Raw genomic sequence first — 72,089 nt, 5'->3', positions numbered from 1 at the left:
CACTGTGACATAGAAAGGTGTGAGAACTTTCTCAGCAATTGCCTGTATGGTCGTGGTAAGAGGGACAGAAGAGAAATGTCATCTGGTACCAATGGAAACAGCCTCTCCACTTTTAGCTCTGTCTCCAGTAGTATCGTCCTTCCTATATGTGTGGTAACCCCGTAATGCTGGTGTGTAGGTGACTTTAAGATGCATTTCTTGTAAGGAGATGGGCAACAGTTTCGCTTGGACCTGGAGCTATACTTCTTCCAAATGTGAGCGATATCCATTCAGATTCCATTGCAACACGCAGGTCCCTGGGAAGCCAGTGTTTAGCGATGTTTGTTCTTTCCTTTCTCCGTCAGAGGCGGTTATTTACCGCAGAGGTCAGGGAGAACGATAGCCGGCTTTCTGGTCTCTGCTTCTTCTGACTGGAAGTTCATATCCTCAAGATCATAGTCCCCATCAGAGAGGGAGAGAGCTCGACGATCTGAAGGTTTAACTACCGCTTTCTTGGTCTTGGAACTACTTTTTGAAGGACATATATCTTTACTGATGGGAGGAGGTGGTTACCTGGGTTGTGGAGACAGTTTAGTTGGCTTCTGATGTTGGGTAGTGGTATGTGGCCCATTGCTGATGGCTTCCGAACGACTTCAGTTTCAAGTGGAGCATTCCACCCACAGGTACAATGGCAAGTGCATGTGTTCTTACTTGAATCTGTGGTCTGAATTTGTGTGGAGACATCACACTTAAGGGCTGATGTAAAAGAAGTAGCAAAAACCGAGTGTTGCACTGCTTTGAATTTTCCTTTCCTCGTTGCAACATCACACTTTCTGCACCACACTGGGTGATCCCGAGAGCAGTTTACACATTTCGAAGTGTAGGAGAATTGCCTGATTCCTGAGCTGAGCCTCCACAATTGCCACACGTAACCCTCCAATTACACCCCACAGTGGTATTTCCAAACCTTGACATTTGTAGCATCATATTAGGTTAGAAACAAACAGGCGAACCCTAAGACGGATATAGCCTGCAAGGATTTGTTCAGGTAATTCCAGAGTACTATGCTGCCGATTTTTCTAATGTGCCATAGTTTTGCACTTTCGTGGCGACCATATTTTTCCAATCTTCACTAACTGTCGGGGTTCACCTCCATTAGATAGGAGCAGGTAACCACGCCATTACTAAAGTGAAGAGTGTTATGCAAGTCAGACTCGACTGGGTAGCCACCTAAGGCCTTACACCCCAGGAGCCTAGATATTTTGGTTGAATTAGCAGTTTCAACTAGAAGTGTTCCATTACAGAGTAGTTTGACAATTTTTAGAGACCCCGCAATATCTTCCAGTGCCTTGTGAACATAGAAACGGTTCCCTCAGTTTGCTTGATTACAATGACAGTGTTATGACACACTAATGCCCTGTTACTATGATTCTGAGACTTTTCGGGAGGACTGACCAGCCGCGCTCTGTGTGATGAGTGGGTGTAGGTACTACCTGATGGTACATCCGTCCTGCCAGTAGCAGTAACTTGATGAGACCGTTCCATAGGGATTCCACGAGATGCTAGGGAAACAACCATCAACCCAGGCAGAACCTGCGGATTCGTTGTTGTTTCACAGACAGGAAGTCTTGTGAAGTAGTTTTTTAATGCCGAGCATCTAGTTCGAGAGTCCATACGTATTGCGAGTGTTTCAAATCTTGTAGCTATGAACAAACTTGACCTTATCGACTGTCTCAGTATAGAGACAGGAGTTAGTGTTCATAATATCATATCAACGATGGTTGTCAATGTATACAAATCAATCACAAGAAGACTAGGAGAATATTTTTGATAGAAAGAGCAGATAAGCAGTTGCTAGTATCCTGGTTAAGGGTGGATTTAACAGAAAATGTAAATATTTATTTAAGAAAATCGTTACAGCCATAGTTATTAATGTACACATCTAAAATTTTGCATGTATAAAGAAAGAGCTGTATTTTAATGGAAAAATATAAAAGTCGCTACATTGGTATTTTGTCAGAAGTTTGAATTTTTAATTTTTGTTACTGTCTTTTATACAAAAAGCCATAAGTCAAATTCCAATCATGCAATGAATTTGAAAATGTTATTGTAGTGTGCTAAGACAGTTATAAGACCACGCATTACAAACATTAACTTATCGTACAAATTGTATTATTAATGATTATGAATTCTTCACATCCAACATTAAGTTTTTTATACAGAATCCTACAAAAATGAGGATGTAATCGCAGGATATCGTATATTTTCGTTCCAACGAGACACAAACATGTTTAGAACACCTTCTGAAAATTTCATAGCATTAGAGTATATACCTTTTGAGAAAAGGCTTCTAATAATGCAAAAAACGGAAAAACGAGAGAATGGGCTTGAAAAATTTTCTTCTCATACCTCTATTTGTAATAACCCTACCTCAATTTTAGTATCCTTCATACTGACACTCCACATCCTCCAGGTTTCTCTTCTTCTCCCCTTCTAGTCTGCCGTACCAAATCCCTTCAGCACATAAATTCTACCATTATTTCCGGCATTGACATCCATTTTGGGTACTTCAAGATCACAGAATGTCCTTTTGGGTATCTAATCCAAATTAAAGTACTACGGCTTTCATTTGTATTCTGTGTCGTTCCATGAAGAGACTTCCACACTAAACTAGGATTTGCAAGAATCCTGAATGTGAACTTAATTGCATTTACAAGAGGGTCTGATAATGATTTTTATCGTGAATACGTCTCATTGCTTCTGCTGTACTTACATGTTATCTTTCAGACACAGTTTATGCATTCGTGTTTGGTCAGTGGACAGTGTGTGGAAAAAAACTGCCCACACAGCACGTCTCATTACCTCTAATTCTTTCTATTTTTCCCGATTGCTCCTGCCCACGTAGAACGTTTCATTGCCTCAAATAGTTTGTGTTTTCCTGATAACTCACCCTCAAAATAGCTGAAAAGAATCAATTTCTTTAAGAGTAAACTTGCATTTTCCGGCTAGTGGTTTTCCATACGCAATCACTTCAAAACGTAAATAAAACACGTGCATGAAACATATCAGCCAAAGATATAGATGTCAGTCAAAGGAATCGAAAGAATGTAGCCTTTACAGTCACAAAAATTTCGTTGAGGCAAGCAGTTTCCCAAATGTCGGAAAAGGTGGTAGTGTCTGTCAGTGCAGAGTTAAACAGTTTAATATTTTACAGGCATTTCTAATCCTGCATTCACTATAAAATTCACACTCTGTATAGATCAGTCTTTGTAGATTAAGAAAACAATGTTTTTGAAAAATGGATTTTTGGACCAAAGTCTGTTACATCTCCCCTTGAACAAAATATGGACATAATTTATTTCCGGTATGATATGCGTCAGTTTAAATTAAATAATAAAAAAAGGCGACGCAAGGAGCAGCCCGCAAGGGTGGGGAGTGGAGGGCTGAGCGAGGTAAACATACAAGGGCAGCAGCAGACACAGTCACCCACACCCACACAGAATCTCTTATTGTCTAAACTAAATAACGTTTCCATCAGAATTTATTGTCAAGTCAAGAGTTATGCCCGCATGCCATTCAACCTTGAACAGTTACATTTATCAGAATCATTAAATGATCAACAAGCATTCAAATTTCAACTGATTACAGAGCTGTAACACAAACATTAATTAATTACGCAAGACAGTCCTATTCTCCTACAATGATATCAATAATCACAACCGAAGAGTTGTATAATCACAAATTCAGAATTTTAACCAAACTCAGGTTGCAGTAATCTTACACTCAAAATGGCTTTATTAGTAATGGTCATGATTAGTTACTCAGACTTTAAACGACTGAAAATTTGAAATAAACTTCAGTTACAATACTTGACAGTGACAGTAATAAATACTTACAACCAAATGGGTCCCCTATGAACCATGGACCTTGCCGTTGGTGGGGAGGCTTGTGTGCCTCAGTGATACAGATAGCCGTACTGTAGGTTCAACCAGGGTGGAGGGGTATCTGTTGAGAGGCCAGACAAACATGTGGTTCCTGAAGAGGAGCAGCAGCCTTTTCTGTAGTTGCAGGGGCAACAATCTGCATAACTGACTGATCTGGCCTGGTAACATTAACCAAAACGGACTAGCCGTGCTGATACTGTGAACAGCTGAAAGCAACGGGAAACTACAGCCGTAATTTTTCCCGAGGGCATGCAGCTGTACTGTACGGTTAAATGATGATGGTGTCCTCTTGAGTAAAATATTTCGGAGGTGAAATGGTCTCCCATTCGAGTCTCTGGGAGGGGGCTACTCAGGAGGACGCCATTATCAGGAGAAACAAAACTGGCGTTCTAGCGATCGGAGTGTGGAATGTCAGATCCCTTAATTGTGCAGGTAGGTTAGAAAATTTAGAAAGAGAAATGGATAGGTTAGAGTTACATATAGTGGGAATTAATGGAGTTCAGTGGAAGGAGGTAAAGGACTTCTGGTCAGGTGAATACAGGGTGGAAGAGGACATTGATTAAGATGAGAAGAGAGACATGGTACTGCGTGAATAATCTGACAATGCACTGAAAGACTTATTTTGAAACAAGGGCCCAGGAGTAGAGACGTTTCTGTTAGAGCTACTGATAGCCTTGGGAGAGCCGTTCATGGCAAACTCTTTCATCTGGTGAGCAAGATGTACGAGACAGGCGAAATGCCCTTAGACCTCAAGAAGAATATAATAATTCCAGTTCCAAAAAAAGCAGATGCTGACATTGTGAAAGTAAGTCACGGTTGCAAAATACTAATGCGAATTCTTTACAGAAGAATGAAAAAACTAGTAGAAGCTGGCCTTGAGGAAGATCAGGTTGGATTCAGGAGAAAGGTAGGAACAAGCAAGGCAAAACAGACTCTATGACTTATCTTAGAAGAAGGTTAAGGAATTCAAGCCTGCGTTTATAGCATTTGTAGACTTAGAGAATGCTTTTGACAATGTTGACAGGAACACTCTTTCAAATTGTATGGGTGGCAGGGTTAAAATGCCGGGAGAGAAAGTCTATTTAGAATTTGTATAGAAAGCAGATGGCAGTTAGAGTTGAGGGGCATCAAAGGGAAGCAGTGGTGGAGAAGGGGGTGAGACAGGGTTGTAGCCTATCCCCATTGTTATCAATCTGTAAATTGAGCAAGCAGTAAAGGAGAGAAAAGAAAAATTTGGAGTAGGAATTAAAATCCATGGAGAAGAAATAAAAACTTTGAGGTTTGCTGAAGAGATTGTGATTCTGCCAGACAAAGTAAAGGACTCGGAGGAGCAGTTGAACGGAATGGACAATATCTTGAAAGGAGAATATAAGATGAACATCAACAAGAGCAAAATAAGGATAATGGGATGTAGTCTAATTAAATCGGGTGATACTGCGGGAATTAGATTAGAAAATGAGACACTTGAAGTGGTAAATGAGTTTCGCAATTGGGGAAGCAAAATAACTGATGCAGAAAGGTAAAGACGGTCGTGTGAAACCCAGCTCGCGCTATTCGTGCACGAGACTCAGACGGCCATTGACACGGGTTCACAGGTAGATGCCGTGTTTCTTGACTTCCACAAGGCGTTCGATACAGTTCCCCATAGTCGTTTAATGAAAAAAGTAAGAGCATATGGACTATCAGACCAATTGTGTGATTGGATTGAGAAGTTCCTAGATAACAGAACGCAGCATGTCATTCTCAATGGAGAGAAGTTTTCCGAAGTAAGAGTGATTTCAGGTGTGCCGCAGGGGAGTGTCATAGGACCGTTGCTATTCACAATATACATAAATGACCTGGTGGATGACATCGGAAGTTCACTGAGGCTTTTTGCAGATGATGCTGTGGTGTATCGAGAGGTTGTAACAATGGAAAATTGTACTGAAATGCAGGATGATTTGCAGCGAATTGACGCATGGTGCAGGGAATGGCAATTCAATCTCAATGTAGACAAGTGTAATGTCCTGCGAATGCATAGAAATATAGATCCCTTATCATTTAGCTACAAAATAGGTCAGCAACTGGAAGCAGTTAATTCCATAAATTATCTGTGAGTAGGCATTAGGAGTGATTTAAAATGGAATGATCATATAAAGTTGATCGTCGGTAAGGCAGATGCCAGACTGAGATTCATTGGGAGAATCCTCCTACGTATATCTCGCGAAGAGACCATGAGGATAAAATCAGAGAGATTAGAGCCCACACAGAAGCATACCGACAATCCTTCTTTCCACGAACAATACGAGACTGGAATAGAAGGGAGAACCGATAGAGGTACTCAGGGTACCCTCCCCCACACACCGTCAGGTGGCTTGCGGAGTATGGATGTAGATGTAGATGTAGAAACAATCGAAGATATCGATTTGTATTGCATATAAATTACGTATCTTTCACCTTCGAGGTTGATGCTTCCACCATAGGTAGTATCTATGGACAAAGCATAGCTGTGATTGTCTACGTGTTGTTTGTTTTTGTGTGACACACGTGTTTTTAGCGAACTTGTTCATCATCCAGCTGCATCTTTACTTTCCATATTCATCATATTGGGTAAGTTTAGTGAATTTCAAAATATAGCTTATGCCACAGAATTATAGTTAAGTTTTGTAAGTGAAGACTATTTCATGGTTTAGCTGGACAATACGTTTTGATCATTCTTAGTTTAACTTTTGTTTGAGATAATTTCTCATCACGTCAGAGACGAAGTGTGCATTTACGGATAAACTCCGAGAAAAATATCCGAGCTTTCGTCCTGGAAGAGTTCAATGGGAAGCAGAATGTATCGTTTGTTGCCCAGGAACCTATGTATCTATAGCAAATCACGGCACCGGCGATCTGGAAGTGCACATCAAAACAGAAAAACATATGAAGTGTGTTAGAGGTGAAAGTTCGTCAGGTAAAGTGAGTAATTTTTTTACAAACCCTGTGCTGAACTGGACACCAAAGTAAGTGCTGCTGAAGGAACTTTTGCTTACCATACTGTGTTTCACCACAGTTGTTACAAATCCAGCGGACTGTTGAGAGAAATTTTCCATGACTCGTCCTTATCATCAAAAATCTCGTGTGGACGTACCAAAACTGAAGAAATAGTGAATTCAGTTCTAGCACCTCATTCACTAGAATACACAATGAAAGATATGGAGTGCATTCCTTTTGTTGGTGTCTCGACAGATGCTAGCAACCATGGAAATATTAAAATGATCCCCATTATAGTTCATTACTTTGATCACAGGAATGGAGGACTGCAAATTAAACTTCTAAAAATAGAAAGTAGACCAAATGAAACTGCAGAAACTATTTCAACATATATCACTGATATGCCTAACAAGTTTAAAATTAAGGAAAAATGTGTGGCGTTTGGTGCCGATAATTGCAATACAATGTTTGGTGACATTAAAAGAGGTGATGGAAATAATGTATTTGCTAATCTAAAGTAGGTACTTAACAAGGTATTGGTTGGAGTGGGATGTCCTACTCATGTTCTTGATAACTGCATTCAGCACGGAAATGACCTCCTTGAAATTGGCTTACAAGGATTAATAATGAAAATGTATAATCATTTTTCGATATACACTATCCGTGAAGAGTCACTAAAGAAATTTCGTGATTTTGTCGAAATAGAGTACCAACAATATCTTAGCCATAGCAAGACTCGATGGCTATCACTATTTCCAACCATTCAGAGACTTACAGAGATGTTTCCCGCTCTGAAATCCTTCTTTCTGCCACAAAACAAACCTCCAACAGCCCTAAAGATTTTTTTATGGGCCCTATCAATGAGCTATATCTATGGCATATCCAATCATTAGTTGGCATTTTCCATAATTATATTAGTATCTTAGAAAAGGAAGAAAACTCCCCTATCGATGTCATGAATCTCCTGTATTCCCTTCGTGGTGTTCTTCAGCACAGAAAAGATGAAAATTTTATATCTTTGAGTGTGAAAGAAAGATTGTTTCAAATGGAAAATGATGGTTATGCTTTGAAGGTGAAGGATTTTTAGTGCCATGTTGGTACCCTCTATGAAGGATGTTTGGAATACCTGAATATGTGAATGGGACCATTTTGTGAATTTTCTTGTTTTATGTGGCTCGATTTTTCAGATTGTTGAATAAATATATTAAAATAGACGAAGAAAAGTGCTTTGATCAGTTTTCCAGTTTAAAAAAATTCATAGCCACATATGATAGAAAATCAGAACCGGCCCATAAGAAGTGGTGCAAGTATGTTGAGTCGTGTAGCAGTGAGGAACAGTTTAGCGAGTTAATTAAAACTGCATAAGTCTTCTTCGCGTTGCCAGCCCATAAGGCTTGTGTGGAGAGGTTGTTCTCCTTAATAGAGGCACAGTGGACAAAGGAGAGAAATAGATCCACTATTGACACTGTAAAGGGGATTGCAAGGGTGAAATTTAATTTTACAATTTTTTTTAAATATTTGAGTCAAGATAAGGATCTTTAAAAAAAACATTCAGTCAATTGAAAAATACGCAGGTGTGTGAGATGTGTGTAATGTTTTCATTTTTTTTTGTTATGCAATAAAATTAAGAAATAGAAAGTGTCTTCTTTTTCATCCTAAAATAGGGAAAATGTCCTCTTTTCGGCATTCCGAAATCTGGTAACCCTAATTCGGATGATATTAAATTAAATGACACTTGATTGAAAGATATTACGTAATTCACTGTAATTTACCTTTGCATGGTATGATTGAATGAATCACTGGTAAATTATGCAAACCAATACAGGTGAGCTAGTTATTTACTTCTGTCAGCGGGCCTTTTAAAGGAACTCACTGACATTTAAATCTCGCTCTTTGAGCACCACGTAATCGTAACTTCAGTAGAGGCTACGTACAGGGCACTATAGGGAAACGTGTAATTAATTTAGACTCAGCACGAACGGCCAACAAGGCACCCAAATATTCATACTAACGGCCCACAATTGAATTGCCGGAACAAACTCCGTCTCGTTTTCGTTACCCACACCGATAGCAACGCACTAAGCGGCCAGTAAGAAACACTCTGAATACGACACCGGATGAGTGAGGATACTAACGTTTATACTGCTCTGCAGCACAGTTTTTGCAACAGAGCGTCTATTTAGTGCAGTGGTTTCTGAGACCATTACCCCCTGAGAGCAATCACATATCTGCTAGTACGCATCAGCATTACCAACTACGCAAATTTTAGAATGAAACAAAATTTTCTTTGAACAGTTTTATTTTTAAAATTATAAAAAGCAATATGTAGTTTATGTAGGTGTTCCATTAAACCACAAACTATTGAGTCAATGAGATAACAGGTAGAATATTTTTTAATGGGATGGTGGAGCAGCTGCCAGAGCGTCACGATTGCTACCTAAAGTCCTTCTCAGAGAAGAAAGCTGGCTACTTGCATTGAGGGTAGTCACTTGTTACAAGACATGGTTTCTATGCACCAGTCCTCTCCCTAGCAGCACATAGCTTCACCCACACACTGCACCCCCATTTCAAATCAACTATACATACTTGTAAATCACTTCATCGCTGAACTCTTTTACTTCGGAAACGAAAGCGATTAGCAGAATTCAGGCTGACAGTGTTTAGTAATAATAATAATAATAACAGTAGAGTGTAGGTCTTACAGCAATATAATGGTCATGTCCGTAGTTATTGTTGCGTTTTCATTAGTTCGTTTAGCTGCTACCAAGTGAATAATGAAGCCTTTTATAGTTTATTGCGAAACTATCTACAACTCGGAGGTTTTTCATGCGATATTTAAGCACATTTTAAGTATATATCTCAATTTTACTCTCATAGATGAATGGTATAAAGCACAAAGTATGTGTGTAGTGGATGGACTAGCTAAGGAAAATGACATTGATCAATACTTTTCAGAAGGTGTAGCCTTCACCATATTAAGCCAAGGGCCAATGCTAGTACGTGAAAAACTATGTAATTAGTATTAAAATCTTTCTCAATAGTGTGGCAGTACTAGTTTGTCACATGTCACGAAGAGATAATACATATATATGGAAGAGCAGGGTCTGTGAATTCTAGCATTTTAGCTCCTGTTCCTCCCAGCTGCTGGAATGTGTCGAGATGTGCCACCTGCGAGTTTTACGTGTTGCAAAGACAATGGCAGAAATCCGAGAGGTTTACCACCATGAGTTCCCATGGACAGCGGTCGTGTGGGTGAGCCACTGTGAGTGCCTCTTAGGCCAGAGTACTTCAAAAGATTCTTTTAAAGCAGTGCAAATCACAGGAGATCGTCAGAGAGTTTCAATAAAAGCTTACAGATTGTCCCAAAAGCGGAAGGGGACAACTGAACACCGCTATGTTTCTGTGAACGGAATAGGAAGCGAACTGCATTTACACGCCCAGACATCATGCCGCAAATCGTAAGGTGAGGGTCAGGACACTGGCTACTTTCAGTTTGTTGACAGAAAACACAACAAGTACTGGGGAAGAAAATTCTGCAAGCTTTCGCTACATGCAGCAACAAAGAGGGAGATTTTCAGTTGTCATAGTGGCAACCCTGTGATTTTTCTCTCCTCTTGCGGTAATTTGGAGAAGTACGTCAGAGCAGATAGTCAGTAGTGCATTTTGGGGCGAGCACACATTAGCGGCGGTTCGTGTCTCGTTCGAGAGTCTCTCTGCGGCGCAATGGTGCAGCGTCACGCTCCTTTCACTGTTTCTGAGTGAGACTCGGGTTTGCGTCGTCTGTGCACTGCGTAGCTGACACTTTGCTAGTCTTTTTCGTGATTTTGTGACTGATTTCTATCGTTAGTTCTCTCTCATACTGGGATCTTAACTCGAAGCTATACACTATATGTCGCTTTTCTCAGTTGAGCAGCGTTTGGGAGGCGATTTGCATGTTATTACGCTAGTGCTTCAGAACAATCTTAACCTTCTACGCATATTGCGGTTTAAATTTTTTGATGAAAATAATTGTAGATCAATCCAACTTCAACTTGAAAAATATTGATTGAGAGAAAATAAATTAATTATTTTTGAAATGAGTTTTCCTCAGTCTAGTTATTATGAAGCGACCCTTTTAATGAAAAATATCGTCAGAGGACTATAGCTCACTGAACTGCAGTCTCAATATGACGCTGTTTCCGATATAACACAGGTGCCATTACACCTTCGTTTCTTTTAATTTGGAAAGTTAGCTGCACGCTTTCTAATTATACGAACTGAATTTTTTTTTTTTTTTTTTTTTTTTTTTTGGGAATAACGGAACTTCACCTGCATTGGCATTTAGCAGCATTAATAATTATCAATTTAACATTTGTATTATTGTGTTGGATTCTGCCTGAGCTCAGAATCACTTGTTTCGTCGTTTGCATTTGAGTTCACGTGCGTGGCAGGCAGCTTGCAAAACGAAACCACCGCAGAACCTCAGTCGACTCGCACACAATACAGAGGTACGGCAAAGAGTCATAAACAATTCACTAGTAATAATGAACATAATATTTTAAAAACAAGTTAAATTCGTGACAAACACATTCGAACCCATTTTGTTTTCATTTCTCAGAAAATTTCATTTTGTCCCTCAAGGGTAATTACCCCCATGTTGGGAACCTTAACTAACATAAAAATCGAAAATAACTACAAAATCACACCACATTTGTCACTCTGTAGTTTCCTGAGGACCCTGGAAGGTACGAAACGGTACATCACAGAACTGTTGACTTACGATTCTGTTGTACCGTACAGATATTTAACGAATAATGTGTTCCTTTAATAACAAAAAACTGTTAGCAAATACCAGAAGACCTGACCCTTAACATAAAGACATTATATGTCTACCCTACAAAGTCGAATTTTGTCCGCTACACTTCAGGCCAATTCAATGAATTTGGAACATGATTTCAACTACATTACATAATGTACGAAATACGACACCACAGCTGTAGCTTGAGATAAAACGCCTCACACGTGATAATAAATCATCAAAAGCAATAGAACTGTTTCCCAATAAGGAAGGAACCAGTTCCAAACATGTTGCTAAATTTGAACCACAAACAGCAAGGAACATCAATACTTTCGTTTTTGAAGCAAAAGTAACTAGATTAACAAAATTATTCGTGCGTTAGAGAGACGAGTGAAGTTTAAGAATAGGCGAATCGTTTGACTGCATAAAATTGTTTAAGTGTCAGTGAAAGTATTTGTGATGATAACAACAGACAACATGAGAAATATGGGCTTCACATGCTCGAAATACACGTTTATATTCCATTGTGTTTAGTGGAGTAAGCTGCAAATATGTTCCTACTTGAACGTACATCTTCAGAAATAAGCTGTGGCTTATGTTATTGAATTAACGTAAATCGTTAGGTTTCACATGATTTTCACGATAATACATGCCTTTAGGTAATTTACTAACGTAAGGAACGCACAATTATAACAACCGTTTCGTTAATCGAATAAAAAATAATTAAAAACCATCGTTATCGTCAAGACGCACCTGGCTGTCTGCTTTCTCACCGCTTGGAGCGCTAGTGCGTCAAATGATGACAGACAGTAAAATCGTGCATCTGTAAGAAGACCGAGGAGCAAAATATACAATTACCACCATCATGTAGCGAAAGATCTTCCCGAGAACCCGAGAAAATTCTAGTCCCACGTAAAGTCTCTCTACGGGGCTAAGACATCTACCCATTCACTTTGTGACCAGTCTAGTGTGGCAACGTTGCCACGTAAGTCAATGACTGTAAAGCCGAAGTTTTAAACTTAGCTTTTAAGAAATCATTCGCCCAGGAGGTTCGTACAAACATATCGTCGTCTGACCGTCGCACAAGTTCCCGTAGAGAGGACAGAGTAATAGGCTTCACTGATGTACAGAAGCAACTGAAAAGGTTGAAAACAAAGAAGTCACAAGGTCTGAAAGGAGTCCCAGTACCATTTTACAGAGAGTTCCTACGGCCTTTGCCCCTTACTTAACATGCATTTATCTCGAATTTCTCACCCAGCGCATGGTCCCAAGCGACTGGAAACAAACGGACGTGACTCCCTTATATAAGAAGGGTGAAAGAACTCACAAGATTACAAATCAATATCCACAACATCCGTTTGCTACAGGACTCTTGAACGTATTCTCAGTCGAATATAATAAAATTACTTGAAAAGTAGCGTCATCTGTTCACAAATCTGCTAGAATTTTGAAAGCATCGCAAGTGCAAAGCTCACGTTGCCCTTTTCTCACGTGATATACTGCAAACAATGGATGAGGGGCGACAGACAGATCCCATATTCGTAGATTTCCGGAAACAATTTGATACAGTGCCCCACTGCAAACTGTTAAAGGAGGTTCGAAGATACAGAGAATGCGAGAATGGCTCGAAGGCTTCTTAAATAACAGAACTGAGTCCGTTGTCCTCGACGGCGAGTGCTCATCACAGACAAGGGCACCGTTTGGAGTGCTCCAGGGAAGCGTGACAGGACCGCTGTTGTTATCCATATACATAAATGATTTGGCGGACAAGGTGGGCAGCATTCTCTGGTTGTTTGCTGATGATGCTGTGGTGTACGGTAAGCTGTCGTCGTTTAGTGACTGTATGAAGGTACAAGACGACTTAGACAAAATTTCCAGTTGGTGCCATGAATGGCAGCTTGCTCTAAATAAAGAAAAAGTAAGGAAATCCAAATGACTACATCTACATCTATATCTACATACGTACTCCGCTATCCACCATACGGTGCGTGACGGAGGGTACCTCGTACCACAACTAGCATCTTCTCTCCCTGTTCCACTCCCAAACAGAACGAGGGAAAAATGACTGCCTATATGCCTCTGTACGAGCCCTAATCTCTCTTATCTTATCTTTGTGGTCCTTCCGCGGAATATAAACTGGCGGCAATAAAATTGTACTGCGGTCGGCCTCAAATGCTGGTTCTCTAAATTTCCTCAGTAGCGATTCACGAAAAGAATGCCTCCTTTCTTCCAGAGACTCCCACCCGAGTTCCTGAAGCATTTCCGTAACACTCGCGTGATGATCAAACCTACCAGTAACAAATCTAGCAGCCCGCCTCTGAATTGCTTCCATGTCCTCCCTCAATCCGACCTGATAGGGATCCCAAATGTTGGAGCAGTAATCAAGAATAGGTCGTATTGGTGTTTTCTAAACGGTCTCCTTCACAGATGAACCACATCTTCCCAAAATTCTACCAATGAACCGAAGACGACTATCCGCCTTCCCCACAACTGCCAGTACATGCTTGTCCGACTTCATATCGCTCTGCAATGTTAAGCCCAAATATTTAATCGACGTGACTGTGTCAAGCGCTACACTACTAATGGAGTATTCAAACATTACGGGATTCTTTTTCCTATTCATCCGCATTAATTTACATTTATCTATATTTAGAGTTAGCTGCCATTCTTTACACCAATCACAAATCCTGTTCAAGTAATCTTGTATCCTCTACAGGCACTCAGCGACGACACCTACCCGTACACCACAGCATCATCAGCAAAAACAGCCGCACATTGCTATCCACCCTATCCAAAAGATCATTTATGTAGATAGAAAACAACAGCGGACCTACCACACTTCCCTGGGGCACTCCAGATGATACCCTCACCTTCGGTGAACACTCACCATCGAGGACAACGTACTGGGTTCTATTACTTAAGAAATCTTCGAGCCACTCACATTTAGGAACCAATCCCATATGTTCGTACCTTAGTTAGGAGTCTGCAGTGGGGCACCGAGTCAAACGCTTTCCGGAAGTCAAGGAACATGGCATCCGTCTGATACCGTTCATCCATGATTCGAAAGATATCATGTGAAAAAAGGGCGAGTTGCGTTTCGCAGGAGCGATGCTTTCTAAAGCCGTGCTGATCCGAGGACAGCAACTTCTCTGTCTGAAGGGAACTCATTATATTCAAACTGAGAATATGTTCGCGAATCCTGCTAAAAACCGATGTTAAAGATATTGGTCGTAATTCTGAGGATCCGTCCTTCTACCCTTCTTATATACAGGCGTCACCTGCGCTTTTTTCCAGTCGTTCGGGACTTTACGTTGGGCAAGAGATTCGCGATAAATGCAAGCTAAATAAAGAGTCAATTCAGTAGAGTACTCTCTGTAAACCGGAATTGGAATCCCATCAGGACCTGGCGATTTATTTATTTTCAACCCATTCAGCTGCTTCACAACCCCAGGGATGTCTATTACTATGTCGTCCATACGGGAATCTGTACGAGACTCAAACGGCGGTATGTTTGTACGATCCTCCTGCGTGAAAGATTTCTCAAATGCTAAATTTAAAATTTCAGCTTTCGTTTTGTTATCTTCCGGTGCCAGGCCAGACTGGTCAGTGAGTGACTGGATGGAATCCTTCGACCCGCTTACCGATTTTACGTAAGACCAGAATTTCCTTGGGTTTCAGCAAGATCTTTTGCTAAGGTATGACGGTGGTAGTGGTTGTATGCTTCGCGCATCGCTCTTTTTACAGCAGCACGAATCTCTACTAACTTTTGCCAGTTCTCATTCTCCCGATCTTTCTTGTACCGCGAGTGCAACTGTCTTTGCTTCCTGAGCATTCACCGAAATGCGCTGTTAAACCACGGTGGGTCTTTTCTGTAACCCACTTTTTCGGCACATACTTCTCCAATGCGTGATTTACATTGTGTTTAAAATTTGCCCATAATTCTTCCACGTCCATCGTACCGGAAGTAAATGAAGTCGATTCTTTACTAAGTGGGATGCTAACAACTTCTTAACTGCTCTTTCTAGTTAGAATACTCTCCTAGCCTTCTTGACCGACTTTTTAACTTTCGTAACCACAGTCGTAATGACGACATCATGATCACTAATCCCTGTCTCAACACTGACACCGTCGATGAGGTCTGGTCTGTTCGTGGCTACCAGATCTAAAATATTTCCATTACGCGTTGGCTGTCGATTCAGCTGCCCAAGACAGTTTTCGTATAATGTGTTCAAAAGTAATTCACAATACGGCTTGTCTGTACCACCTGTAATGAATCCATAGACATCCAATGGAACAATACCGTAATGTTCAAATACTGCAATAGCAGTGTACTGCCTCACATAGTCGCGTCGATTAAATATCTAGGAGTAACATTGCAAATCTGAAATCGAACGAGAACGGAAGGACAATAACAGGGGAGGCTAACGATCGAAATAGGTTTGTTGGGAGGATTTTAGGAAAGAGTGGTTCACTTGTAAATGGGACCGCGTACAGAACACTAGTGCCACCCATCCTTCAGTATTGCTCAAGTGTTTGGAATTCGCAACAGGTCGGATTAGAGGAAGACATCGAAGCATTTTCGAGGCGAGCTCCTAGATTTATTACTGGTAGGTTCAATTCACTGAAGTACTTCTTGAATTCAAATGGGAAGGCGACTGAGAAAATTTAGGGAAATGGATTTTCTAATTGACTGCAGACCGATTCTACTGCCACCAACGTAAATTTCCCGTGATGCTTATAAAGACAAGATGAAGGAGGGCATGTACACAGGCATACGAGAGAGTGTCTTTTATCTCTCGCACTAGTTGGAAGTTGAATGGGAAAGGAAATGGCAAGTAGAAGTATAGAAGGTACCCTCCGCCACTCACGATATCGCGACTTGTAGAGTATTTACTGCTTGTAGATGTTCGTAGTAGGCCTAACAGAGACCCAGGGCTGTACGCGGAAATATTACGGTGCAATTAGACCCAAACCTCAACATCCAAAGTAAAAGCTTCCCTCCAGATCCAAATTGTTCTGTACAGCCCACATATTGTTTGGTAAAACGTTACACCATTTTAAGCGTTGGGTATGTGGGTGTGAGGAGATGGAGATTTTGTTAAATTAGTAGTTTTTATCAGTTTGTATTAAATATTCCGAATAGTTTAGCGCGAAATGTACCGTATACAAAAATAATCTACGTTAAGTTGAGAACAAAAATGGTTCAGTGCATAATCTTGCTAAAGTGAACCGTTCGAGAGGATGTAAAAGTAGAAATGTTTCGTATTTTTTTTTAAATTTTGGATAAATATTCTTTTATGCAGGATTGTGTTTGTAAAAACAAATTGCGATTTTAGTGGCCGGTGGTATGTTAGTGATAAGCCCTTGAAGGAACGACAACCTCACCACCTTCTCAAGGGGAGCTACTTTTTAAGGGAAAAGAGGCTTCCACAGGCCTAGGCCATATAAACCTGTGGTACGGAGAAATCCATTCTGAACTTTCTCTGGACAACGCCGCATAAAGAATGAATACCTCTGCAACATAAAAGATTTTGAATTATAAAAATATTATATGTATAATAATTATGATACATAATTATATAATTTTGATTCATAATATTTTAAAACTGCAGCTTTTGGAGGCTTTTCTTCAAAAAATAAGACATATGTGGCTGTATATTGCATCATATTTTATTTAAATTTTTGAAGTTCATAAACTGAGTTCAGCAGTACTATCGAATAAAAATGTAGAATGTTAAATGCGTCCTTAAATTAATGTAAAGTATTTCATCAGTATTCAGTCCTCATCTAGATCTTGAGGTATGATATTCGTGTCCCTGTTAACACGTCCTAGGACTGAACAATTACTGCTTATGCTTGAGCTGTTTAGACCCCTCCTTCTGCACTCGCAGTTACTGAAGCATACGTCTTTGCAAGAACAGTATGATTGAAATTAATTCCCAGGGAACTGCAGGGCGTGCTGTTGTAATTGGTCTGAGGTGTTCACCAGTCTTCTTCCACCCCCACTCGTGTGGATTCTTCTTCTCATTCAGCCACTGCTGCAGCTGGTGGTAGGCTCCAGGTGAATGCTGCCTGGAAGCTGCTGAAGTGGGGGGAATTGCAGCCAACTTGAACAATTAATGTATAGGCTGCATTCAGTAGCCTGCAAGTAACATTGGTAGCCAAAACGATCTAGACCTTTGGTGTTCCTGCCTCCAAATATCGCAAGAGGGAAATGCTTTTCAGTGTTAGAAACTGCACTGGGGTCAACTTTGGGGTCGTTGAAGACTAAAAGTTTCGTCTGAAGAGCATTGTTGGCTTGCACTTTCCTACATTGTGTAATTTTCCCCTTCTTGTAGATAGCTGATACAGTGTCACATCCTGCGAAGGCATACATGGCTAAGAGTACACCTTTCATATTCACAATGCCTCACTGAATGTCAGAAGTAGTGTACCCTTTTTCCTGCTGATTGCCTTTTTTTGGTACCACCATTTTCAATTTCTTCTGTGACGGTGCGTGGACAGTCAACACGTCTGTGTCATCAACAGTTAAAGAAGCTTCAACTCCTTTCTTCGCTTCATCAATCGCTGTTAAAACTATTAATAAGTCATCATCATTCGATGATTGAACTGTAAACCACATCTTTGCAAGTGCATTATAAGGAGAGAAATAAACTTTCTACCTGTATCCTTTTTTTATGTGCACTATTGTAGTTTTCAATTTCAAAATGTAGTATTACATGGTTATTGAGATATATGTTGTGTAAAGCAAGCGAATCGCCTGGCTAGATGTGAGAGGGGGCCTAACGGCCGACAGATTGCCAGATTAAATTAATGAGTGAATAAATAAATGAATTAGAAACTAAAAATATTCATTGTTTCGAAGGGATATAATCTTCCCAGTTACACAGTCGTACCATAACGTCTTAACTTGGCTCCAATACTATCTGACATTTCTTATAGACACTTTACGTCATCTAATAGGATAGACGAGATTTTGCAGATCCTAATATTAATCGCGTCCTGCTCCTAGCTTTACTGCTGTATTATCCAACCTAGGTATCTAAATTTTTTCGCGCGATTAATCTTCCCTTTACTTAAAAACTTCTATTGTGGTCCACCACTGATATTTGTAATTTATTTTATCTTCTCAAAGGAGGCCTGTAATCCTACTTTCTCAGCTATCTCTGTTAGTTGATGAATCTTCGTGATTGGTGAATTAATGTTGTTGGAAAAAATGGCTAGATCATCAGCTGTGTTTGGGTCCTAGTCTGAATCATTATTCATTCCAGTCCTCTTAGTTAATTCTCTTCCTCCATTCTCGAATGATTTTTTCCAAGATACAATTAAAAAGGAGCGGGGAAACTTCATCGAGTTGTCTGATACCAGTTTTGGTTTTGAAAGGGGTCCGAGATGTTGAAACAAAATTCACTTTTGATCCTGCATCGATCAGAATCTGTTGAATCATCTACCCCAAATACTTCCATAACATTCAACAGTGACTCACTGTCAACTGAGTCGTGCGCCTTTTTTATCAATGCATACTATCGCACGGCAGTACCTTCCAGACGTTTAATACTTGATAATATTTTTCAACTTGAAAATTTCCTCTAGGCATAAACTTACTTTCCTGAAATTGGCCTGGTACTTATTAGTCTATTTATAAAAATAAACGTCAATTCAGTTCTGGACTGTTTTGGAGAGCGTCTCCCATAGAACAGATACTAATACAATATCTCTTCAACTGCTGATAACCTTTCGAGCCACCATTTTTATGGAGTTGCTGGACTAGGATACATAGGCACACAGAGGATACCCGACCACCTCTCTGTATCTCCTCAAAGAGTTCAGCTGGTATGTTCAGAATGTCTTCTTTGACCAGCTTCCGGGACTCTGCGACAATTGATTCCTTTCAAACTGCTATATTATCACTTAGGGCGTCCATGATCTGTTTAATTTCTGTCTTAGATGTGTGGATGTGCGTTTGTCGCTATTTTTTCCTTGAAGCACGTGGTTGGGGGTTGTTGCAATTTCAGATTAGACTTGAAAATTTGAATGAAATCCCTGAGATTGTTCTTTAGAATATCCTGATCAATACGTTTCATCTGTTGTTTCTAAAATAATGGCTTTGCAAGTCGGATCACAGGGGCTGCGTGCTTCCGACTTTTACAGAAGGAGTTAAAATCTTCACGTTCCTTCGGAGAGTTTCATTTTTTCAACGAATTTGTTCTGTGTGCGGAATTCTGTTCCGAGGTCTCGTTGCACCATGCGTTTGCGAAATTTCAAGCTTCTTGTATTGTCTATTGTATTGTACTGTCTGTCCAGTCCTGAGACTAAAATGTTAGTTGCTGACGGCACTCTCTCAATACTTGTTAACGGATTTTAGATGTTGCCACATTATTTCTGCATTTGTTCTTTCCAGCTGTTGGAGCCTTTCTGAGAAAAATGAAATTCATTTTAATCCTGGAGAGTTAATTATCTAAATGATACTTGGTACCTATCTGAACTTTAATATTATTAATTTCCTTCATCGCAAACCCAGAATGAGGCATGTGGACGATTTTTCATCGTTCGAGTTTCCAAGTGGTTTCCATGTCTCCTCTTTACTTAGTTTGTGTTTGATTTCAACTGAAGACTAAATGTTCGACACAGTTGGAAAAAACCAAACTCAAAATGTCTGCTCCTTCTGTACTGGTTCATAATTTGCTATTATTCCACGTCAGCTTACAGTCGTCGACAAAAATCTTAATATTCTTTGTAGTTATTTTCGCCTTTTCCTTCTCTAGGAAATCCCAAAATTGTTCTTGTTTCTCTGGACTATGGCTATTGTTCTCACGCATGAGGTGGCCACATGTACACTGAACAGGGTGTAACGGCCTCCCACAGCAAAGAGTGAGTATTGAAAGTTATTTGATACGGTTGAAAAATTCACCACTGCGTTGATAAACGTGTTAATTACAGAGAAATATGTTCCAAACATTTATATACTCATGCTTATATTCACGGCTTCCTTTTTTTTCATAGATCCTATACACTACATTGTCCATAACGCTTTCCTCCTGATAATGTGTATTTTGAAAACTAGGACTGTGATACTGTGATGTTTTGGTAGTCCAACAAATTGTCAATCCTTATTGTACACCAAATTTTCGCAATGATTTCACATTTGTGGTAGCGATGTAATATTCGTTTTTCTTTTTCAACTTAGTATTTCTGCCGCAAAGCACGCAGGTCCCCCGACTTCCCTAAACATGTAGTTGCACGCCAACAGGATCTCAAGATATGCTTGCACTCCTAACAGTGATGGGTTTCTGCCTGTAGTTGACGCCGGGGTTAGTGGCTTCTTTTTGATGACTTTCGATTATGTCTGATTCTTAGAGAAATGTGGGGCGGATTTGTTCCTTCCCAGTAGTAGATTCAAAGTATTAAGCAATGAAGCATGGAGTTAGTGTGCTATATACACCTTTGGTATGCATGGTCCTCTTCCGCTTTAAAAGCCAGTGACTTTTATCATCTATAATCCCGAAAAAGGATGCTTTCAAATTGGTGCCAGATGGGGCAGCTGGACCAACTTATTTCTTATTTTTCATTTATTAGGGGGGGGGGGGAGGCGGTGGTTATGGGCAGGGTATAGTTTCATAGTGTTGGGCACAGATTGTGGGATTGATTGTTTATTTTAATAAAAATTTGGGATAGTAATTTGTTTGTTATAAGTAAAATCTATAATTCCTTCTGATTTAGCTAACTTATCTCCACATATTTACAGTTGTTCTTTTATGATATTTCAGGCGTTGAGAGTAAGGGTTGTAGTCGGGGCTACCCTACTAAACTAATGGCTAATGGCTTTTCTGTGACAGCAGATCTTTTACAAGCCTTTCTGACAACTTCTGGAAGGGAGCATTATTTTACTTGCTGTGAGCTGAGGGCAGGAAATAACAAGAATATGCTTACACTCTTTTCCTCTGGTTAACTGGCTGAGAACTTAGACATTTTCGTAAAACTTGTAGGAGCTCGCTAAGTCGAGGAATTGTCCAACAGCCTTCCATGGTATTGGAAGTCCTGATGGGGAAAGGTAAGTCTGCGAGTTTCGTGTACATCACATTGGTTGGTTACTGATCCATCGTGATCAGTGGAGTTACTTTAACGGACACAATACCCGTAAGAATTATTTTTTTATAAACAATGTCCAAACTTACTGCTCTATGACGATAATTTTAATTTATTCCGTTTGGCTATACATTTGTTTCGACTAAACTGCCATTAACGAGTGACCTGTTCTACAGTGTGGGTGACGTTACTCTCATTATACATTTTTTGTTGTAGTAGGACAGTTTAGTCGAAACAGAATTGTAGAGAAGGGCAATGAAATAGAAATTAATATCACACAGTAGCGAGTCTTGATACTCCTTACGAATATGTCACTTGCTGACTTATTACTACACTGCAGGCCCTATGGAACGTAAACTATAGGGATTAATAACTATGTTTCTTGTGTGGAGCTGAGAAATTCTGTTTCATCATTTTTCAGCCTTCGTCATATGTTGGGATTCTATGAGCGTGTAGTTGCTTGGTTGGAAGAGCTCACACAGAAGAGCACGGAGTAATATGGTAGCTGGTGGTGATGTTCAACAAAGGCAGTGGACTTGTGGCGAGGTCTTGTGGGTGACGACGAACTGTTTGTTTTGATGCAAACTTGATAAAATGGCATATGATTTCCTATATTGTTGTTGGGTATCACAGTCTTGTCGAATGCAGCTGTAGTTACCGACGTGTAATTAGATGTTGATTACAGAGTAGGAACACACTAATCGATGGTAGTTACTTTTATGGAGAAGTGCAGATAATTCATTAGGTTCAATGTATAAATACTTCCGATTAAATCTATGAAAAAAATACAAAGATTAACTTCGTGTGCTGCGCATGTTTCCCATCTTCATTGTCCAACTTCCTCTCCTCCATTCTCTATAGCCATTTGTATGAAAATGAGGCAACCAGTCTGAAAATACAAGTGGCTTCAGAAAATAAGGAAAGTGTATTTAAAACGTACTCCTTGTACGTGGTATCTTTTTTACGACGTAGGCACTTAATTTTGTGGAGAAAAATTTATTTCGTTTTCTAAACTAACGCACTCACGCTCGCTCGCGCGCGTATACGCACACACACACACACACACACACACACACACACACACACACACACACATGCACATGCACACTCAAATTTATCCAAAAATTACATAAAGAGTGTAACTTGCTGCGTTTTGTAGTATTTTAAAGGGGGTTCAAAAATATGAAACACCCAGCACCATATTTATAAAAACATTACGTAAATCAGCATTTCTGCACATGCAGAGATAGAAAGAATGCTCAAATTAATTGCTTCCCACATCTAATTGCTGTCAGGCGTCACAAGGTGGACAGGAAACCAGCGGAAAACTAAGACTGATGACTCTGCATTTTACAAGTCTCAGGTGGTGTCAGGTGAGCACACACGCAGTCGACAAAATATAACATGCTTGGAGATTGCGAAAATATTGACTCACGGCCTAACAAGGGAACTATCCCAGACGTAAATAAATGGTGTTGATGATATTTGGTGGGTATGTAAACTGGCCCAAATAATGCAATACACATTTTTCCATGTTTTTGCCCATTTTCACTTATGGGTAAAAACACAACCCAAATGTAATTTGGTGCATGGTGAAGAATAAAGTGTGTGTCCACATAGAACTGTATTAACTTTCCTTAATTTTTAGGGAAATTAGGGAAACGGATTTTCTAACTGACTGCAGACCGATTCTGCTGCCGCCAACGTACATTTCCCGTAAAGTCTATAAAGACAAGATGAAGGAGGGCTTGTACACACGCATATGAGAGAGTGCCTTTTATCCCTCGCACTATTTGCGAGTTCAATGGGAAAGGAAATGGCAAGTAGAGGTATACAAGGTACCCTCTGTCACTCACGATATCGCTACTTGTAAAGTATACACCACATGTAGGTGTTCGTAGTAGGCCTAACAGAGACCCAGGGCTGTACGCGGAAACAGTACGGTGCAATTAGAGCAATACCTCAACATCCAAAGTAAAAATCTCCCTCCAGCTCCAAATTGTTCCAATCAGTCCACATATTCTTTGGAAAAAAGTTACACCATTTTAAGAGTCAGGTTTGGTGGGAGGAGTGGAGAAGTTGGTAAAGAAGTGCCATATACATAAATAATCTACATCAAAATGCGAACAAACATGGTCCCATGCATAATCTTGCTAAAGTGAACAGTTTCAGAGTTATAAGGGGGGGGGGAGGTGTAAAAGCAGAAATTTTTGCGTATTTTTTAGATTTTGTGGAATAAATACGTCATTATCACCAAGGAAACTAATTTTTCTATACAGGCTAGTGTTTTATAAAAGCAAATTGCGATTTTAGTTGCCGGTGGTATGTTAGTGATAAGCCCTTGAAGGAACGACAACCTCACCACCTCCTCAAGGGGCGCTACTTTTTAAGGGACAAGAGGCTTCCACAGGCCTAGGCCATATAAACCTGTGGTACGGAGAAACCCACTCTGAACCTTCTCTGGACAATGCCGCATCAAGAATGAATGTCTTTCCAACATTTTTAATGTTTAATTTTAAATTATAAAAATATTATCTGTATAATAATTATGATATACAATTATATCATTTTTAATCATATTATCCTTAAAACTTCAAATTATGGAGGTTTTTCTTTAGAAAATAGGCATATTTGGATGGATTTTGTAACTATATTTTATTAAAATTTTCGAACTGCATAAACTGAGTTCAGTAGTAATATTGAATAAAAATGTAGGGACAACCTTCACTGCCCTCCAAACATTGGGAATGATTCCTACCGCTAAGCTAACCCTGAATAACCTGTTTCAGGAGAGGTAGAAAAAAGCCATCTGGGCCAGGTGACTTGAACGGTTGGAAATTGGATTTTATTAAAGTCCATACACTCCTTGGCCGATTCCCAGTCCTCTCTTCGAGTGCCTGAGAACCATTGTCTCTCTGGGATCACATTCTGGTCTGTGTTGTCCGGCAGAGCATATTGAGGAAAGTGAGTTTTGAGGAGCAGTTTCAGTAAGTATCATGTTCTGTCTTTGTATATTCCCCATCCTCCTTCCTCATCGTACCTCCTGGGTTGATTAGTACTCTAGCGAGGATTCTATGAAGTCTATCATGGGCAGCTGTGCTCTCCACGTCGTCACAGAATGACTTCCAGGATGTTCTCTTTGCTTGTCTGATTTCAAGGTTGTAGTTGACAAGGGCCTCACGATATATAGCCCATTGTCCTTTACGTCTCGCAGTGTTAAACAGTGTTTGTACCTGTTTTCTTTGAATTTCCAAGTTATTATTCCACCAAGGCACACTCCTATTTGTGCACTTCTTAGTGACTGTGCAGTTGTCCTGATATGAGGTCACTATGGCAGAGGTAACAGCCTCTGCTACTTCCTCAAACTCTACTGGATTCCTTATCGAGGTTTCAATTTCCGATAAGCCTAAGTCAAGGTCCCTCCTATATGTCTCCCAGTCCGTTTTCCTGGGATTACTGTAGGTCATGACACTATGAGGGAAAGTGTTTCCTGGAGAGCTGCAGGACGTATTGTTGTAATTGGTCTGAGGTGGTTGCCAATCTTCTTTCACCCGCACTCGATCGCATTCTTCTTCTCATTCAGCCACTGCTGCCAGTAAGCTGACGAAAGGAGGGGGGAGGGGGATGCAGCCAACTTGAACAATAAATGTATAGACTGCTTTGCAACACCCTGCAAGTAACACTGGTAGTGAAAACAATCTAGATCTTCAGTGTTCTTGGCTCCGAACATCGCAAAGAAGGAAATTATGTCCAGCATCAGTCACTGCACTGGAAACAGATTTGGTATCGTTTAAGACTAGGAGTTTCGTACAAAGAGCTTTGTTGGCTTGCACTTTCCACTTGTTGTAGATAGCTGATACAGTGTTACATCCTGTGATGACGTATATTGCTAAGAGTACACCTTTCATATTCCCAATGCCTCGCTAAACGTCAGAAATAGTCTACACTTTTTCCTGACGATTGCCTTTCTTTGGTACCACGATTTTCAATTTGTTCTCTAATAGTGTGTGGACAGTCAACAAGACTAGTAAGCCCATGTCATCACCAACTGAACAAGCTTCAACTCCTTTCTTCGCTTCATCAATCACTATTGAAACTGTTAATAAGTTAACATGACCCGATGCTTGATGAACTGTGTGCCGCCTCTTTGCATGTGGACTACAATGAGAGAAATAAGGACGATTTTGTTCTGTCGTTAGTTATAAATTCGCTTCAATTGATATTTACATGGATTGAGTCTTCTACTTTCACTTGCGTTTTAGTGGTAGAACGAGATCTGGGTATGTGTTCTTCATCTTTTGTGTTTTCTTGCTTGAATCTATCAAAAACAACAGTTGTTTGTCCATAACGAGAAATTATGTTTTCTGTGTATAGCTCTCAAATCTATTAGAAGATAGCCGGGCGTTGCCAGACAACAGGATAAAGGAGGTGACTCCATCAATGATGTAGGACACTTTCTCTGAATCTGGGGTGATCGATGATTCATTTCAATCTGGAACCAATACAGTCACCATTGAAGATTTGCTTTCCTTCCTCATCAAGCCAGATCCGTCGAACAAGGATGAAGGGTAAGCACATAATTAAACTTCAAATATTTCTTCAAGTCTCTCATCATTCTTTACTGTGCACATCCTCCGATGTCAGAGAGTGTTAGGGTTCACACATGCAGTGTTGTTGTTAATTGTCATGGACGTTGTTATAGAGGCTAGAAACTTAACAGCTAACGTTCTTTTCAAGTGTATCTCATTGAATGTTTTGTTCTCATTCTGTTTCAAGGCTAGTGTTCCAATTTCAAACGCATTATCACAGTTTACGTTTTCATCTGCTTCAACCCCTGCTGACAAGGAAGAGAGTTAGGGTGCTTTAGAAAACAGATTGTGTTCCTCAAACCAAGAAACAAAAGTTTGCAAGTCCTTGCAGCTTCTTTTCTTCCTTGCCTCTCGTATCTCCACGTGCTGCTCTGAAGAGACGCTGCACACACCTGCGTATTCTTCCATTGCTTCACACACCTGAGAACAAACTGGCATGGAGCTGATTCAGATTGCAATAGTTGCTGCTATTATTCCTCTGCCTCCAGTCAATGCACCAATGCTACTCAAGGATGTCATCGAAACCTGTTCAACGGTAATGTCACCCCAGACTCCAGACCAAAGCTTTTCAGAACGTCGGATGGTGAAATAACACAATTAACGAACAAATAGTTTTCTGGGCTCATTGAGTTGAGAAGTTGCAGCGAATCTTGTAGGTAAACTCTTGCACATTTAGCGTAGTTTAAGTGACCAGAGGCATGGAAAATGGGGAGCATTTAATGTACACAGTGAAGGTAAAGGAGAAAGTCCCCACTCCTCTCAGCTCTAATATACGTTCGAACAAGTTGAACCATTTCTGTGAAGTGAATCCAAAGTCCTTGTGTTCGTTCTCATTCTTCTGAACGTTGAAGTTGGTTTCCCAAAATTTTTACTAAACTGTTCACTGCAGCTGCCTTCCTTAATTCTTCAGACGATGTATTACTATGCTTGAAAGTTGGGTAGACAACATTAAGCCAATCTTTAACCACACGAAAGAGAGCTTCAGTATTTTTCAAAAATATAGCAATTAGTGCCTCTTCGATTAGGAAGAGAGCACGAATAAACTTCGTTTCAGCTTTTACGTTCATCATTTGTTGAACACTATTTTTGGCATAGACAGGACTGTACAACTCCTCCAAATCATTTCCTGCCATGATGAATCCAATTGCTGACAAAAAGGACATTAACAAGTGAGAGCCTCCTAGTCGAATGAAAAGTCACTTCAAAAGTCTGTCACCATGTGCTGTTCCTACTATTTCACGAGCTTTGGCGTAGAAAGGCTGACCAAAAGTCATCATTGTTATTCCTTGTCCATTGCTGGTCCCTTTTGTAGCAGGTTGAAGAACAGCCGTATAAATGGTTGACGGATGTGAAGGAGCCAAGTTGATGAATGGAAGAGGGACTACAGCGGAGGTTTGGAATTCTCTCGTCGCGTATAGCATTTTCATGCAGCCACTACAATCAGGTTTACATTCTTCTGGGCCTTCCTACCAGATACCATTCCACCAAAACAAATTAAGTGTTCTGCCTTGTTTGTATGACAGCGGTTTTATTTTCAGGCAAGCCATTTTTGTAGCAATTATTTTACAATCGCCAGATGTGCTTGGGGCTGTGAAAGTTTGCAAACCAAACAGGCCTCGTTTTTCAATAGCATGAGCAGTAACATACTTTCGAGGTACATTGTCCTCTACCTGAAGAGCGGTTTTAGGTGTTATGCAAGCAGTTCCACCCACCACATGAAACGTGTCATGGCCACCCCCAGTGCGGACATTGTAGTCTCCATTATCGAAAACAAACTGCACGCATCCGTTCTCAATGTTTATATGTAGGTGTATTAGAATAACTGTACCTAATTATCTGATTTCATAGCGGACATGAACATAAAGGTTACTTATCGATAATGCACTGTCTGCAAATGCTTTTATTTCACAAAAGCCAGTGCTCATTACTCAGATTTTAGATGCTTTTGTTTCATCTCTTATTCTAACGACACAAACAGTGAACTACTAAAGTTAGTTTGTTATTGATTATATGTGACAGAATGACTTTAGTGGAATTTTTATTCTTAGTCTGGGGTAACAAAATACATGAAATTGCTTTTCTTCGAAGGTGTAGAACGACCGGTTCCATAATTACAGAATTGATACCGAAAGTTAAATTTCCTGCCTCCGGTATGAATTTTTTTTTTTTTCCAAGGATGTTTCCTGCATTCGTATTTCTGATTTCCACACATATTTTCAATCAGAATTAGAATGGATGGTAGTAGCTACACATTTATATCGTATTTATAAATATATTTGAAATATTCATTGTATTTAATTATAATAACTTCGTAGAAACGAAATACTTAGTATGCACTAAGCGGCAGTGCCCATTAGCAAGTGTACTGCATTTCTCTTCATTATCGGATAAGAAATGTCGTTAGGGTAAAGTAAAGACGTCACTGAAATCGCGAGGAGTTGTGTTGGATGAGGGCGATAGGCGCAGAGCAAACCAGTCGGTGGATGTCTGTATCTTCCTTGTCGCAGGTCTGGCACAACGGCGTTGCTGCGAGATACGTGTTGTGCTGGCGTTACGGTGTCGGGTACTTGTAGTTCACACGATAAGGCCATGTAGTCCGCGCCGACGTCGATAAATTGGGGACTGTATTCAAATCACAGTCAACCGTAAGAGATTTGCTTTCGACCACGATCCGTAGCTGCCGCAAGATGAGAGAGAGAGAGAGAGAGAGAGAGAGAGCCTGAACGATATTGTGAGGTGCAGCTGTCTTGCGGCGTTGTAGAATTCCGCAGGAGTAGCAAGTGGCGGAGGAGACTGTTGAAGAGTTGACCGCAGCGGCTTATACAGTGGAAGGTGGCGATTGGGAGACGCCGATGAGTGCAGCTCCCGGCAGATTCGCGACGTGGTCTACAGCCAGCACCTGTAGACTGGGCCCCGGCGGTGGTGACAAGACATGTTACTACATGATGCAGCACTTCTATATCCTACAAATAGTAGTCTTTAGAAACAGCTACTAATAACAGAAAAATGCCCTGAAATCACAATCCTTGTGTCGTGAAGAGCTTGTTCCAGCCACTGTTCCCAGTGGATATTGGTTTGACCAGTAAGTACTCAAATGCAACGCCCCAGTAGACTGGAGTTCGCTATCAGTAGACACGCTGTTTGACTCTTTGTGCGATCCTCTTCGCGAGACACAAAGAGAACTTCACTCACACGATTCAGAATATAGGCTTTGGAGCTGGCAAATTGCGTACCTCCTTTTCATTTTTTTACAGGAAACGAATGGAAACTTTGGACTGGGAATTTGAGGGTCTCCTTTTAAAGCACTAAATGTTCTTGTGACTGCATCAAAATCTGATGAAACTACCGTCCGACCAAATCGATACATTTGACAGAGGTTTCTTCCGCAGGGTGGGAAAATATTGTATTATAGTTAGATTCCTGAGGTGATAAAAATGAAAGAACAATTTTGAGTTCTGCACGTGAGCATATGGAACTTGTTCATGTGGAGATCCCAGTACCTTGAAGCGTCGGGTAAAGCTGTTGGACTTAGATAGCTTTCGAAGTCTGAACAACTTTGTGAGAACATTTTCATACTGTATCTAATACTGCTGAATGACTATGATGTACATCTCCACTTGAGAAGCAATATTATCATGCCGAGTCACTACCACATAATCAGTTTCAAAATGGTTCAAATGGCTCTGAGTACTATGGGACTCAACTGCTGAGGTCATTAGTCCCCTAGAACTTAGAACTAGTTAAACCTAACTAACCTAAGGACATCACAAACATCAATGCCCGAGGCAGGATTCGAACCTGCGACCGTAGCGGTCTTGCGGTTCCAGACTGCAGCGCCTTTAACCGCACGGCCACTTAGGCCGGCTAATCAGTTTCATTCACCAAGGATCGCCAATGTACTGAAATATGCGTGGTACATATCATTATACCTACAAGATCGACTTCCACAGTTTGACACTCCTGCTTAATTTTGTATAATATTCGCTGCTTGTTGAGTGTATCATGTGAAGAAATTTCATTCATGTTACGTTTCTCGCGTAACGATACGTTATGTTTTATACATTTCTTTACAGATTGTCATTATTGTAATGGTTTTTTAACATAACATTTTATTTTCTGGGTACAAAATAAATGTTTGTGAAATTGCCGACTAAAAACAAAGAAATAACTGAACTTATAACATAAAATTAGAATTTGAAACATAAAACATAGCTAATAAAAAGAAATAAACAAAATGATAATGGACGTTTTGGTTTTTCAAGTGGGTGTCTTAAAAATATTGCGACAGTGCATTATTTACAACTTATTTTCAAAAATGGCATTTCAGGGACGAGCTTCATTACATGTGAATGGATGTGGTGTGAGAGCTTCTGTACTTTATGTTGTAACGAAAGCCTTCATTTTGCAGTATTAACAAGGTATTCTTGTGGTAAGGTAATTTACAAAATTTCAAATTATAACAAAAATTGGCTATACTGGCTTGAAGAAAGTTAATTACATTTCAACAATTATTTGAACACATTTCTTTTATATTTTGTGGTTTTGAAGATATTCCCTCTAATCCTAAAATGACTCTTTACCTTTTGGGTTTGTTTATACCCCTTAAAAGTGAAAATGGCCCAAAACGAGACAATAACTATATCATTATTTGCACTCTATGTATCCACCAAGTTTCATAAAAAATCTTAGAATGTACCCTTGTGAGTATTTCTGCTGCTGAAGAGAGTAAACAATGTTCTTAGTATGTCAAATCTCGTCTGACATCAGAGTCATTCTAACAGTACAGAAAACCCCCTCAGACCAATTAATTTCCACAAACTTTTCAAGTATCACAACACTGTTTTCACATTTAACACATCTGGAAAAGACATTCTAGCTATGCAAAAATTACGGTCTTTATGCTGAGTATAATAATGCTTAAGTCAAATATTACTCTGTTACTTACCACACATATTCATCATACTGGTACCTAAGAAATGACAGTGAACTCTGGAGTAGACTCTTTCCATGCCTAATCACAAGTGCTATAAGAAAAATAGCATAGTAAACCTTATAAATTAGGTGTAAAAGATGTAAACTATAATATCACGATACAGTTCTAGGCATGCAGCGAAAGAAATTAGGCATTCTCGTCCTACTCTTAGTTTAACAGGATATTTTTCAGCACTATTTTAGGAGAGGTGACGATAACGTGTCTTAGGAAACATAACTCGATGGCAGTTATTGCACATGACTGGATATAGTCGGGGCTAGTTAGGAAACAAACTTTTGAAATCGGAATTATGGCTCCATAAAATGTTTGTAAGTGGGACTAAGGCTCTCTAGATGTGGAGGTATTTAATTTGAATCCAGTGTTCTTGCAAAGTGTACGAAGTCACTTTAGTCAGCTGTAGTGCCAGTAATCATAGTGTCGTCGTAACTGCCGTCTGCTTCACATATGCTGTGCAGCAAGCTACGTAAATTTAAGTATTAACTGTGTTTTTCTTACGTGTCACTTCTTTTTCCATGTGTTTCTGCTTTTAGGAAGCTTTAATTTTCGTGTACTAGTAATAGTGTTCCATAGATCCAGAGACAGTTAGTGCGTATTTTCATTGTTTCCAACAAGACGTGTCTGGTAACCACAGTTTAGTCAGCTATCAGCCGCCTTTAGTGAATCAGCAGTCTAGTTAAAAGTTGATTAACTCTCTACAGTAAATTGTTGATTTCTTCGGATGGATAGGATGTCTGACTGCTGTATACGGACGCAGGAGGAGGTGGCCACTGTTCGCAGACAGCTAAACGTGCTGATGGCCACGGCCAGCCGTCTTTAGGATGCTGCCTCGGAATGTAGCGGCAGTGGGGAGTCTGGTGCGTCGCATGGTACACCCCAGGTGTTACATGCTTCACCCACGGTCCCTGCTGTCGAGACATCTTCGCGGGTACCGGGCGCGTTTGCTCATGTCGGCACCAATGACTCCTGCCGTCTGGGTTGAGAGGTCATACTCAGTTCATACAGGCGGTTGGCGGAGTTGGTGAAGGCGGAAAGCCTCGCTCGCGGGGTGGAATCTGAGCTAACAATTTGTAGTGTCGTTCCCAGAACCGATCGCGGTCGTCTGGTTTGGAGCCGAGTGGAAGGCTTAAACTAGGGGCTCAGACGATTCTGCGGAGATCTGGGGTACAAATTTCTCGACCTCCACTATCGGATGGAGAAATGTAGGGTCCCCCTGAGTAGGTCAGGCGTGCACTACACGCAGGAAGCGGCTACAAGGGTAACGGAGTACGTGTGGAGTGCACATGTGGGTTTTTTAAGTTAGAGAATTCCCTCCCTAGGCCCGACAAGACGCCTTCTGAGACGCGACAAGGTAGCAGTAGGTAAAAAGCAAGAGGGAATGACAATATTAATCTGCTAATAGTAAACCGCAGGAGCGTCTATAGAAAGGTCCCAGAACTGCTCTCATTAATGAACGGTCACAATGCCCACAAAGTACTAGGGGCGGAAAGTCGACTGAAACCAGATGTAAACAGTAATTAAATTCTAAACGCAGATTGGAATGTTTACCGCAGAGACAGGCTGGACAGTGAAGGGGGAGGCGTGTTTATAGCGTTACGAAGTGCAATAGTATCGAAGGAAATTGACGGAGATCCGAAATGTAAAATAATTTGGATGAAGGTCACGGTTAAAGCAGGCTCAAACATGGTAACTGGATGTCTGTATAGGCCCCCTGGCTCGGCAGCTGTTGTGGCAGAGCACCTGAAGGAAAATTTGGAAAATATTACGAGTAGATTTCCCGACCGTGGTATAGTTCTGGGTGGAGATTTTAATGTGTCAGCTCTAAACTGGGAGACTCAAACGTTTATAACGCGTGGCAGGGACAAAGAATCCAGTGAAATTCTTTTAAGTGCATTATCTGAAAACTACCTTGAGCAGTTAAACAGAGAACCGACTCGTGGCGATAACATATTAGACCTTCCGGTGGAAAACAAACCCGAACTATTTGAAACAGTTACCGCAGAACAGGGAATCAGCGATCATAAAGCGGTTACTGTTCGATGATTTCAGCCGTAAATAGAAATGTTGAAAAAGGTAGGAAGATTTTTCTGTTTAGCAAAAGTGACAAAAAGCAGATTTCAGAGTACCTGACGGCTCAACACAAAAGTTTTATCTCAAGTACAGATAGCATTGAGGATCAGTGGACAAAGTTCAAAACCATCGTACAATATGCGTTAGATGAGTATGTGCCAAGAAAGATCGAAAGAGATGGAAAAGAGCCACCGTGGTACAACAACCGCGCTAGAAAACTGCTGCGGAAGCAAAGGGAACTTCACAGCAAACATAAACATAGCCAAAGCCGAGCAGACAAACAAATATTACACGAAGCGAAATGTACTGTTAGGAGTGCTGTGCGTGAGGCGTTCAATGAATTCGAAAGTAAAGTTCTGTGTAGTGACTTGGCGGAAAATCGTAAAAAATTCTGGTCTCATGCCAAGCGGTAGGCGGATCAAAACAAAATGTCCAGACACTCTGTGACCAAAATGGTACTGAAACAGAGGATGACAGACTAAAGGCCGAAATACTAAATGAAGTGATAATTAAATGGACACCCTAGCTGAAGACAGGCGTTGATGTACTTCATTGGGGACATGTTGAAAATGTGTGCCCCGACCGGGACTCGAACCTGGGGTCTCCTGCTTTCATTGCAGACGCTCTATCCATCTGAGCCACCGCGGGCACAGAGGATTGTGCGTCTGCAGGGACTTATCCCTTGCATGCTCCCCGTGAGATCCACATTCCCAACATGTCCACACCGCTACATTTGTAGTGCGCCTAATAGATGTTTGCCCATCATACTCATTACTCGTGGCAGATTAATCTACCAAGTCCCGTACGAAACCGGGCATAGCGTGTGCGTCCGCACAAGAAGGTCAATGGCCGGGAAGCCATATTTTTTTTAACTGTATATGACGGTTGTATATGTTCCCGAAAGAACAGTTACCGTGGATGACCATGCAGCTTTGCTAGAGATGAAATGATAATTAAAAGGACACCCTAGCTGCAAACAGGTGTTGATGTACTTCATTGGGGACATGTTAAAAGTGTGTGCCCTGACCGGGACTCGAACCCGGGATCTCCTGCTTACATGGCAGACGCTCTATCCATCTTTCTTCTTTCTTTTTTTTTTTTAAGAATAGAATGAACAAAGTGTATATCATTTCTAGGCTGCCGTGGCGCAATATAAGAAATGAAATGTCTTCTTGAGGTTTTTTTTTGTTTTTTTTTTTTGAGCCAAGTAGTAAACAAAAATTTTTATGGTGCACAGAGGACTATCACTTCATAATTGAAGGAAAGTTGCTCCGCTGCTCTGCGAGAGAAGGGAAATGTGAAAACGAAAATGGGAAAGAAAAAATGCCTTCTGCATTGGTGAGCCTCTGAATAGTATCGTAAAATTCCGACAAGTACTAAAGTCCCAAGAAGCAAATGGGATTCATACATACAGGTCACTGGCAACCTCTGCTATCCGAAATATTGTATTTGAAACGTTTAACCGTTAATTATGATGTTCAGCATATTTCCAAATATCCTCCTGTAGTCACAATGTTGTCTCATTTTAAAGTGTTCAATTTCTATGTAAGAATAATAGTCGAGGAAAGTAGCATGCCTATTCCGTATAATAAACGATGCTGTGTGGCCCATGATCCACGTTGCAGGGTTGTTTTTTGCTCGTGGATATCTCAGTTTTTGTGGCTGCATGATCTCTAAAAGATCTACACCACAGGGCGTCGTACGGTCTATCACCGACAATCGTTGACGAAGAAATGTAGTAATTTCTTCTGCATGTCCGCACGTGAACCTATGAAGAAGCGTATCGACCCTTCCGCATGCGTCACAGTTGGGCGTTGGATGAAGGCCAATTTTATGTAGCTTTTCATTCGTTGCTACTTTATCGTTGACTGTTAGATACCAGTCGGCTATGACGCGTGACGGTAACACGTCGCTGTGCACATTCCGCCATACTATACTCCAATGTGTATGTGGATGTTTTTCTTCGAGACGATTCCTGTGGGTTGTGGTCATGAGAAGGCCATAAAGCTTCCTGTTCGTCAGGCTTCCGTTATCGACGATGTTGTGTCGAATGTAGCTCATTTCCATGTAGTACAGTCGCACATGTTGGTAAGAAAGTGGAATGCCGGCGATATTAACGGGTGGGTCAAGGGTATGAGGCTTCCACCGCTGAATGAGGTTTGTGATGATACTGGTCCTCCGGGTACGGAACTCCTTCCTGATGCGATTTAGGAGCAGGGTGACACATTTTTTGTGTACTTTAATGAGGTTAAGGCCACCTTTGAACGAAGGTAAGGTTAAAGTATCGAATTGAACTTTGAAAATGTGCCCCCTCAAAAGAAACCAACATAACGCTTGTTGTATAATCTTGGCTAGATGGTCGGAGAGTGGGAGAATTTGCGCGAAATAATTCATCTTGCTCGTAATGGCGATCTCGATGGTCTTAACTTTCTGTAGTATGTTCAAGTCACGGTCGGAGTGAAGTATCAAAGCAGCACGTAATTTATTAAGCATGTGTGACCAGTTCTTCGTCAGGAATTTGTCTGGTTTGGCCTCAAAGGTAACACCGAGGGTTGTGTGATAATCCTTGACCTTGCACCAGGTAACATGGGATATATCTCCGATACCGCCACCGATCTGCAAAGCTGTGGTTTTAGTTCTATTGAGTATTGCTCCTGAAAGAAGCGTGAATGTTTGTAAAAGAGTTTCCGCTGACAGAAGTTGTTGCGATGATGACACAGTTACGCATACATCGTCAGCATACGCAATGCATGGGATAGTGACAGACTCGACGCTAAGTCCGATCCCGCTATGCGCCAAGTTGTTCAGTAGCGGCTCCACTGCAATGGCGTACAAAATCATTGACAGAGGACATCCTTGGCGGATGGATTGCTCAATGGAAACTTCTTTTGTAAAATGGCCGTTAATGAGAATCCGTGAAGAGGCGTTTGTAGTAAGTTTGCGAATTAATTCTATGAGATGAAGTCCAAATCCTAGTTTCTTCACGCTTTTAAAGAGGAAGTCATGACGTACACGGTCATAAGCCTTCTCAAAATCTAGAAAGATCAGAGCGCCCTGTCCTTTGGTTTCAGCATATGAACAGATGATGTCCCTCAAATCGCAGGCAGCTGAGATTGCACTTCGACCTTGCACTGCACTGTACTGGTAACTGCCCAAAACCTTGTACATAACGGTTTGCATCCTTAGCTTAATCGATCTGGTGATGATTTTGAAATCGGCATTCAGGAGTGTGATGGGTCGCATGTTTTCGACCTTCCTGCTGTTCCCTTTTTCGCTAAGGGCAGGATGATACCTTCCGTAAATGCCTTGGGTATAACTTCCAGGTGCCAGAGTTCATTCGCTATCTCGAGGAGTGTCGGACCGAGGAGGTTCCACGCTGGTAAAACTCAGCGCTGAGACCGTCGGGTCCTGGTGACTTCCCTTTCTTTGCACTGTGGACCGCCAGTCGGATTTCGTCCTCTGTGAAAAGAGATTCCAGATTTGCATTATCCTGTTGTGACAAGCGACAGCTCAAGGTCCTAAGAAAATCGTCGCACGAGTGTTCATCAACGGCTTGCTTCTTGTAAAGTTGACTATAGTAGTCGTAGACGTGCGAGATGATGTCACGTTGCTTCGTGATGGCATTCTCAGCGTCATCAACAACGGCTTCAATCAACATGGCTTTACACCGTTTCGTCGTTCTCAGGATGTGGTACAGAGAGGCCCGTTCTTCGGCGGCAACGTCCTTGGGGTGGGCTCGCACGATGATGCCTTGCATTCGTTGGCGTTGTATCGCCGTGATTTTCGCTTTATATCGTTTGATCTTTACGTCGATATCGCGAGAAGGATTGTTAGCGCGACTGTACAGTTCTCTCAAACAGCGATAATAAAACTCAATAGTCTGTTTCTGCCAAAAGCTTTTTTTGTCGGGTGTAACTCATGAGGGTGAGGCGTAATTTAGGCTTAGCACACTGAATCCACCACTGGAGAGCGCTATCGTAACGACGTCGTTGCCGCTGGAGCTGTTGCCACGTTATGTTCACCTCCTCTTCAAGTTGGGCATCAATAAAATGCAATTATCTCGTAAACTATTAGCTGCACAAAAAAATGTTACTTGGATTTTCGAAAGAACTCTTGGAGCTCTGTTCAGAACTGTGTTCTAAACTCTTGTACCTATTTACATTTTGCGGAAATTGCCAAAGAACGTTTTCGATACGAAAATTTTTTCGAGTATTGTTGTTTTCGTCGCTAAATTCTGCAGAACTATTGAAATTTTGTACAAAGAACTCTAGAACTATGCCATATCTATCAAGAACTCTGAAAAAAATATATCTTTCTGAAAAAAGGGTGCCAACTTCACAGTAAGTGAAAAGATTTTCTCATTAAAATGCAATTATCTCGTAAACTATTAGCTGCACAAAAAAACGTTACTTGGATTTTCGAAAGAACTCTTGGAGCTCTGTTCAGAACTGTGCTCAGAACTCTTGTACTTATTTACATTTTGCGGAAATTGCCAAAGAACGTTTTCGATACGAAAATTTTTTCGAATATTGTTGTTTTCTTCGCTAAATTCTGCAGAACTATTGAAATTTTGTACAAAGAACTCTAGAACTATGCCATATCTATCAAGAACTCTGAAAAAAATGTATATTTCTCGAAAAAGGGGTGCTAACTTCACACGACTCCGAAAGTTGGCTAAAGTCGGAGATAAGATCAGCTGAAATTTTAATAAAGGGCCTAACTGCGTTTAGAAAGCGTAGATTAAATTCAGTTCTAGGCGACGCCTTTTACGCTTTTAGCAGTAGTTTATCCCGTAGCAAAGTTGAAGTAGATAGTGCCTGTGAGTTAGTAAGGGTAGAGGTTACACGTAACAGCAGGGATAAATTAATAACTGGTACCTTTTATCACTCTCGACTAGTATGAGACAGTTACTGAAGAGTTCAAAGATAACTTCAGTCTCATCACAAATAGGCACCCCGTCCATACGACAGAAGTTGATGGTGACTTGGATGTGCCCGCGATTTGTTGGCGAAAATACGTATTCACTGCCTGTGGTAGGTATAAAACATCGTCAGAAAATTATTTTGCGCAATTGGTTCAGGAGAGCACTAGAAGTGGAAATGAAATTACAATGAAATCCAGTCCATTAGCTTCTTACAGGGGTTGATAAATGTCAACGGGGACAGTTGAGAATGTGTGCCCCGACGGGGACTCGAACCCGGGATCTCCTGCTTACACGGAAGACTCTCTATCCGATTGAGCCATCAAGGACACAGACGATAGTGCGACTGCAGGGACTTATCTCTGACGCGCTCCCCGTGAGACCCACATTTCCAACTTACTGTCCACACACTACATGTGTACTGCCCCTCCTTAATATACACATAACTCGCGGCAGGCAATCTACCGATTCCCGTGAGAGTTTGAGCAATGTGAGTGCATCCGTGCTGAAGAAAATCATTGGCCGGTAAGCCCTATCTTTATGAAGATGGTATTTGTTCTTTCAGACATTCCCGAAAGAACACATACCATCTTCATATAGAAGTTTAAATGGTTGCGAAAACATACTACACCTCTTAGGAACAAATAATCGTGAGCAAATAGGGAGCACCATGAGGTGCACTGGGATCTGTGATCACAAGATAGTTGCAACGAGTCTGATATCATCCAAATCCACTAAAAGCAAACGAAAATATATCTGTTAAAACAATCAGGCTTCAAGCCTTCCTAAGAGAAAGCCTCCATTCCTTACCAACCAACAATGTAAACTTAGATGATATACGGCTTAAATTCAAAGAAATAGTATCTGAGCCAACTGAGAGACTTACACAAAATAAATTAATATAAGATTGGCGATTTTTACTTAAGCTCCAAACTTAGCTCAGCCTTCAGTGCTTGATGTTTTAAACTGCAACGACAATAAGACTTTCTCGAAATCAGAAGATCCTAAGAGATTCTGATCGTATTTAAAGTACACCAGCAGCAACACGCAATAAATACCTTTTTTTCAGTTTCCGTATTTTGTTGGCAGAAACCAGAAACTTTATTGGCTTCCTTAAAAAGTTTATTAGTGATTCTGTCTGCAGTTGAAGTATTTATATTAGGCGACTAGTTCGAAATCTGAGTTTGGTGTGCAGTTTTAGGTCTTTCTTCATGGACATTAAAGACATTTTATAGTAATCTGGTTGCTTCAAGCATCAGTCGGGAGACTTGTATTTTAACGCCAAAGAGCAGTTTCGTTCACCTCTGATCACAGGTGTGACATACCGTTCTGTCGTAGGATCTGTTTGCAATTAAAATCTTGACAGTCATTGGGCACTTCATGATTACAATTAAATCATTATTATGATATTTCCTCCCAACCCCTTTTGTCACCAGATATGCCAAGGTCTTGTTATTAATGTTGCCACAGGTTGCCATTTGTTTTGTTTATAATTGTGCGGGAATAATAACTTCGCAACAGGTTGTCATTTGTCTACCAATTATTTTATTGGAATAAATCGAGTAACTGTAATTAGCGACTCATTTAACAGCCGTAATTTTCCTTGCCATTTGCCGGCCGGTGTGGCCGTCCGGTTCTAAGCGCGTCAGTTTGGAACCGCGTGACCGCTACGGTCGCAGGTTCGAATCCTGCCTCGGGCATGGATGTGTGTGATGTCCTTAGGTTAGTTAGGTATAAGTAGTTCTAAGTTCTAGGGGACTGATGACCTCAGTAGTTAAGTCCCATAGTGCTCAGAGCCACTTGAACCATTTGAACCTTGCCATTTCATTTTGGAGGGTACCCTTGCACTCCTTTGTGACGCGTCCGTGGATTCCAGTTCACTAACCTGGAGTGTCAACACACAGATTTTAGAACGTCACCAGGCGTATTCTGGCCACACCTCCCTAGGATTCGCTGATGTGCGACCTCCTGACGCAGCTGTTAGGTTGCACAACACAAGGATACGTGTCGCTATCTTAAAAACAATTAAATTCACAAAATGTAAAGTAGTTTTGGGTGCTGGTACGTAACCATTTATGTATTTTCTCAATGATATTGTTCGGTTTGTAGTGTCTGTGTTGTCGAGAGGGGGATTTCTCGTTGAAATTTAGGAGTGGCTATTATTGTTTTGTGTGCATCTCTGCTGCATGTTAGTAGAGGAAAAAATATTAGAGTGTATGTGATGATTGGCAAATGTAGTGTAAAAGTGATCAGGTTTGCTTTGAAAGTCAGGTACGTCTAGAATTTAATATCTTTGTTCTGGTACGCCACGGTTTGCGAGAGCGAGGGTGAAAAGTTTAGCACGTCAGGGAATAGTTAACAGTGAACTGAACGAAGTAGAGTCTCAGGATGAAACCAACACGATAAATAAAGATCAGGGACAAGACAGCGATGAAATATCTGAGGGAGAAATTAGTGGAACAGAGGATCACCAAACTTGACCCGAGGCAGAAAGCGAGGGAATTGCTGGCCGTGAAAAGGGCAGCACAGACTGACGCTGACTGCGAGCCCATACCACCACCACCACCACCACCACCACAACCACCTACGGTATTCGATCTGCGGACCTTCCAACACGAGCAGTTTAAACAGAGTTGAAGAAACAAATAACAAATGTAGCTAGTTATAAGAAAAGCGAAGAGAAGAATGACACACAATTCAGACAACTAGGGCAACGGCTTGAGAAGGGCTAGAATCTCTTAAAGGAGATTGAAGAGACGAGGCACGCACGATTTCATGAGAAAAGATGTTGTGGTTGGCAGGAGAGCCTGTGGTGTCACCGCCAGACACCACACTTGCTAGGTGGTAGCTTTAAATCGGCCGCGGTCCATTAGTACATGTCGGACCCGCGTGTCGCCACTGTGTGATCGCAGACCGAGCGCCACCACAAGGCAGGTCTCGAGATAAGCGATAGCACTCGCCCCAGTTGTACGGACGATGTAGCTAGCGATGCACACTGACGAAGCCTCGCTCATTTACAGAGCAGATAGTTAGAATAGCCTTCAGCTAAGTCAATGGCTACGACCTAGCAAGGCGCCATTTGCCTTACATTGCTTGTATCTAAAGAGTCTCACTTGTATCGTCAAGAGCGATGTACCACAAGGATGGATTAAAGTTAAGTATTCCAGGAGCTACGTACTTTTCTTTATAGCATTCATTACGTATCCTGTTTCAGACCTCACGCCCATCTGCGTGAGCTTAGCGCGTGCCTTTCGGCTACTTCCGAGTGGCGTGGCTGTCTTGTTACGCCACAACAGAGCCAACACCGGTTTACTAGAGGAAGCCGAAAGGCACGCGTTTTAGCTCACCCAGGCTGGCGTGAGGTCTGGAACAGGACAAGGAAATTAGAATTTAGAAAAAACGGACGTAGCTGGTGGAATACTTAACTTTAATCTATAAATGGTGAACGTCGCTCTTGACGGTAAATGATTCAGTATCAATAGTAACTGGTAATGGCGCCTTGCTAGGTCGTAGCAAATGACGTAGCTGAAGGCTATGCTAACTATCGTCTCGGCAAATGAGAGCGTATTTTGTCAGTGAACCATCGCTAGCAAAGTCGGTTGTACAACTGGGGCGAGTGCTAGGAAGTCTCTCTAGACCTGCCGTGTGGCGGCGCTCGGTCTGCAATCACTGATAGTGGCGACACGCGGGTCCGACGTATACTAACGGACCGCGGCCGATTTAAAGGCTACCACCTAGCAAGTGTGGTGTCTGGCGGTGACACCACAAAAGATACAAATTTTCAAATTAACTAAAAAATAGGCAAACACATAAGAGCTATAAACCAGAAATCTGATGACGACGTCAAGAAATATGGGGAGAAGGCAGAAAACCCTTGAACAAAACGACGCTCCGTCTGGAAGGTGGTAAGATTTGAAATGCAGTACATCATATTAGATACCGTTCGCAAGCCAACTTTCCCTCTTCCGCTCGGCTCACTTGAAAATGATCTGCTCAAGCATCTCTGTGGGTAGCTTCCCAGCTCTGTGCGGTCGCCCTTCTGATTTTAGTTTATATAGTAGCGGCATTTCTCATAGTGTTTCGCGGTGTACTTCAGCGTGGCGACGCATGGAAGGGTTGTCCTGGTGTGTGATAGTGAATTCCTCTCAGCCTCGCCATGGTGAGACCAATAATCGGCTCATAATACGTCACCAATTAGCTATTTCAGTACTTGTCAGCACAGACAGTAGTATCGAGATTACGTTCAATCATAACATCTAAATTTGTAATAAAATTTCAGTCCCCTTAAAAAAAAGTGTTAGATATTTCAGAAAATTACCTCTCGTCCCCCAAAGCTCAAATCGATAATTGCAAAGGCAAGGAACCTCTTGCTAGCTGCTGGGCGGGGTAGCCGCGCGGTCAGGGGCGTTTTGTCACGGTCCGCGCGCCTCCCCCTGTCGGAGGTTCGAGTCCTCCCTCGGGCATGAGTGTGTGTGTCGTCCTTAGCTTAAGTTAGTTTAATTTAGATTAATTAGTATCTAAGCCTAGGGACCGATGACCACAGCAGTTTCGTCCCCTAAGACCTTACCACCAATTTTTTCCTTGTTAGCTTTCTAAATAATGCCAAATCAACTAGCAATCCCATTTTCCCCTTTTGATAAGCCAGTAGGAATAGGGGCGTGGGCCTTAAAAAATGCTAGCGGTTATCGCCCCCGTTACTGAGTGCGTTGGTTTTGTGTACGTGTCTTGCTATCCGTTGCGTCCACTAGAGTTTTATCAATAATTTAAAATCAGGGTCGTACTCACACGAAATGTTATCACGCACATTCAACCACAGCATGCGGTACGCGAGATAAGAATACTGTGCATACTAGTGTGCGGACACCAAACGACCAAGCAGGCAAGCAACAGAGGCCAGCAACGCAAACGATAAAGACGGTCACCACGCACTTGATGCGAATGTGCAGGAAACCACAAACCGCCAGAGCAAGGAGACACTGGAGCACAACCGATAGAAATAGAGAAGATTAAGTTTTCGACAAGAGACAAGCGACAAGATAGTGTAGCGATTCAGAGCGAAGAATAACACAACAGGGAAGAGATCTAATCGAAAGGTTATGCCAAGTCAGAGAAGAGCCACGACGCTCTGAACCATCAATAACTTCCACTGTGACTGCCGATACGGTATCTTGTGGCATGGAGGAAGAGGAGCTGAGGAAGCAGTTTGTGTTAGTTCAGAAATTTTCACCGTTCGCGGACATCGCGAACCGTCTACACACGTAGTTGTGGGCCAAAGAATTCCGCGAGACGTTATCAAAATCTTGGCCGCCTGTTCTGAAAATTAGATTTCTCCGTGCTCGCTTCACATAGAAAGCGGCGACGAAAATGCGAAAGATCGCAGCACAATGTAAGACATATGAATAATTTACCCCCACATTTTTGGAATAATACTGGTGCAAGGGAAAACAAGAACAAGTGAAATTAGAAATCGTGACGACAAAACTACGTAGAATCGAGAAGGCAAGATCCAGTGCCATTTTCCAAAGGTGTGGTAGGAAGCGACATATGAACCATCCGAAATCATACAACTTTGGGTGACGAAACTTTCACGTCAGATTCAAAAAGAGGTACGAATCTCTACACGGCGTCGAAGAATTCTAGCAGCTACTGTGTGAGCTTGGATATCACAGTAGCAAGGAAAACAGGGTGTCACTAAATTTCATAGAGAGAATTTGTCATCAGTACATCAACCAGCAAACAACCAGCATTGGGGAAGGCGCCATCCACCGATAAAGTATGGAAATGAATGAGGAAGAAGGAATGACAAACCTCGTCGGAAGCCGCAGTATCGACCCTATGGTGACATAAATAAATGGAGGAACGCAGACAAAATAAACAGTGATAACTGGAAATACGACGACAGGAGAAATAATGACTGGAGAGAAGACAGACGAAAGGAAAGAGTGGAGATCGTCCACGTTAGAAGGCCTTGAACCCCAACAGAACTCCTGGTATGAGGGAGTTGACTGGAGGGATCTGCTCAACAACGAACGGTTTGATGTAACAGAACAGCTGGAGCTTTGAATACAGATTTTGAAAAAATTAGAAATTTGTTATTGGGAGAGGAAGAGGAAGTAGGGATATGCGAGTATCCTGTTGTAAATATAGATCTTAATATTGGTTTAATCCAACCTGTGCACAAAGACTGAAATTATAGGCGATATTAGGGCTTGACTTGTTAAAAAGTACGAGATTGTTTTGCATTTGAGAGAGTTTCACCACTGTGAAATTGGCAGGGAAGACTGCCGGTTTGAATTTTGATAATTGTGTGGAAAAAGGTAGAAGGCAAAGAGTCATGGCACTCTGGTTAGTGGAAGCCCATAAGGACGAAACTCGGGCTATTTATGAAGAGGTAGGGGTGGAGCTATGAGATTTTGAATCGCATGAACTGGACTAGACATGTTTTGAAATCGTACGTGGAAGTGCTTCATATGCACCGGGGGCGAGTGGGGATCTTCTTATATAAACTGAGGGTGAAGAAACTTCGCAAGTTTTTTGTCAATCCTCACCAACTGCGAGTAATGTGAAAGCAAAATATCCAGAAAAAAGTGAAGAAAATGTCGGAAGAAGGGGTAATAGAAGAAACTGTCAGCTAGTACACAATCCACTATGGTGTATGAAGAGAAAAGACGGATCCATGAGGATCTTGCTTAATTACCGGTAAATAAATATCGTAACAGAGCCAGCAAGGGACAGACCAGAGACAATAAAGGAAGTCTTGCTGCGCTTCCATGGAGTAAGAAGTCTTGCTGCACTTCCTTTAGCTGTTGGCAATCAGAACTTTACCCAGATTGTCGCCAGTACACAGCTTTCTTGTGGTGTGGACGTTGCTTCCAGTTTAAGAAACCTTCATTTTACCTGAACGTCTGATCATCAGCATATATCACAGGACTCTGATCTGAAATCTCAGAGACGCTGAAAGGCAAGGTTACGATGCATGTTGATATACTGATCCCAGGAAAAATGTAGGAAGAGCACGATGAAATTTCACAGCAATTACTGTAAGCTTTTGGCGATTATGGATGAGATAAAATTCAAAATTTGGACATAAGATGGCGGGCTACTTGGGATACATAATACCCACAGACAGAATCCGGTGAAGGCGTTTAGTGACTGTATGAAGGTACAAGACGACTTAGACAAAATTTCCCGTTGGTGCCATGAATGGCAGCTTGCTCTAAATATAGAAAAAATGTAAGGAAATCCAGATGACTAGGAAAACAATCTCGTAATGTTCGAATACAGCATTGGTAGTGTACTGTCTGACATAGTCGCGTCGATTAAGTATCTAGAACTACACTGCAGATCTGAAATGGAACGAGAACGGAAGGACAAAGCAAATAGGTTTGTTGGGAGGATTTTAGGAAAGAGTGGTTCACTTGTGAATGGGACCGCAGTACAGAACACTAGTGCCACCCATTCTTCAGTATTGCTCAAGTGTTTGGATTAAAGGAAGACATCGAAGTATTTTCGAGGCAAGCTGATAGATTTATTACTGGAAGGTTCGATTCACTGAAGTGCTTCTTGAACTCAAATAGGAACGCGACTGAGAAAATTTAGGGAAACGTATTTTCTAACTGACTGCAGACCATTCTACTGCCACCAACCAACATTTCCCGTAAGTCTTATAAAGACAAGATGAAGGAGGGCTTGCACACACGCATACGAGAGAGTGCCTTTTATCTCTCGCACTAATTGCAAGTTGAATGGGAAAGGAAATGGCAAGTACAGATATACAAGGTACCCTTCGCCACTCACGATATCGCGACTTACAGAGTATTTACTGCATGAAGATGTTCGTAGTAGGCCTAACAGAGACCCAGGGCTTTACGCGGAAATAGTACTGTGCAATTAGACCCAAACCTCGACATCGAAAGTAAAAGCTTCCCTCCAGGTCCAAATTGCTCTCTACAGTCCACATATTGTTTGGTAAAACGTTACACAATTTTAAGCGTCGGGTTTGGGGTGAAGGGAGGTGCAGATGTTGTTAAATTAGTAGATTATCAGTTTTGATTAAATATTTCGAGAACTATACAGATTAGCGCGTAAAGTACCATCTACAAAAATAATCTACATTAAATTGCGAAAAAAACGGCTCAGTGCATAATCTTGCTAAGAACCGTTCCAGAGGGTGTAAAAATAGAAATTTTTCGCATTTTTTTAGAATTTTTGAATAAATATGACAGAATAAATATGACATTATCACTAAGGAAACTACTCTTTTATACATGATTGCGTTTGTAAAAGCAAAAGTAAACTGCGATTTTAGTGGCCGATGGTATGTTAGTGATAAGCCCTTGAAGGAACGACAACCTCACCACCTTCTCAAGGGGCGCTACTTTTTAAGGGAAAAGAGGCTTCCACAGGCCTAGGCCATATAAACCTGTGGTACGGAGAAACCCAATCTGAACTTTCTCTGGACATTGTCGCATTAAGAATGAATACCTTTGCAACATAAATGTTTTTGAATTATAAAAATATTACCTGTATAATAATTATGATACGTAATTGTATCATTTTGATTCCTATTATTTTTAAAACTGCAGCTTTTGGGTGCTTTTCTTCAAAAAATAAGACATTTTGGATGTATATTGCATCATATTTTATATAAATTTTTGAAGTTCATAAACTGTGTTCAGCAGTAATACTGAATAAAAATGTAGAATGTTAAATGCGACCTTAAATGAATGTAAAGTTTTTCATCAGTATTGAGTCCTCACCTATATCTTGATGTATGATATTCGTGTCCCTGATAACATATCCTAGGGCTGAACAATTGCCACACGTGCAGTTTAGACCCCTCTTTCGGCACTCTCAGTTACTGAAGCATACGTCTTTGCAAGCGCACAGTACGAGGGATAGTAATTCCCAGGAAGCTGCAGGACGTACTGTTGTAATTGGTCTGAAGTGTTCGCCAGTCTTCTTCCACCCCCACTCGCGTGGATTCTTCTTCTCGTTCCGCCACTGCTGCACCTTGTGGTAGGTTCTAAATGAATGCTGCCTGGAAGCTGCTAAAGTGTGGTGAACTGCAGCCAACTTGAACAATTAGTGTATAGGCTGCATGCAGTAGCATGCAAGTAACATTGGTAGCCAAAACAATCTAGACCTTTGGTGTTCTTGGCTCCAAATATCGCAAGAAGGAAATTCTTTCCAGCGGCAGTCACTGCACTGGGGTCAGCTTAGGTATCGTTGAAGACTGGAGGTTTCGTACAAAGAGCATTGTTGGCTTGCACTTTCCACTTGTTGTAGGTAGTTGTTACAGTGTTACATCCTGTGAAGACGTATATTGCTAAGAGTACACCTTTCATATTCCCAATGCCTCGCAGAACGTCAGAAATAGTCTATACTTTTTCATGCTGATTGCCTTTCTTTTGTGCCACGATTTTCAGTTTGTTCTCTGATAGTGTGTGGACAGTCAACAGGACTGGTAAGCCCATGTCATTACCAACTGAACAAGCTTCAACTCCTTTCTTCGCTTCATCAATCGCTATTGAAACTATCAATAAGTTAGCATCACCCGATGCTTGATGAACTGTGAACCACCTCTTTGCATGTGCTCTGCAAGGAGAGAAATAAGGCTGATTTTGTTCTTAGCGTTTGCTAGAAATTTGCTCTAATTAATATTTACATGGACTGAGTCTTCTACTTTCACTTCATTGTTAGTGGTGGAACGTGAACTGGGTACGTGTTCTTCATCTTTTGTGTTTTCTTGCTTGTATCCATCAAAAACAACAGTTGTTTGCCCATAACGACTAATTATGTTTTCTGTGTATAGCTCTCAAATCTATCAGAAGATAGCTGGGCGTTGCCAGACAACAGGATAAAGGAGGTGACTCCATCAATGATATAGGTCACTTTCTCTGAATCTGGGGTGATCGATGATTCATTCCAATCTGGAACCAATACAGTCACCATTGAAGATTTGCTTTCCTTCCTCATCAAGCCAGATTCGTCGAACAAGGATAAAGGATAAGCACATAATTCAACTTCAAATATTTCTTCAAGTCTCTCATCATTCTTTACTATGCACACCCTCCGATGTAAGAGAGTGTTTAGGTTCACACATGCAGTGTTGTTGTTAATTGTCATGGACGTGGTTACAGAGGCTAGAAACTTAACAGCTAACGTTCTTTTCAAGTGTATCTCATTGAATGTGTTGTTCTCAATCTGTTTCAAGGCTAGTGTACCAATTTATAACGCTTTATCACAGCTTACGTTTTCATCTGCTTCAACCCCTGCTGACAAGGAAGAGAGTTAGGGTCCTTTAGAAAACAGATTGTGTTCCTCAAACCAAGAAACAAAAGTTTACAAGTCCTTGCACCTTCTTTCTGCCTTGCCTCTCGTATCTCCACGTGCTGCTCTGAAGAGACGCTACACACACCTGCGTATTCTTCCATTGCTTCACACACCTGAGAACAAACTGGCATGGAGTTGATTCAAGTTGCAATAGTTGCCGCTGTTATTCTTCTGCTCCAGTCAATGCACCAATGCTACTCAAGGATGTCATCGAAACCTGTTCAACAGTAATGTCACCCCAGACTCCAGACCAAAGCATTTCAGAACGTCGGATGGTGAAATAACACAATTAACGAACAAATCGTTTTCTGGGCTCATTGAGTTGAGAAGTTCCAGCGAATCTTGTAGGTAAACTTGTGCAGATTTAGCGTAGTTTAAGTGACCCGACGCATGTAAAATGGGGAGCATTTGATGTACACAGTGAAGGTAAAGAAGAAAGTCCCCACTTCTCTCATCTCTAATATACGTTCGAACAAGTTGAACCATTTCTGTGAAGTGCATCCACAGTCTTTGTGTTCGTTCTGATTCTTCTGAACGTTGAAGTTGGTTTCCCAAAATTTTTTACAAAACTGTTCACTACAGATGCCTTCGTAAATTCTTCAGAAGATGTATTACTATGGTTGCAAGTTTAGTGGACAACATTAAGCTAATCTTTAACCACACGAAAGAGAGCTTAAGTAGTTTTCAAAAATATAGCAATTAGTGCCTCTTCGAGTAGGAAGAGAGCACGAATAAGCTTCGTGTCAGCTTTCACGTTCATCATTTGTCGAACACTATTTTTGGCATAGACAGGACTGTACAACTCCTCCAAATCATTTCCTGCCATGATGAATCCAATTGCTGACAAAAAGACCATTAACAAGTGAGAACCTCCTAGTCGAATGAAAAGTGACTTCAAAAGGCTGTCTACATGTGCTGTTCCTACTATTTCACGAGCTTTGGCGTACAAAGGCTGATCAAAAGTCACCATTGTTATTCTTTATCCATTGCTGGTCCCTTTTGTGGCAGCTTGAAGAACAGCCGTATAAATTGTTGACGGATGTGAAGGAGCCAAGTTGATGAATGTAAGAGGGACTACAGCGGAAGTTTGGAACTCTCTCGTCGCATACAGCATTTCCATGCAGCCGTCACAATCAGCTTTACGTTCTTCTGGGCCTTCTAACCAGGTACCAGTCAACCAAAACAAATTAAGTATTCGGCCATATTCATATGACAGTGGTTTTACTTTCGGCGAAGCCATTTTTGCAGCAATTATTTTACAATCGCCAGATGTACTCGGGTCTCTGTAAGTTTGCAGATCAAACATGCCTCGTTTTTCAATAGCATGAGCAGTAACATACTTTCGAGGTACGTTGTCCTCTACCTGAAGAGCGGTTTTAGGTGTTATGCAAGCAGTTCCACCCACCACATGAAACGTGTCATGGCTACCGCCAGTGCGGACATTGTAGTCTCCATTATCGAAAACAAACTGCACGCATCCGTTCACAATGTTTATATGTAGGTGTATTAGAATAACTGTTCCTAATTATCTGATTTCATAGCGGACATTAACATAAAGGTTACTTATCGATAATGTACTGTCTGCAAATGCCTTTTCTTCACAAAAGTCAGTGCTCATTACTCAAACTTTAGATGCTTTTGTTTCATCTCTTGTTCTAACGAAACAGACAATGAACTACTAAAGTTAGTTTGTTATTCTTGGTTTGGAGTATCAAAACATATGAAATTGCTTTTCGTTGAAGGTGTAGAAAGGCCGGTTCCATAATTACAGAATTGATACCGAAAGTTAAATTTCCTGCCTCTGGTATGAATTTTTTTCTTCCAAGCATGTTTCCTGCATTCGTATTTCTGATTTCCACACACATTTTCAATCAGAATTAGAATGGATGGTAGTAGCTACACATTTATATCGTATTTGTAAATATATTTGAAATATTCATTGTATTTAATTGCAATAATTTCGTAGAAAGGAAATACTTAGTATGTACTACACGGCAGTGCCCATTAGCCAGTGTACTGCATTTCTCTTCATTATCGGATAAGAAATGTCGTTAGGGTAAAGTAAAGACGTCACTGAAATCGCGAGGAGTTGTGTTGGATGAAGGCGATAGGCGCAGAGCAAAGCAGTCGGTGGATGTCCGTATCTTCCTTGTCGCAGGTCTGGCACAACGGCATTGCTGCGAGATACGTGTTGTGCTGGCGTTACGGTGTCGGGTACTTGTAGTTCACACGATAAGGCCATGTAGTCCGCGCCGACGTCGATAAATTGGGGACTGTATTCAAATCACAGTCAACCGTAAGAGATTTGCTTTCGACCACGATCCGTAGCTGCCGCAAGATGAGAGAGAGAGAGAGAGAGAGAGAGCCTGAACAATATTGTAAGGTGCAGCTGTTGTGCGGCGTTGTAGAATTCCGCAGGAGTAGCGAGTGGCGGAGGAGACTGTTGAAGAGTTGACAGCAGCGGCTTATACAGTGGAAGGTGGCGATTGGGAGACGCCGATGAGTGCAGCTCCCGGCAGATTCGCGACGTGGTCTACAGCCAGCACCTGTAGACTGGGCCCCGGCGGTGGTGACAAGACATGTTACTACATGATGCAGCACTTCTATATCCTACAAATAGTAGTCTTTAGAAACAGCTACTAATAACAGAAAAATGCCCTGAAATCACAATCCATGTGTCGTGAAGAGCTTGTTCCAGCCACTGTTCTCAGTGGATAATGGTTTGACCAGTAAGTACTCTAATGCAACGTCCCAGTAGACTGGAGTTCGCTATCAGTAGACACGCTGTTTGACTCTTTGTGCGATCCTTATCGTGAGACGCTACAGAGGCGCGCCACAAAGAGAACTTCACTCACACGATTCAGAGTATAGGCTTTATAGGCATTGCAGCTGGCAAATTGCTTACCTCCTTTTTATTGCTGTAAAGGAAACTAATAGAGACTTTGGACTGGGAATTTGAGGATCTCCTTTTAAAGCACTAAATGTTCTTGTGACTGCATCGAAATCTGATGAAACTACCGTCCGACCAAATCGATACATTTGACAGAGGTTTCTTCCGCAGGGTGGGAAAATATTGTATTATAGTTAGATTCCTGGGGTGATAAGTATGGAAGAACAATTTTGAGTTCTGCACTTGAGTATATGGAACTTGTTCATGTGGAGATCCCAGTACCTTGATGCGCCAGGTAAAGCTGATGGACTTAGATGGCTTTCGAAGTTTGAACAACTTTGTGAGAACATTTTCATACTGTATCTAATACTGCTGAATGACTATGATGTACCTCTCCATTTGAGAAGCAATATTATCTTGCACAGTCACTACCACATAATCAGTTTCAAACACCAAGGATCGCCAATGTGGAACCTACAAGATGAACTCCACAATTTGACACTCCTGCTTAATTTTGTATAATATTCGCTGCTTGTTGAGTGAATCAGGTGAAGAAATTTCATTCATGTTACGTTTCTCGCGTAACGATACGTTATGTTTTATACATTTCTTTACAGATTGTCATTATTGTAATGGTTTTTTAACATAACATTTCATTTTCAAGTAACAAAATAAATGTTTGTGAAATTGTCGTCTAAAAACAAAGAAATAAATGAACTTAAAATGTAAAATTAGAATTTGAAACATAAAACATAAAAATAAAAAGAAATTAACAGAATGATAATGGACGTTTTGGTTTTTCAAGTGGGTGTCTTGAAAATATTTCGACAGTGCATTATTTACAACTTATTTTCAAAAATGGCATTTCAGGTACGAGCTTCATTACGTGTGGATGGATGTGGTGTGAGAGTTTCTGTACTTTATGTTGTAACGAAAGCCTTCATTTGGCAGTATTAACAAGGTATCCTTGTGGTAAGATAATTTACAAAACTTCAAATTATAAAAAAATTGGTTATACTGGCTTGAAGAATGTTAATTACATTTCAACAATTACATGAACACATTTCTTTTATATTTTGTGGTTTTGAAGATATTCCCTCTAATCCTAAAATGACTCTTTACCTTTTGGGTTTGTTTATACCCCTTAAAAGTGAAAATGGCCCGAAACGAGACAATAACTATACCATTATTTGCACTTTATGTATCCACCAAGTATCATCAAAAATCTTAGAATGTTCCCTTGTGAGTATTTCTACTGCTGAACAGAGTAAACACTGTTCTTAATATGTCAAATCTTGTCTGACATCAAAGTCATTCTAACAGTACAGAAAACCCCCTCAGACCAATTAATTTCCACATACTTGTCAAGTATCACAACACTGTTTTCACATTTAACACATCTGGAAAAGACATTCTAGCTATGCAAAAATTACAGTCTTTATGCTGAGTATAATAATGCTTAAGTAAAATAATACTCCGTTATTTACCACACATATTCATCATACTGGTACCTATAAAATGACAGTGAACTCTAGGGTATGATCTTTCCATGCCTAATCACAAGTGCTATAAGAAAAATAGCACAGTAAACCTTATAAATTAGGTGTAAAAGATGTAAACTATAATATCACGATACAGTTCTAGGCAGGCAGTGAAAGAAATTAGGCATTTTCGGCCTACTCTTGGTGTAACAGGCTATTTTTCAGCACCATTTTAGAAGAGGCGAAGATAACGTGTCTTAGGAAACATAAATCGATGGCAGTTATTGCACATGACTGGATATAGTCGGGGCTAATTATGAAACAAACTTTTGAAATCGGAATTATGGCTCCATAAAATGTTTGTAAGAGGGACTAAGGCTCTCTAGATGTGGAAGTATTTAATTTGAATCCAGTGTTCTTGCAAAGTGTACGAAGTCACTTTAGTCAGCTGTAGTGCCAGTAATCTTAGTGTCGTCGTAACTGCCGTCTGCTTCACATCTGCTGTGTAGCAAGCTACGTAAAGTAAATATTAACTGTGTTGTTCTTACGTGTCACTTCTTTTCCTGTGTGTTTCTGCTTTTAGGAAGCTTTAATTTTCGAGTACTAGTAATAGTGTTCCATAGATTTCGGGTTTGTTTTGAATACAATCCAGAGACAGTTAGTGCGTATTTTCATTGTTTCCACCAATAAGTGTCTAGTAACCACAGTTTAGCTAGCTATTATCCGCCTTTAGTGAATTAGCAGTCTAGTTAAAAGTTGATTAACTCTCTACAGTAAATTGTTGATTTCTTCGGATGGATAGGATGTGTGACTGATGTGTACGGACGCAGGAGGAGCTGGCCACTGTTCGCGAACAGCTAAACGTGCTGATGGCCACGGCCAGCCGTCTTTAGGCTGCTGTCTCGGAATGTACCAGCAGTGGGGAGACTCGTGCGTCGCATGGTACACCCCAGGTGTTACATGCTTCACCCACGGTCCCTGCTGTCGAGACATCTTCACGTGTACCGGGCGCGGTTGCTCATGTCGGCTCCAATGACTCCTGCCGTCTGGGTTCACAGGTCATCCTCAGTTCATACAGGCGGTTGGCGGAGTTGGTGAAGGCGGAAAACCTCGCTCGCGGGGTGGAATATGAGCTAAGTATTTGTAGTATCGTTCCCAGAACCGATCGCGGTCCTCTGATTCTGCTGAGATCTGGGGTGCAAATTTCTCGACCTCCGCTATCGGGTGGAGAAATTTAGGGTCCCTCTGAATAGGTCAGGCGTGCACTACACGCAGGAAGCGGCTACAAGGGTATCGGAGTACGTGTGGAGTACACATGTGGGTTTTTTAAGTTAGAGAATTCCTTCCCTAGGCCCTACAAGACGCCTCCTGAGACACGACAAGATAGCGGTACGCAAAAAGCAACAGGGAATGACAATATTAATGTGGTAATAATAAACTGCAGGAGCGTCTGTAGAAAGGTCCCAGAACTGCTCTCATTAATAAACGGTCACAATGCCCACATAGTACTAGGGACGCAAAGTCGGCTGAAACCAGATGTAAGCAGTAATGAAATTCTGAACTCAGATTGGAATGTTTACCGCAGAGATCAACTGGACAGTAAAGGGGGAGGCGTGTTTATAGCGATAAAATTGCAATAGTATCGAAGGGAGGCGTGTTTATAGCGATAAAAAGTGCACTAGTATCGAAGGAAATTGACGGAGATACGAAATGTGAAATAATTTGGATGAAGGTCACGGTTAAAGCAGGCTCAAACATGGTAACTGGATGTCTCTATAGGCCCTCTGGCTCAGCAGCTGTTGTGGCAGGGCACCTGAAGGAAAATTTGGAAAATATTTCGAGTAGATTTCCCGACCGTGGTATAGGTCTGGGTGGAGATTTTAATTTGCCGGATCTAGACAGGGAGACTCAAACGTTTATAACGCGTGGCAGGGACAAAGAATCTAGTGAAATTCTTTTAAGTGCATTATCTGAAAACTACCTCGAACAGTTAAACAGGGAACCGACTCGTGACGATAACATATTAGACCTTCTGGTGAAAAACAGACCCGAACTATTTGAAACAGTTAACGCAGAACAGGGAATCAGCGATCATAAAGCGGTTACTGCATCGATGATTTCAGCCGTAAATAGAAATATTAAAAAAGGTAGGAAGATTTTTCTGTTTAGCAAAAGTGACAAAAAGCAGATTTCAGACTACTTGACAGCTCAACACAAAAGTTTTACCTCAAGTACAGATAGTGTTGAGTCAGTGGACAAAGTTCAAAACCATCGTACAATATGCATTACATGAATATGTGCCGAGCAAGATCGTTAGAGATGGAAAAGAGCCACCGTGGTACAACAACAGAGTTAGAAAACTGCTACGGAAGCAAAGGGAACTTCACAGCAAACATAAACATAGCAAAAGCCAAGCAGACAACAAAAATTACACGAACCGGAATGTAGTGTGAGGAGGGCTATGCGAGAGGCGTTCAATGAATTCGAAAGTAAAGACTTGGCGGAAAATCCTAAAAAATTCTGGTCTCATGCCAAGCGGTAGGTGGATCAAAACAAAATGTCCAGACACTCTGTGACCAAAATGGTACTGAAACAAGGAATGTCAGACTAAAGGCCGAAATACTAAATGTCTTTTTCCAAAGCTGTTTCGCAGAGGAAGACTGCAATGTACTTCCTTCTCTAGATTGTCGCAGAGATGACAAAATGATAGATATCTAAATAGATGACAGAGGGATAGAAAAACAATTAAAATCTCTCAAAAGAGGAAAGGCCGCTGGACCTGATGGGAAAACAGTTCGATTTTACACAGAGTACGAGAAGGAACTTGCCCCCCTTCTTGCAGCGGTGTACTGTAGGTCTATAGAAGAGCGTAATGTTCCAAAAGATTGGAAAAGGGCATAGGTCATCCCCGTTTTCAAGAAGGGACGTCGAACAGATGTGCAGAACTATAGACCTATATCTCTAACATCGATCAGTTGTAGAATTTTGGAACACGTCTTATGTTCGAGTATAATGACTTTTCTGGAGACTAGAAATCTAGTCTGTAGGAATCAGCATGGGTTTCGAAAAAGACGGTCTTGTGAAACCCAACTCGCGCTATTCGTCCACGAGACTCAGAGGGCCATAGACACGGGTTCCCAGGTAGATGCTGTGCTTCTTGACTTCCACTAGGCGTTTGCTACTGTTCCCCACAGTCATTTAATGAACAAAGTAAGAGCATATGGACTATCAGGCCAATTGTGTGATTGGATTGAAGAGTTCCTAGATAACATAACGCAGCAAGTCATTCTCAATGGAGAGACGTCTTCCGAAGTAAGAGTGATTTCAGGTGTGCCGCAGTGGTGTGTCGTAGGACCGTTGCTATTCACAATATAAATAAATGACCTTGTGGATAACATCGGAAGTTCCCTGAGGATTTCTGCGGATGATGCTGTAGTATATCGAGAGGTTGTAACAATGGAAAATTTTACTGAAATGCAGAAAGCTCTGCAACGAATTGACGCATGGTGCAGGGAATGGCAATAGAATCTCAATGAAGACAAGTGTGAGGTGCTGCGAATACATAGAAAGAAAGATCTTCATAATCTAGCTACAATATAGCAGGTCAGCAACTGGAAGCAGTTAATTCCATAAAGTATCTGGGAGTAGGCATTAGGAGTGATTTAAAATGGAATGACGATATAAAATTAATCGTCGGTAAATCAGATGCCAGACTGAGATTCATTGGAAGGATCCAAAGGAAATGCAGTCCGAAAACAAAGGAAGTGGGTGACAGTGCACTACTTGAATACTGTCACCGGTGTCGGATCCGTACCAGATAGGGTTGATAGAATAGTTTGAGAAGATCCAACGGAGAGCAGTGCGCTTCGTTTCAGGATCATTTAGTAATCGCGAAAGCGTTGCGGAGATGACAGATAAACTCCAGGGGAAGACTCTGCAAGAGAGACGCTCAGTAGCTCGGTACGAGCTTTTGTTGAAGTTTCAAGAACATACCTTCCTCGAGGAGTCAAGCAGTATATTGCTCTCTCCTACGTATATCTCGCGAAGAGACCATGAGGATAAGAGATTAGAGCCCACACAGAGGCATACCGACAATCTTTCTTTCCACGAAAAATACGAGACTGGAATAGAAGGGAGAACAGATAGAGATACTAAAGGTACCATCCGCCACACACCGTCAGGTGGCTTGCGAGGTATGGATGTAGATGTAATTGTAGAAATCTTTCATAGTTTGAGGAATAATGCAATTCCATCTTGAGCTAATTGTCATAGGGATCTGGAGTTATACTTCTGACATCTCTGTCACCTACCTATGACATGTGTGCATAAACAAAGCAGTTGTTCTCCATTTTAGGTAATATATCACAGTAAAGCACCTTATACCTTCCTTCTTACATCAGCGTTTGTGTGTGTTGTGTGAATGTGGGGTGTTTTCATTACATGTTTGTGTTGATTAGAGGAAATGCTGTCTGTAAATGTGTTTCTTTGAGACATGGCCTCGACTCGGTATAATCTTTTATAATAGTCGCAATCTTCAATATGGTCTATTATCTTCACCCTTCCTAAATTGGCGTTACTCCTCAATGAGTTGGCTCAATTATACATTCAAAAATGCGTATTTGTTTTTTGTACTCAAATAGTACTTATCTTGGTTAGAATAGTTTCGATGTCGTAGGCCTAACTTAGAACGTGAACTGTCTGTTACTTTTCATAAACGACATGTATTTTTGGCGTGGAAATAGTATACTTATGATTCTTAATAATGATTTGCCAACCCATATGACAAATACGTGTGGGTAATAACAGTGTGACAATTAATTTAGACATTGTGATTCACGTTGTCAACACTGCACTTTTTCCACTGCTGGCGTGTTTTTTGCAGACATTCTATATGTGGATAAACATAATGAAATATGGAAGCATCCCAGATGTGGAAAATAATTAGTTTTATGACTTCACTATAATGTTTGACTGGCTTTGATGTCAGAAGAGATTTGGCATGGTGGTGACACTGCTTACTCTTGTCGACAAGTGCAATATAAGTTCTAGCGCCTATGTGTGTCTTGTAAAGATGCATGCATTTCATGTTGTGCTGACAGGATGTGAGAGTTGTGGATACGAGGAAGAGTAGTTCCTCAGTGGTTCAGTACTCTCGAAATATCGAAGCATATTTTACATCGTAAACTGGATAAAACTGCATGTGTTCTACTCTCAGACTAGCTGAGGCGTGTAAAATGCATAGTCATCTGTTTATTCTTGCCGCTGCTTTCCTACCCAACTTTCGAAATGTGACTGGAATTTAGATTTGGGAAGTAATTAATTTGTGCGTTAGTTCAGTCTTTGCAAATACGCAAGTGCAGCTTTAAGTAACTTTTGGGGAAAACATGGCGGAAAAAATTCAGAGCATTTCTATACATCTGAGCACCCTCGGAAGTACTATGAAATACTGCAAGTTACACATTTTGCGTAAATTTTGGATAAATATGTAGCTATCTATTATATATAATTAATACTCTCACTGCACATTCTGTAATATAAGACCTGTATTTTCATATACTTTACGCCATCACGGTTTTAAAATTTGTGTGTTTGACAACATTGTTTTCTTACTGAAACATTTCCTCCTACTGAACAATTAAATCACATACGATACGATTTCAACGGTTACCGCAAAAAAGGCTTAGAGTAAGAAACAAATGTTAAGAGGTTTAATTCCTAAACCAGCGTGCGTAATGCCTAATTTTCCAGGTATACTAAATAAATTATTCGGATCCTCACGTCAGTTGCTCCGTATAATCTCTGTCTCCGAACATTTATAGCGTGGTCGACGTCCACAGTTCTCACGACCTGGCAGTTTTTTGTTTTTAATTTTTACTTGCTGGCTGGCCACCTCAGCCATAAGTTAAGCCTAATGGAGGGAACCTGTGCTCACCACCTGTCTGAGAATCCTCTAAACACTGTTCTTTATAGACTGACATCTGCACTCAGCAGCGGAGTGTGCGCTGATATGAAACTTTCTGGCAGATTAAAACCGTGTGCCAGACCGAGACTCGAACTCGGGATCTTTGCCATTCACGGGTAAGTGCTCTACCATCTGAACTATCCAAGCACGACTCCAGACCCGTCCTCACAGCTTCAGTTCTGCCAGTACCTCGTCTCCTACCTTCCAAACTTCACGACGAACCTTGCAGACATAGCACACTTGGAAGAGAGGAATTGCGGGGACATGGCTTAGCCACAGCTTCGGGGATGTTTCCAAAATGAGATTTTCACATTGCAGCGGACTGTGCGCTTATATGAAATTGAAGCTGTGATAACAGGTCGTGAGTCATGCTTGGGTGGCTCAGATGATGGAGCACCTGCCCGCAAAAGACAAAAGTCCCGAGTTCGAGTCTCAGTGTGGCACACAGTCTTAATCTGCCAGGAAGTTTGACTGTACTTTACGTTTTAGTATTCCAGTTGCTTGTGTATACGTTGAGGCAGAGACTGGGGACCAGCACAGGATTCGCCTAAACGAGCATGAAGAACCGCCTAAAAACCTCACTGAGGCTGAGCAGTCAATCAAACCAACATCTGTTAGTCCAGCGTATGGCATGCATTCGTGTCTGGTCCAGCTCCCTGCCTTGCGAACTAGCTCGCCACACGTGGAAACTCTACGAGCACATCTGTAGCTCTGCTGATGTGGAGTCCACATTACACTCACGTTGATTTAGTGCAAGTACACTGTTTCAATCCGGTATTCTTACTCAGTGTCTGCTGCTACAGTTCGCTATGATTTCTTTTAGGTCAATGATACAAAAATATTAATTCAGTGTCTATCGCTGTTCTTCTTATGATGTAAACACCGCCAATAAACAACTTTAATTTTCTTTAGTATTTCACTTAATGTGACATTTAAAACGTCAACAGCTCTGTGTTGAAAAGATCGGCCTCGGTATTTTTATAACAGATCTGACACAGATTCAAGGAATCTAGATACTTAACATGTTCGTCCTCTGTTGGTGCAAAGTGTTTGACATTTACGAGGAAGTAGTGGTTACATGGATTTTTGTTTTGTTTTATATCACAATGCATTCACTATTTCACGTCCTTTCTCGATCTTGCGTTATAGGACTGGTAACTAGACTAAGATAATTACATTTCAAGATTTTTTCCTGTTTCCTCTTTTAAAAGATGGAACTCACACTACTAAACTCATTATCTATAAACCGCTACAGTTTATAAGAGGAAGTATACTAATATGTATTTGCTTACGTTATTTCATGCTATGCATTATAAATTACGTCCAACACAACAGTTACTCAGCGGAATTCAGGATGAGGCTCGCAACAGATAATTAAACCGTTTAACTGAAAGGTTTTTACTACCATTACGGAGACTAAAGTTTTCTCCTTCAAATAAAACAGTTTCAGTTGAAAATTTGAATGTGACGCAATGATTAAGTCTTTGATGTAACACCACATTGTATTTACAGTTTACTGTGCCTAGTGTATACGAATTTCTGTTTATATTATTGTTCTACTCACCACTGCTTGCGTAGCTGAAGCTTTCACAATACGTTACCTCTGCTGTTTCCGCGCTGACGGCATCTTCGTGCAGCCCTTCCATCCACCTGCAGCGGTCCTGGGGGCTTCCGAAATGCTTCAGCACCCACGCAGACACCAGCTCTTGCTTCTCCTTCGAGTATGTTTCCTGCAACGGGAAAACACAGTTAGATTAATTCAGGATTACTTTCCCCGTCAGTGAAACATATACCTAGCAAAACAAACAGTTGTCAGTATTTGTATTCCAAAAGAAAACCGATTTTCCGATCTTCTGTTATTCATCTCGTCTACACTTCCGTCCTGCAACAGATGAAGACATTGCAGTCAGTATAGGGTTAACGAAACGCTAGATCCGTTTAAATAGAAATTTCTCTCTATGCTGAGTGTTAGATCATTGTTGTAAATGGTGGTGTGAATGACGAAAGCACAGAGAATGCGAGCTTTCAAGGTGTTTGTCCGTGATGATGTTACAAAGTTTCAAGAGTGATGGAAACGGATAAATATATCAATCCGACGCATGGGACTATCGGCCAGAAACGACAGATTCTTAATTTGCAAGCGAAATTCGTTCTGATACCCCTGACAGTGGTTCACTTCTACTGGAAATTCTTTGCTTTTCATGTTTTGGGATTAGGTAGTTTGAACCAAAACAACAAAAATATCCAGTAAACAAGGGCTCTAAAATACATACCTAATGAGCTATGAGTAGTTGTTCAATACAGGATATGCGTTTCACAGTAGTAAAAGTTAACAACTGCTCATAGCTATTCAGGTATGCACTTTAGAGTCCAAACTTAATGAATTTTTTTTTTTTTTATTTATCGATTCTACTTTCTTCCCAAGTATGGACAACGAAGAGCCTGCTGCAGAAAGGCGACTGTCAGGGACACCAGAATAATTTTCGCTTATAACTTTCGACTCGCTCGTTTACTGGACATGGTCCCCTACCTCACGGTGATACATTTACCCTTTTCTATCAATCCCGAGAGTTTGTAGCATCATTATGGGATCATCCTGTAGACTGTATATTATTCTCCAATTAAGACATTGCCGACAAGTACAATTTGTTCACTGCTTGGTGAAAATGTTATGTACTTTGTTTGTCATACAACACTTCAGCATCTATGCTTCTGATTGCTAATATATGAAATGTTGAATGACAAACAAAGTATGTTTATTGTAACCCATCTTCTTGCATCGGTAACTAGTCGAAATGGACAGTACTCATACACTCTTTTATTAACGTATGTTCATCTACAATGTGTGTATCAACGCATCAGGTAAAACGAGAAAGGCATGACACTTGGGAAATTTTATGTTGATTACGCCTCACTCATTATCGTTTGACGACTGTTGTGTGTGTATGAACGTACAACATAGAGGAATAAAGACAGGAATTTTTCTGATTGTATCATGGTGTGTAACATCCCAGTGCGTCGTTATGTGCAGGAAATAGCAACATCTAACTCATGTCATTCTGTTCTAAAAATGTAGCATTTCTGGTTAACATATGAGAACTCACCAATTTGAATGTTACCAGCCAACAGCTAATGCAGGTAGAATTTGACCTATGTGATACCCAGCAGGCTTCGTGTTTTGGAATAACGTAGAGGTAATTGCAACAGCTAACAACCAAAACAAATCTCTGAAGACAGTGGACAGAAACAGGAAAATGTAGCCCTTTTAATTTTCATTGGCGAGGGACATGGCCCAGCTAAAAATATCAAGGGCATATTCCTAAGCCTGTGTAGCAGGACAGAGACGGTGACCTTCATGACGAGTGTTACAAGTACACAGCACAAAGTAAGAAGATCAGAAGTTAATTAATTACAAAACTAACTATCCAAGCTATCACAATTTTTTCTAAGAAAATGTCATATGTGCTAGAAATAAATTAAAATGTATTCCTATTCTCCAGTTCCAAGCAAGTATGTCGAAAAATTGACCTCAATTTCAAAGCATATTACAGTTTGAAAACCCTTCCTAAACATTTCCTGATGGGGAACCATCTGATTCACCACTAAGTCAGCTGCCATTTGACTGACAAGATCTGGACTGTAGAACCTACCTCAAACTATCCACAGTACTCTCTGTGCTAGAGAATGAAAAGTATAAAAAGATGGTAATTTCAAATTTTCACTTTGTACCATTTCCTTAATCACGGAATATCATTTCTTTTACAGGTAGAGCCAAGGTTACATCGTGACTCATAGATGACACTGCAGAGACAGACTGAGTTACTATTTACTGCTAGTCTTATTTAAATTAAACTTCGCTAGGCTTCTGTTGTGATGAGTACAATTAACCATATATTACAATTTTCCTTCAGGTCAGAAATGATGCCAAGTATTCTCTATCATTACTCACTTAACTATTAACCAAACTAATGAAATGGCTAGTGGACAAGTAGTAACATCTTACATCTATTTACAAAGATTTTGTAAGTTCTGTAGATGTTTCTTTCAATACATACCGGGATTTTGTTGGCAGCGCTCACTTCTTTAGCAAGAGTGTCAGGTGTCGGCGCTTCTTCAGGATGAACTCTGAAATAAATTAAATATTTTTAGTTTTATTTATTCATAAATTTAAAATCGTTTTACACAAATTATTCATACAAGGAATTACGCATGTAGCAGCCATGTAAAACTGTTATATAGTTGCAATTAATTTGTTTAAAACACATGTATGATATCTGACATAAATAACCCAACTCGTTGATCCTTGAGTTACTGTTACAATTTGGAATTGGAGATTCTTCATGGGCATTCTTTGAACTTGATTGAGCAATTTCCATACAATCAGAACTCTAAAGCATGAGAACTAATACTAAAGTCCCAGCACACAGCTTCAGACAATAAATCTGGATAAGCCCAAACATCCCTCCCCCACTCTCTCCAATCCTAGAGGCCACTGTGTGAGACAGTAATTACTGATTATTCACGAATTCAGCTGTGCTACATGGTAAGTTCCAAGCTGAAGAATTCTGAACACACGGCACAACAGGCCGGACTCACCTGCTGGTCCTCCTGGACCTGCGGCCTCGTGGCAACCTAATGCAGAGGCAGCAGGCGAGCAGCAGTCGCCGCAGCAGGCCGCGGCTGGTCCCGGCCTCCCTCACCTCCTCCTCCTCCTCACCTCCCTCTGCCACAACCACATCGCGGTGCTGCTGCGGCGGCTGCTGTCGGGCTGTTTCGCCTGCACCTTGCCTCTCTTGCACCTTACCTGCTGCCACGTTTGATATTACATACGTGAGCGCGGCTCTCGGGGACGGCTCAGACTGCACATCATGGCGGTAGCAGTGGCCTGTAAAATAAAAGTTCACCATCAGTCTAAACAACATCTATCTGCAAAAGCTCACAGTCGTCCACTGCTACAGACTAGTAATGTGTCATAATTGCAGTATGTACATAGACAGCTATAATACTTATCATTACTGCTCTTGCATGTCAGAAAAGCTGAATACATCTTATAGTACTTACTGCTACCCAACGTTGTCGACACTGTTAGCAGACAAATAATAATGAAGTTAGCACCCTCTGGAAACAGAAATTTATTTGATGTGATAAATAATTATGAACTAATCTAGTGTTTAAGAAGTATGAAACACCAGTGATGACCATCACAGAGGGCTGTGTTATGCCCATTACCAGTACAGTATTTAGTGGAAATATGACTCACACTACAGTGGTTCTATATTGGAGAGCTATGTAGCTTTCCTCGCGTTTGCTGTAACTCTGTTACTGCCACATGGATTTAGTTAAAGTTCCATCGGGAGAGAGTTCACTCACTGATAGACGCAATTAATGGAATCTGTCCTTGCTACTTAGCCATCAGGCTAATGAAGAGACCATAACCAGTAAAAAATTCATACCCTTAAACGTGACCTTTCCTAGCATCACTCCTAATACAAATGATCGGTACAGTGCTTTTTGCTGCAAGACTAGCAGAACCGATCATCCTTAGCAAATATCACAGAATCTCAAGATCATGTTACGTATGAAGCAAACTACAACACAGTAACAGAGACGTTGCAACGCTACATTCATTTCGTGTTTACTATAGCAGACGCAGATGGGATATGGAAACAAGTTGCTGATATCAAACGCAACCTCTGTAACAAAGCTACTGCATCAAAACCGTTACACTACTTGAATCCTTACTACTTGTATCCTCAGCACACAAAAAGGTACTCACGGTATTTGAACAAGATCTCCACGTCTTGCTCTCGTACAGGTCGTAGAGGTGGAACGGCCCTACACTCTGCATCAGCACTCATCACCTGTAACAGATATATGGAATGCAATGAGTAATGGGCATTACGCTAAACTGCAAGACGCGGAAATTTATGAATAGCAGTAAATGTTTGTAAGACGCTCGGCAAAAACGTTTGTTCGATATGCAATACTGCAATCACTCCAATTAAGTGATATTAGGACAAAACGATATGTCATGTTGTTAATGTGAAAAAAGATAGAACACTAGCTTGTGTGGTTGTACTAAGGAGTTTCTCCAGCTGTATTTCGTAAATCATGACGATAGTTTCAATACAGGGCATGTCGGTGGAACGGAGCTACATTCGGCAGCAGTACTTACGACCTGGAACAGAGACGCAGAATGCAATGAGTGTGGAGTATTGTGCTATATCAAAAGCGACGGTATTTTCTCAATAGTAGTCAACGTATTGTAAAAATTACATCAAAATTTTGTCAACGTTCAGTTCAGTAATTTTTATAAAATGTATTTCATCACGTTTCATCATTAATAAGAACAAGATAAAGCGTGCTTGCACCTATGTGCTAACAAAAGCTTCTAAGATTATTCCGTAAATTACGCATAAAGCAATTAAAACGAAGATTATTAGTCATATATCTAGTTATGTCCCTACCTCCTTTAAGTTTACTAAATAATATCACGGAAATGGATTTTCTGAAGTGACGCTACATATTTTATTTCTCTGCCAGCAGAGCTGAAAATTATGTATTAGTGTCCAAGGTGTAAAATAACGCAACAGGACCACAAAACTATGCAAAGAGTCACGTGTTAATTGCGCTCGAGTATTCAAAAGCGGTTTGCAAAGCCAAACGTCTAGTATGAGGCTTCTCTTTACTCGAATTATTGTACGTACCAGAAATACAAAAAAATCGAAGCACGCAATCACCTACAATCGGTTGTATGAATAAATTCTTCTGCTTTTATAACCGCGTCATTTTGTAACGTTTCAATACAACGCAATTAAAGACAGAGAAGTGTTTTATTGAAAGTGAGCTACAGGTGAGGGGGCGGATCAACAAGGGAGAACCTCAGTCGCCGTGCTGTCTTTTACTATGTTGCAAATTAAATGGCGAGGACGCAAATAATATCAAATTACGTGACATACGCTGCCATTAACAATAATCGACATTTCTTCTTATCTTCGTTGAATTTTCTTGCGTTTTGATTATAAAAGTATTTCAAAATTCAAACGAAGTCAACGTTTCTAATCGAGATTGTCTACCGACACCATTTTGTGTGCCGCATCACAAAGTTTGTGAGTTTCTAGCCTATGCAACCTGAAAAGGAAAATTCTCTTGAATGAACAAGAATGGAATGGACAGTGTGTTAAAAAGAGTATATAATATAAACATCAACAAAAGCAAAACGAAGATAATGGAATGTAGTCGAATTAAATCAGGTGATGCTGACGGGATTAGATTAGAAAATGAGACACTTAAAGTAGTAGATAAGTTTTTCTATTCGGCCAGTAAAATTTCTGATGATGGTCGAGATAGAGAGGATATAAAATGTAGACTGGAAATGGCAAGGAAATTGTTTCTGAAGAAGAGAAATTTGTTAACAACGGGTGTAAATTTAAGTGTCAGCACGTCTGTTCTGAAAGTATTTGCATGGAGTATAGCCATGTATGGAAGTGAAACATGGACGATAAACCGTTTAGACAGGAAGAGAATATGAGGTTTTGAAATGTGGTGCTACAGAAGAATGCTGAAGATTAGACGCGTGGATCACGTAAATAATGAGAAGGTGCGGTATAGAATTGTGGAGAAGACCAATTTAACACCGGAGGAAAGCAAGAGGGGTAATAATCGTAGAGATGAATACACTAAGCAGAGTCAGAAAAATGCAGGTTGCAGTAGTTACTCAGAGATGAAGACAGTTGCACAGGATAGAGTAGCATGGAGAGCTGCATCAAAGCAGTCTTTATACGGAACACCAGAACAACAACAACAACAACAAAAATTTTCGCTACTTGGCTTACCATTCCGTAAAACAATTTAATATACGAACAATTACAATGTGCTACTAATAAGTTGTTGTTCGCTATCTCACTGAATATAGAAGCTGCAGGCTAATAATTCATACTGACAGATATAAAATCAGATTGATTGCACCTTCTACAAAAATCTGTGGAAACTTTGTCGCAAAACTGTCGCTGTTGCCAATATCAAGTCAATGTGAAAAAAAGTGTTGTGTTGAGATTTATTCTGAGAAAACAAGACACTTAAGTTGAATGCCACTGCGCTCATAAACAAGAATCATTATTCGCGTCACGATAATAGACTCAATCCCATCATCTGCTGACAAGAAAAAAAGACATAACTTAATGTGGCGGGACTTTAATACCACATAGCGGAGTCACAATAAATTATTAGTGTTAACTGTGGAGGTGCTTAGAGTTACTGTATCTTTGGTGCGGTTAACTCAATAGTAAACATGAAATTTTTGGATGCCGGTCGGGAAGATCATGAACTCGCACTACCTACCACACGCACTTTCAATCCAGACACACTGACGCAAGTAATACATCGATTTTCATCACAAGCAGAGAGGCCCACTGTAGCAAGCGCAATTCTGCGTCTTTGCTTTGCTCTTGTAATAAGTAATATCACTGCTTCCAACGCTGAACGTCACAGACAGCGTTACATCTATAGCAACTTGAACTGAGTGGTATTGTGTGCGAAACGATGCAAACTTTAGTATATCTGTAATGCCTAATACATGTAATTACTGCAGCTACGCACTTCATGTAACACTGCATGGGTCGTGTTCTTTACCTTTCCATACCGACGCTAGTGCACGTATTGCTCCTGCTTTTTCACGTCTGGAACAGCAGCTGGAACACTGCTGGTTCGCTCGGCCATTGTGAACCCACCGATGAGAGGTGTTCCTGCAGCTACAAACCTAGCGATCGTCAAACGTAATCAACTGTTTTATGTTCCGGTTCGCAACTGCGAAACAATCTCGTGTATTAACATTTCTGTTTTCAACAGAAATTCGTGTTGTAATACATCGAGATGAGGAAAACTAGGGCGTCTTTATTATAACGCAAGCATCCTGGTTTCATGACGGCTCTTTTCACAACTATTGGATAGCAGTTACACGAGTTGTATTACTCTGATATACTTCATACTCGACTGTTACCTACAGTCAGGATTCTTCAGGCTAGGTGAAGTAGAACTGTACCGATAAAATTTGGAGGTTTGACAGGGACATTTTTTCATCATTTTGGTATCAGTGATCTACGAGCTCTGGTAGCTTTTCACCGAGTAATTGCATTTCGTTTGGTTTCCTACTCCCATTCCTGTTTGTACCTGTACTGCACAGAAATTATACGCGCAATATTGCAAGTGCCCACTGTACGTGTTGCGTGTCTTGTTTGGAAACAACTTTGTACCATTTATTTATCGTACTTTCTGTCGATAATTATAAGCCCGCTAGACTCTTCGTCCTCAATGTTGTATTCAGTACGGTTCAGTAATTTTATGCCTGGGTTTGGATTTGCGACAGCGTCACACTGATACACTGCAGTGCGGATAAGTTTACTGCCCGCATCTCGTGGTCGTGCGGTAGCGTTCTCGCTTCCCACGCCCGGGTTCCCGGGTTCGATTCCCGCCGGGGTCAGGGATTTTCTCTGCCTCGTGATGGCTGGGTGTTGTGTGCTGTCCTTAGGTTAGTTAGGTATAAGTAGTTCTAAGTTCTAGGGGACTTATGACCACCGCAGTTGAGTCCCATAGTGCTCAGAGCCATTTGAACCATTTGATAAGTTTACTGACGAAGAACAGGCCGACTTTCCTCTCGTGTCTGGGCTGACTCAGTGCGGTGGCAGACTGCGACAACAATTCTATGCTGACTGTTCCCGCAGCCACAGGAGACACATGACTGTATTCTAGCATTGTCTGAGAGTTTTTGCGTTACACTGTTTGGATTCGTATCTCTTGTTGATTGCATATCACAGCGTATTGACTATTGTGAAGATACTTCAAAGAAGTGTCGGTAAATGTGGTAAAAAGTTGAATAAATCATCATTATAATATTATTGTGTAACGGACGGCTGGTGACCACGAAACCCTTATACTGAAATACTCATAAACTGCCCACAAGAATTTCAGAAGTTCGGATTCGCTCCGTATTTTGGGTCTCATGTCTTTACTGCTTTACCTTGAACATAGGTAATTCAAATTGCTGCTGACAAGAAAGTAAAATATATTCACACTGTCACCTTAGACCGCATCACCTGTACGAAGGTTGCCTTGTAATTTTGTAAGTTACCTTAGTTCGTGTTGTTGAGTACAAGTGCTCGCTCCATAGGCTGACTCACACCTTAACGGTCATTATTACACACGCGATGAAAGATACTAAAATTAGTACTATGTGATACGAAATAAATAACCGGTAATGCGATAAACACGTTGACCGGCAATTCGATAAACACGTGACGTCACTTTAAACTCAATTGGTAATTTGTGGATCTATATTAATGAAAATGTATTCGCTTACTACCCTCAAAGCTAGTTTCAGAGGTAAGTCATGAACACCTGCGGTATTTCTGTTCCTGCACATTTTCTAGTCCTTCCATGTTACTACGTTGTTAAATTGTTGTGCTTTCCTTAGCAACATCAACATGTCTTGAAGGTCGACGTACAAGTTTAGGGGTATGGGACGAAGGTGTCTGCTGCAGTGATTAGTGTTTCAGCTCTAGATATATTTACGATTGAAACCGGTAAATAAATATATAAATTTAGCGACTCAGATGGTGTTTTCTATCATGATACAGCGGTTACGCTTATCCCACGACATTATGCTCTGTATTACGCAAAATATTTGTCACGAAAACGGACAACTAAAAGTAACATTAGACACTCGAACGCACAGCAAAAATTTCAATCTTTTATTAATTACGTAAAATTCGCGAATGACAATGGAGTTACAGTGGGGAAGACAGTTTCCTGGCCCAACCTGCAACATAACTGCATAGATGTAAGCGAGATAAGAATGATGGGAAAACTTCTAGGCAACAACAGAAAGCAGGAGAAGACGTACACATGTCAGATACTGGCCTTGCGAAGTTTAGGAGAAAATATTAGCTCTGTCTGAGATAAGAGAGGATAGGGTTAAGATAGAAATGAGTTTCAACTGATCATATACTATCCCGCCGATTATATCTAAATACACGATACTGAATTAAATTACTCATTAATTTTCACGTACATGAAGCCAAAAAAAATCCCATAAACATCTCAAGTAATATACACCTGTTATAAACATAGAATGAAATGGATCTTTTGTGAAGATTTTTTCCTTGTAAGTAAAACAACTGTTTTATAAAGGATTTTGACTTATTTACACAGCCTACATCATAGACGGTATAACTGTTGAGAAAGGTAATTCACGCAAACCAGACAACACCAGTTCATGTAGAACAAATACTGAAAGGAAAACGAAAATCCGAAAACAAAAGAGGCTGAACACTATTTTTTGTTATTTTCAGAAGGTGAATACGTTCCGTCACCTGACTTTAGATTTGTAGCTAAGTTTAAGACTGCTTTGCATGCTTTTCCTGTATCATAGCTGTCTGTGAATTTTCAGTTATAACGTTTCTAGGTATATAACGAAAATAATGACATTCCGAAAAAAGTATCCAGTAAGACAAAAATCGGTTTTAGATAATTCATTTTTAGAACATATGTTTCAAGTCTGTTACTTACACTAGACACATGCAGGTGGGGTATACTAAGTCCATCCCAGTGGGTATGGGGTGTGACAGGAAGGACATCTGGCCATCTGGCCATCGCCAAGTATATGGTAACAAGGCCGACATCGGACTAAAGTGGGTCAAAGGCCCAAAGGAAATTAATGATGATGGATGTTGGTGATTACTTTGTTACACTATGCAAATGAAACTTTGGAGACCGCAAAAAGAAAGAACAGAGACGTGTTTGGAAATGAAGGAACATAATTAAATACTTTCAACACGAAAATCAAATGAATCGTGCAAAATCGACACAAAACCTCATGAGAATGAGAGATTCCACAGAAAATCATGAACTACAATTCGAATGGGAAAAGAGTTGTTCGAGGGCTTCGGAAAATATTGAAATGATTCTGTTTGTTAAGTTTGGAACGGCCAATAGCCTAATTCTTACAAGAAAGATGATAATGTGGTCTGTATCCATTGGCGTAACGCGTTTTTGTTCTATCGTTATTGGGTAGAGGGGATGGTGAGATCGCATTCCTGACTATGGTTACAAAGTTAATGTTAAGTTTGTGCTTATGGGTACCCAACCAATTACTTTCAGACTTGATCGTATGGCCCATTTTTGGATGTACCGTCTTCTTGAGTATCTATAAAACTGAAGTTAAGAAATACTTTTAGTGTTTCATTTATTCCTAACTCATATTTGCTGCGAACATTGTAATATTACTGATGTTAGGCAAATGATATTACAACCGGTGTCTGCTGACATAAACATAAGCAAAGATTACAAACCACACATGCAACGGTAGTTTGACGTGTGAGATGCGCAAGAAAAGGTAAAGGTGCACTTACCCCGTCTACGGCCTTTATACTGGAAGAGTTCCCGTGAAAAAAGGTGGGAAGTGAACATGGCGAATAATTAATCGGATGTGGATAAAGACCGACACTGCTTCTTCGTAACTTTCTGTGTTTCATAAACGAAGTTGATGGATATTTTCTTTAACTCGGTGAAATTTTTAGCCACATTTCGGAAATGGATATATAGCCGGAAAAAACGGGAAGAGATTGATTTTCAACTGCTACCGTGTACTATCACCAGACTGGCTACGACAAACATCAACGAATTACCAACAGCAACGTACAACGGATGAGTTGCACACGCTATAAGTTCACGTCAGTTCAACAAATTATTAATGAAACTCAAAATAGATACAAAATGGAAGCTACAGTGATGAAATCCTTGCATTCCGAAATGTGTATCAACGATAAGGGAATTTTGCTAGTCATACATAACGTCTTTTACATTTCGTCTGTTTACGAACTGCATAGCACAAAAAACCACGCAAATCGACCCGCATTTCAAGCAAAGAAATAACGACTACACTGTGTTGCAGTATCTTTGTCTTTCATAATCAGTAATATCGTTGGATGTAACTTCCAACGTCGCTGAGTCCGTTTTAAAGTCGTTTTATGAAAGAGGAGCGGTGCACACTGCATCCGAATTCTGTAGCTTCCAATCTGTGCACTTTCCACTGCTACGGATCTTACCTGAAACCGT

This window comes from Schistocerca americana, chromosome 5, assembly GCF_021461395.2.
Source record: "Schistocerca americana isolate TAMUIC-IGC-003095 chromosome 5, iqSchAmer2.1, whole genome shotgun sequence".
Lineage (NCBI taxonomy): Eukaryota > Metazoa > Arthropoda > Insecta > Orthoptera > Acrididae > Schistocerca > Schistocerca americana.
The sequence above is the reverse complement of the archived record's forward strand: the minus strand, read 5'-3'. Positions refer to the sequence as shown.